The sequence below is a fragment of the Pleurodeles waltl genome, chromosome 8, assembly GCF_031143425.1.
Source record: "Pleurodeles waltl isolate 20211129_DDA chromosome 8, aPleWal1.hap1.20221129, whole genome shotgun sequence".
NCBI lineage: Eukaryota > Metazoa > Chordata > Amphibia > Caudata > Salamandridae > Pleurodeles > Pleurodeles waltl.
The window spans coordinates 552,455,426-552,527,514 of NC_090447.1; the positions used below are offsets into that span (position 1 = coordinate 552,455,426).

Genomic DNA, 72,089 nt, shown 5'->3' on the forward strand with positions numbered 1-72,089 from the left:
AGTACTGATATGCTCTTTCAATCTCCCCCCCCCAGAAAAACTTCTGAGAATGGGATGATTCTCACCTGTACCTGCTCCATCGGTAGAATTGAAGCCACCTCAATTGCCTTGGAACCCACGGCCTCTGCCCCTTTGGCCTCTAGAGGGGTAGAATCCTGATCTGGAGTAGGAGGACTGACCCTGCTGATTATATCCTCTGGAGGTCTGGTGGGAACCACGGCCTGGTGCTCGACCTCTATAGCATCTGGCCCTGGCAAAAAGGCCCCTGCTGAACATCTTTTTCATGGGAAATTGGGCTTTGTCCAGCACGAAAAGGTAGCCACATACTTCCCCAGATCTTTGACAAATTTGTCCCCAAAGAGTAATCCATTCGCCAGAGACTCTGCCTCAGTCGCTAACTGCTAGGTTCGGGTCAATTTTCATTAGGAAGGAGCGTCTGCGCTCCGTGGGCATAGCAGAATTAGCTTTGCCCAATAAACACACGGCTCGCTGAGCCGATTCCAACTTTATTTGCGGGTCAATGGGGGAGTCAGTTTCCTTAGCTTGGACAGCTAACTCAAAGATCTTCGTTAAGGGACCAGAAATGTCCAAAAGTTTGTCTTGACAGCTTTTCCAGGCTCAATCTAAACCTTTTTAGGGTCCTTGGAGAACCTCTTAATGAGGGTGGCCATATTGGGGTCAAGTTCTGGCGTCTCTGCCATCTTGTTTTGCAACGAAGGCCATGGACATTCCAACCGTAGGCTGTTGCGAACGTCCCGATCAAACCCCTTTCTGATACGATCCTGTACATAATGTGCTACCTCTGCACATGGTATCCATTCAGTAGATCGCGGGTGAAGTATATTCTCTGGATCAAAGGATAACGTACGGAGAGTTTGATCACTCGCAAGTGTTATGCGCTTTGCGTTTGCACTTACCAGAAGGTTTGGGCTCACTATGGTCATTATCAGAATCAGAAGATATTGAGTTTGGTGAGTGATAGCCACCTGTGAGCATAGAGGGTTCCATTCCGGTCTCTGGGTTGGAAAGAGAACCATATTTGTGGTCTTTTAAGACTGACGCAGCCGTATGTGCTAAGATCTCTGCGGATGAGGCTGGTCCTTTCGAGGCTCGTCTGGGAAAACCCATATTCGTATTGTGGTCTGGTTGGGAACCAGTATCAGGTAGTGAACGTCCCTGCAGTTCACGTTGCCCAAAGTTAGTCAGAGATTTAGTAAAGGGCTTCAAAGCCTTTATAAGAGCCTGGTTCACGGAATCCTGGACATGGAAATCCAAGGCCTCCACTAGTCTCTCCTCCATATGATGTTCTTCAGCACTCCCAGGGAGACCCTGTTCGTACTCATCCTCCTCAGCATAGTACGCCATAATTTCTTTGAGGATGGATGAAGGAGTTCAATGGGGTACCAAGTGTTCAGCATGGAGGAAAAACTCCAAAGAGTTAATCCAAGTATTTAAAATACTTTAAAAATGTTTACTGCAGGTTAGAATGTGGAGGGAGCTCCTGCTATTTCCCCAGGCAGAGCCAAATCACGATTATTCGCCCCATCGGGCGTTCTGGGGGTAAATTTAGACTTTATCCAGTCTTAAGCTGGCAAAAACACCAGAGAACGGGCTGCGCTTCCTCTGATCGATCCCACGCTGAGGACCGGAGGGAGCGCACGCGCGACGTCAGAAATAGAGAGAGGACTAGTCCTCTCAAGAAGCATGCGTGGTCTCGGAGGCAGAGACTCCGAAGCTTTATTTCGTCCGAAAGGACGTTTCCAGGGATAGCGCGCTTGACAGAACAAGCGCTGCCCACAAAGAACCCCTAAGGAGTGCTACGCAGCGATCACAAGTGCGAGAACTTCAGTGAAAATTAGACCAGTAATCACGTGCGCAGCACTGACGGGGTAAAAAGCACCACAATGCTAATAGGCCCCGCTCCACGCTGCAGAGAAATTAAATCTACACCATTCAAAACACATCTAAAAGCGATAAAAATGGAGGAAATCACTTATCTGAGGGCTGCGAGCAGCAAAGAAAGAGGAAGGATTAGGTTTGCAGTGACAGATATATGAGGCTCAGGCCTGTGATTGGATAGTTTGTGGACTACAGGTTTCATGGGAAATGTAGTTTTTTCGTTTTAAGTGTTTTAACTGGCTGCAGTTTTTTGCAGTAAAGAGAGAGATAAGCATAGTCTGAAGCCTCCGGTCCTGACATAGAATTCTTCACAACGTCCGAACTGCAGACTAGGCTGACAGCCCAGCAGCCCAAAACCAGTCAGCACTGCCCATAGCAGCCTTGGTTTACTAGCTTCTGGTCAGGCCATCTGTGGACAGTTATCCGATGGAAACATACACAATGGGGCAGGCAACAGCGGTAGTGGTACTAACAGAAAAAGGCAGCATATAAAAAACAGACTTGCAAAAACTTTCAAGGGCAAATTAGGAAGTTAGCGATATGTGGCAATGTATGCAGGAAGCACCCCCCTCCTCCCCCCCACTCCCTGTACTGGCCTAATGCCAGCTGCCTCAGCACCACGGGGGGGAGAAACCTAGGCCATTACCTGCACACACCCAAGAAGGCCACTAAAGCACAAAAACGCAGGCCCCACTCATGCTGTTGTCAATGATGCAGTTACTGACTGCTGACTCGCTCTTGCCTCCCTCCTCTAATCAGCTTGCAGAGGCCCCAAAGATCCCTCCAGAGAGCCAGCTCGACAGGATGGAATGCCCTTTCTGGGCCCAGCAGCACAAATGTGGTAACTGTGATCAGAAACCATAAGTCACCAAGGCACCTAATTCCAAGTGCTGCTTAAAGTAATGGTGACTGGTAGCTGCAACAGGTAGGTGACCGTGACAATGGAACGCCAATGTCCTGGGAGCAGAGAAAAAAATGGCGACCATGTGGTGACACTAGCAGCCAATAACCTCAGTATGGCAAGAAGTATGTGCCCCAGGGGAGCAAGTAGAGCATTCCAGGTTGCTATCCAAGCTGCCAGACGGCCGCTAGATGGCAAGAAAACCAATCAATGACAGCACGACCTCACGATGCCCACGAGGGAGTAAACAGGTGCCCCAGGTTTGAAAGCCGCAACCCGCTAGCTGCTACCTGCTGACTGCCTACAAGTGGCAACAACAATGGCAATGGAGTCGATATGGCAGAGGGAAGCTACAGGCCAGGCAAAGTCACCCCCAAGCGGCCCCCAGGCGATGATCACCAAAGACTTCAGTCTCCAGTCCTCTGCATTCCTTTCAGTCACCAGCAGCGGTTACAGCGTCCTCTCATTCCTCGCTCCTTCGTGAGTGTGGAACCTTTTTTTAGTTGTTTTGTAGTCCTAGCATTCAGTTCTCTTGACTGTCAAGAATGGAGACATTCTCTTGCTCTGCCTTGAAGATAAACATTAGTTGCTTGCTGGAGTGTTACTCTCTCGCACATTTTTTGTCTTTATCTCTTTGGCCTTCAGATTATTTTCCTTTGTTTATTTGGACTGCCTCCTCGGCTCCCAGATTTATGCTCCAGAACAACATGTTCAAAGCCTGAAGGACTTACAGTGCATCAATCTCTACATTACACACTGCTTCTAGTACTGAGGACACAACCACCTCCTCCCACAATTGTTCCACTTGACTGCCCATCACTTGGGCAACTTTCCAGCCATGCCCATAATTCTGTAAACAACTCATAGCCTAAGAAGAACAACGGAGCATCGAGCTGACACCAAAACCTCGACAAAGTGTCTATATAATCTGCTTATTTTAAAAAGAAACGGCCTCCTCAAGACCATTTACTCCTCAAAAGCCAAGACCATACACCTAGGATTGGGGCTTATAAAGTACCACCTAAAGTTGCCTACTTTGTCTTTCTACAATGACAATCCTGCAGTGTCAACAAAAGCCTCCTCTGATGGTCAACCGAACAAGGTGTAGACTAAGATAGGGCACTGCCCTGAGAGAAGGTCCATCCTGTACCAAATTGTCCCTGAAGCACTGCAGTAATTCCCTGCCGATATCTCAAACTAACATTCCTCTTACCAACAATACAAGACTTTAAGGGGTATGAAAGGGTGTTTAAAATTCTCAGTTTTCCCTACTCACAAGAAGTTATTTACTGAACACAGAACCATTCGTAAATGAGTGGAAATGATTTGTTATTGTGCATTTAATTTAGTTTCTCTTGCGACATCAGACGATTGAACAACATTTTAAAATTGCAATTAGCTTAGATCGTCATCCTCACAGAGAGGAGCTGCAGAGGTTTCAGACCTAACAGCATTGAAACGTAGGCCACTCATTCGCCACAAAGTGTGACATTAGTTTCAGAAGCCTGCAGGTCTAGACGGGAAGGGGGTAAGTTCTAAAATGAGTCTCTCACGTTTACCTACAATTATGGACGATAGTACAAAGGACAATTGGTATCACAGGAAACAACTGTTTCCTCTTCCTCAATGTAACCTTATCTAGATTAATATGCATTTGTATAGAGAGACATCAAGCGGCAAAAAGAGGTCTGGGAAAAAAAACGACCTAAAAGGATTATGGACGCAGCAGAATATATTACCGAATTTACTATGTAATTTGATCACAGACCAGAAAGTTTATAAACTGTGCCGTAAATCTCAAGTCCTTGCGGCGTACATCTCCAAAAGTAGTAATGTGATCAAGAGCGTTAGACACAAACATTTCTCTTCTGTTAATGATCTCTTCAAAATATGGTGGAAGGACCACGTGTCAGTTGATAACATTGTATTCTTAGCACAACTGCCATTGTAGGTCCCCGCTTTTAAACTCACAAAAATCATAACCGTAAGACTTTCATCCTAGATTGGTTCAAGGAAATTTTCAGTGCCTTAATTTTGCAAACTCTGCTGCCTGCAACAGATTTTGGAAGAAAGAAATGACGGAAGAGAGACTGGCTGATAAACTGAATGTATGTCATAACCCTGGACAGAAATCCTGGAATCGTTTTGAAGCCGACAGCAGCACTAAAACGAAAAACATTTCCAAGTAAAATATACATCTCAACAATTATTGCTGATTTGAACCCAATTCCGCTGTCAAAATAAAGCAGCAAGGATAAAATACGTCATAAAAGTTTGAGTCATCACTGGACTTTGCACAGTACGTTTGCACTGTCAAATTGAGCTTTTAGTTACAAATAACAGTAGGATGGTAAAATTAATTCATATTTTGACCACAAGTGAGAACCATTTTCCAACAGACATAATTTTAATCAACCTCCTTCAGTGTTCACAAATATAGATCATGTTGTATTAATTTCATAATTCCTGCAATTATTAAAACAGCTCTATACCAAAGGGGAAAGGAGAGAAGAGCAACCCCCAGAGTTACTTCTATTTCCACAATAAAATAAAATAAAAAAAATCTAAGAAATTGCATGGGCTACTACAGGTTGTGTCTTAAGTCACATCTTTGCTCGTGCTGAGTCCTACACTGGTGCTGCAACACACCGTATAGTGGTACTATTATAATCTAAAGATGGCTTAATTACAAACTCTTATGGTATGTACAGACAACAATATCGTCCTCATTTTGCAAAACAAATATTAAAGATACCTCATGTGCAAAAACAGAGGAGACCAATGCCAGCGGTCGGTCTCTTAGGACATCATCATACTTCTTTCTCTGTTCATTGTGGCGCTAGACAACTACATGGCTGTGGTAGGCCAACAAACATGGGAAGAGGATCAGAATCAGTTTACAGGCTGTAAGCAGCGGGATAAGCTTTGAGATAATGGGTACCCTTTCACAGGTGCAACAACCACTTCGATGAGTTTGCAGAACACTGCACCAATGAACTGGATAATTTTACAGATACTAAGAGAGGATTCTCCAAGTTTATCGAGAACCAATGGCAGAATAATAAAATCACAATGTAGGTGTTTCATGCTAATACGTGAGGATGAAGCCTTCTGAAGTCAATCATCAAGGAACAATTGCACAAGAACATTGGGTCTGGAAATTTGGCACTGCAATTATTGCCATAACCTTGGTAAAATATTTTGGTGCCAAGGGCCAGCCTAAAAGGAACAACTTTAAATTTGAAATGTTCCCCTTCTCGGAAACCGTAGGTATTTTTTCACTGAAACATGGGTCTAATTAGTTTGGGAACACAATCAAATCTTGCAGTTTAAGGGTTTGAAGGACCCTGAAATTTATTTTTTGTATAGATTTCTTGGAGGAACCTGATTAGTATTGGATGATTCCTCCCACCTTGTTCAGGAACTATCTTGATCATTATCAACCTCTCACTAACAGTGAAACTTCTTATAGTACCCTTTCAGAACAGTATTTTCAAACCATACATGAAAATACTTAAGGGAATGGTGAGGGAAGGAGGGTAGTATGTGTGGTCTTGTAGAGTGAAATGGAATTAATGTTCTGTATTATCGTCACAGCCCATTATCTTACTTTAATTACTGCATATTTATCCAGAAATCTCCATCCTTGAACTCAGAGTTGTTTGGGTACTCTATTGCTTAACTTGGAGACACTTTGAAGTAGTTGCTTGAAGGATGACGATTTGTCTTTCGATCTGTTGCTGCTGAGTGGATTGCGTGAGCTGGTTGCTTTGGTCCGATATATTGTGGGCTAATTTCTACCTCATTATCAAATGGCATAACCAAAACCTTTAACATCACCAGAAAGGCCCATAGACCTCTTTCACACATGGCTGTGAATGACTGCTGCTGTTTAAAAGAAGTTCTCTGGAACGATGGTTTCCATCCTTCACAAGTTGTGAAAATGTCCATTGTGTTTCAGTTAGAAGCTTGAACAACAGACACAGCAGAACTCACAATGCATGTGAATACCTTGCATGAGAACAAGAAGGACTTTCTGATCCAAATAGTAGGCTGCCTTATGCAAAAAGCTAGCTTCCCACTCCATCGATCGTTTTTGCATTCTCCGTCTGGTGATGAACTTGGAAAAACATTATCATTCACTGTTAAAGGAGACTGTCACTAAATGTTTAAAAGAAGGATGCAATTAGAAAGGTCAGTCGGGGGAACTTTTATCTTTTCTTGATCTATCTGTGAAGCGCTGGAGTTCAGTTAACTTCTCACTTACTGTGATATAGTAATGCATCAATTGGAATAAAAGTTTCTGATGACAATCCAACAAGTTGCATAGTTTAAGTAAGGCATTTCTGGTTGAACTCTTATGGTCAACAGGGGTAGTGCCAAGAGCGTTTCAAATTGCTGAGACTAAAAAAAAAATGGTAATTCAACAGTGACCCTGAAGATGCCAAGAAATCACCTCCGGTAAGATGGAGGTGTCCAACCCACTGACATTTTGCTGGTTTATATACCGCCACACATCTGCATTGTAGAATGCTTCCAAAACAATTTCCTGTGCCTTCATCTCTGTATGGAGGACTAAGAAAATCAAAGCCACAAGGACTCTCAGTTCCTCTGCTGCATTATCCTCATTTGCCTATTCTGCTGGGCTGGAGTTGCAGAGTAGATGGATCAAGTTCTGATATGCTGAGCCAGGAAAGGCACAGACACAGTGATTTAATTTAGTTTGGAGTCTAGACAATAAAATGTCTAAAGGGGGTTCCAATGGTCTAAATTTTTGGTGCGTTTGAACAATCGAATGGTTAGGCTATGATCAGTGTTTTGTCAGAATGATGGAAAGTTACCTTTGATTTCAGCTTTTCCAAATGGTTAGCGGTTAAGAGGATGACAAAATGCAACAGTGCTTTGAATCAGTTTATTTCTTGTGGAAAGGTAAGTGCCATTTCTTAATAAATTTAGGTTTTTTTGGTGAAGGGAGAGAGCTTGGTCACTGGGTGCTGGAAGCAATCTACCTCTAGAACGTAGAGTGAAGGAGCTATACAGACCTTCATCCTCCTGTTGGTCTCAGGTAATATCAAGGTTCTCCTGTAAAAAGAGGCAGAATTGTTTTACACTCCCCTCCCACGACACCACATTCAGGCCAAACGTGGATCAGACACTAGTATATGCACCTTGCACCAGGAGTATGGCTTGGAGCCAAACGTTTTAGAAGGAGATCTGTTCCAGCGCTACATGAAGTAACACTTGAAGGCAATATTCTACAAGAACTGCTGAAGAAACAATGGAAAACGCCAGCACCTTAAATCTGTGCTGTGTGGAATGAAGTAATCTGTCATTATCACACTACGGCCCTCATTACGACTTTGGTGGACTTCTCAGAAGAATGCCAAAGCTGCGGGTGCCAGAAGACCACCAGTGCTGGCGGTCTTATGAACACCATATTGCGAGTACTGCAGGATTTCCGCCACATTTTGGGCGGAAATCCTGCAGTAGTCGTGCTGGCAGTTGAAGGCGCTGTGGCAGTTCCACCACCAGCCCCGCCAGTATGACTCCACCAGCTTTATTATGTGCAATAATACGGCCTAGGGTGGCGGGGTTCTTGTGTGTGCCTGTGTGAATATGTGGTGCCTGCGTGTGTGCATGAATGTTTGTATGCATGGTTACATGCGCGTCTGAATGTTGAAGTGCGTGTGCACGGAAGTGTGTGTGTGTGTTGCGGTGAATGTGTGTGTATGCATGGTTGAATGCGTGTATGAGTGCTGAGGTGAAAGAGTATGGCTGCGTGTGAGTGAATGTTGAAGTGAATGCATAAATGGATGGTATGAGTGAATGTGTGTATGTAAGTATAGGTGAATGAGTATGCATGGTGTGTGTGTGTGCATGTGCATGCATGTGGGGAGGGGGCACTGTGTCTGAGGAGGGGGTGGGGATGCTGAGTCGGGGGTGGGGGGCACTGTGTATGGGGAGGATTAAGTGCTTGCTGGGGGGGTGAGTCTACCAATGACAGGGAAGGCATTTTCTATCACTGGTAGCCTTTCCACCATGGTTTTCGTGGCGGTACTACTGCTGTGGAAACCATGATGGAAAGGCGGCTCCTAATACCGCCAGCGGTCTTCTGTTGACCGCCGAATCGGAGATGCTTATCTCCGGCCTGGCAGATCCGACTGCCATCACACTATGAGTGGAGATGTGGTGGGTTGGCATCGGCTAACCTGCCACACTCAATGTAGCGGTCTTCACTGCAAGCCTGTTGGCGGTGGCACCGCCAGGACCATAATGACCCCCCCTATGTGCTCTTACAGATTTGTGATGTCACCACAAAGTGTTATGCCAGCGGATCTGCAGTGGGCACGGTTGTTAACTAACCACAGCTGGGAGGTATTGCTGGGATTTAAAAAATAAATAAATAATGTTTCAGTTCTATTCCTTGGGAAACTCCAAAGATAACGACACTGTAGGATGAAGTATCAATTTGAATATTCTTTTAACATGCAAACTGTCCCGCCAGGATAACATTAGCAACTAAGAATGCATGTTTTTGGTAATCGAGAGTTAGTCTTTTACAATCTTTTATCAGTAGCCAACAAATACTTTGGCTCTTAAGCTTATGTTGGGTCTCACAATAAGAGTGAGCGTGCTAACAATGGATTTTGAAAATACATTATTTCTTGCTATCTTTTATTTCATTGACCTATTTCAAATTTTTCTTCACGTTAGTAGGTCTTTCTTTTTAATACTGAATTTCGAACGGAAAACTGACGCAAGCCCTATAATTTGTTGTAGTGTCCAAGTTTTTTTTTCCTTATCTTATGAACCACAGAATATTTTTTACATGTTGACAGTGGGTTAGTACTCTGTATAGGATTACATTATGCATGTAGTGGGTGAATGACTGAGGAGTCAAACAACACAATTAACATGCTTAAGTAAATGCTAATGTCTCTTGTTTGCTTTATGAATGTACGCCTGTAATAAACAGGCAGGGACAGGGTGGCAAGATTACTCCATCCAGTAGAAATTACAGAACACACTTAAAACACAAGATAATCAATCTGCAAATTCAATGGCACCATGTACCACCATTTGTGATACACCTTACTGCTCAGCAGCACATAGTTAAAGTTAAAACGACCATGTCTATATACATAATTAGCTTGAAGTTTCTTTTGCATTCTGCTAGGTAACAAAATATACAAGGACAGATTATGCTATTGGTTGGTTATAACTTCAGTATATATTATTTTCAAAAGCTCAAACAGACACCAAGCATTCACCGATATTAGAAATGGGATTCAGGAAAAAAAAAACAAAGTTTAGGGGCTCGTTTGTTCCGAGTTTTATCTGTTAAAATAAAGTATAAACCAAAACATTTCAACAATAGAATCTTTGCAAATCACTTGTTTGGTATTCTATTGCCGGCTTTGATAATAGTTCTCCAGATCCAAGGACTTCTTGTCCAACAATTTTAAGGTTTATAAACTTAATCTTAAATGCATTCTCTCCATGTGGGCTGCGGATAAGTCCAAATATCTGTTCAAAAATACCTAAGCACAAAGTGTCTCTGTGAACTGTCCCCGCTACTGCAACCACTACTAACCCATGCGGTGAATTTACACACTTCATACCCCCACAGTCCACATTTGGGTATAGCATGAGTTTCTCCTCACGCACTAAAGCTAATAAGCGAAGGCTCGTCATAGCTGAACCTCGATATTCTTCCATGTTCTGCGTCGATGTGCAATAAGAAAACTTTAACACAACATCCTCCCAGAAGTGTTGTGGGCCCCACTCTCCTTTCACTTGTCCAGACAAAGGATTTTGAGAGTTCAGAAGATGATAAAACCAATCACAGAATTGTAGCCCAAGCACATGGATGTCACCCGGTTGATATTCCTCTTTCTGATTTTCATATGCCTGTCAAAAAGAATGCAGCACATGAATACACCTTGAGATATTACAAACTATAGAAATACATTTATTTGAAAATATTACAATAATCGCAGCAAAGAAAGACAAAATACAATGTTGGGATACAGAACAATGAATAGCAAATCGTCTTGGCTAGTACTAGAGGACAGAACTTTAGGATAACAAGAGGTTGCACTGATAGCTAAAAACCTTCTTAAATTAAACCAGTATCTGTAAGTTCTAGATTAACTTGATCTGGTGCATTCAGCGCCATGGTCATTGCAGTAATTACCCATTTTGATGAATTTCTTAAATAAGGAAAGTCAGGCTGACAAAACATTTTACAGAAAAGTTGGTATGGCGAGATACCTTTCCCACAAAATATTGTGTTTCCAAATAGAAGGTAAATGTTTATTTTAAAAACAGCATGATAAAAAAGGAAAGGGTGTGGATGTGAGGTTGGGTACTGGGAAATAGTAAGGGAATTTGTTAAAATAAAGGGAGGAAACTGGGAGAGGGACACTGTTGGGATTTTGTAAAAAAAAAAAAAAAAAAAAAAAAAATAAGAAGTCAAGTGGTAGGAGAAGGAAAATGTTACTTACTTAGTAAGCATCTGTTTGTGGCATGTAGTGCTGTAGTTTCACATGCTCCGCATACTCCCGCCATCTAGTGTTGGGTCCTGAGTGCTGAAAGTTGTTTTTCTTCACATAAGTCTTTTTGAGTCACAGGATTGAGTGACTCCTCCTCTCGGTGATGCTGCACATGGCCATCAACTCCTTTGTTACCTTGTTTTTCCGCAGGTGGGTGAGAAAGGAGTGTGAAGAATGAAAATATAGACAAAGATGTTGATGCAAAATCTAAATACATATGTACAAAAATATACAAATATAATTTAACTGCAATGGCCACAGGCGTCCGGAGAGGAGGAAGGTTGCATGTCTGAGGTTCAGATCGAAAAAGAAACAACTTCTCGTTCCAGAGAAATGGAGATCGAAGCAGAGGATGCGGCTTTGGTCTTAGTGACCGTTTCTAGTGCAGAGTCGGAGGGTGGGGCATCCGAAGCAGTATTTCGGTACCGACCATGGTCTAGTGGCAGTGGCGGACCAGCGACCTCAACAATGAGGTGCAAAGCCTTTTTAAAGTCTTTGGAAGGGCAGCAGCGGCCACAGTAGTCATGCTCTGGGAAAAGGTGATCTTGTGGCTTTCTGAAACAGATTCACCGAGAGGAGGAGTCACTCGAACCCATGACTTGAAAGTCTTCTTCTAAGAAAAACAACTTGCACCACTCCAGACCCAACACCAGGTGGCAGGAGTATGCAGAGCACATGTATCTACAACCACACATGCCATCGAACATAAGGGTTTTGTAAAGAAGAAAATGTGAGGATGGCAGGAAGAGGAATTGGATGTCTGAAAACAGGAGCTAAGCAAGAGTGGGAGTAATGGATTTGGGGGAAACAAACTAACAGAAATAATAGGGTGAGTGGGATTTATAAAAAATAAAAATAAAAAAAAAATAAAGCAAGAGGGGAAGTAAGTAGTTTGAGTAAATCGGAAGTGGGAGAAAGGGTTGTAACAAAATAAAAAAATAAAAACCTGAGGTAAAGCCGGAGGGGGAGTAACAAGAGGCAGGAAAGAGGGTTGTTAATTTAAAAACAAAACAAAAAAACAAGATTTTATTCATGTTTGATTTTCATCAAAATCACATACAGCCAGGCAGAACTGCAGATTGGTTGCAGAGAATGTGTCTCCTACCCTTTTTGCAATGCAATGGATACCTCTGTTAGTGAATATAGATACATCTCTGTCATGCATAGAGCAAGTCTACAGTCTTGACCCACCATTGCTGTACTCACAATTCCATATCTTCACTCCAGCTCGGCAACACAAATTCAAAAGCTTTTTTCCTGCTTCAAGTACTAAGGATCAAAAGACAGCAACCTAACGGACCATATGTTTCGGTTTAAGCTGCAATATTGACAACTGATTATCCTACTTCTAGTCATTCATCAATATTTTTGACAGTTTAACTGCTCATCATGGTTTAATGTCATGGTTTGGACATTTAGACCAGGAAGTCACTTGGGATAATCAAGTTATACAAGCACTGAACAACAGATGGAGAAAGTTACTTACCTGTAACAGTAGTTCACAAGCAAGAGTGTCCTCCCCCAATTCATACTCTCTAGGGAGAATATAAAAAAACTTTTGCTCAACACTTTATCTAAGAAATCCATCAGCTGTCAAAAGCAGCTGTGCATACACGCATACTGAAAACATAGCAGGCATATTTGTAGAGTGCATTTTCAGCTCTCAGGAGTTTATTGACACTACTGACAGATATATGTGTATAGTTACCCAATACAATGGTACATTTCACAGAAATCCAAAGGGGTAGAGGATAAAGGGACTGCCAAATTTTTAACCTGTGACCATGAGGGCAAGCACATACCCCCGTATGGGAAGCATTCGTTCATTCAGCCACTAGATCTGGCTCTGAATCAGATCTCACAAAGGACTTAAACATGGCCAGACACAATTTATATTTTTCCACATATATTCGGACGGGTGAGCTTCTTATATCCCCTGATGTGTATTTAGATCTTCCAAGTCCTGTAAGTATTAACAGCTTACGATAACCTTGATTGGCACTCTTGACAACCTGGTAAACCACCTGGCCTCTCTCTGTTCCTGAAAACGTCATTTGTACAAAAGTTGTCCACAGGCTTCACTGCTTCTTTTTATATTCACATTAGAAGTCTCTCCTAACTTCAGCAAAATGGGATTTTATTACTGGTCCCATCAAATCATTTTTGGAACTCTACTCAAGACCTGGTTGTAATGGTAAACGTTATCCACCAGTCTTGAAGTATGTTAACTATTAAAACATCACAGGTTCTATGATATAATTTGATTAAATTATTTTCCTCTAAGATCTCCATCAAGAAGAATAAATAAACAAACTGTATTAGGAACAGCTGCACCACTGGACAGTCCCCAACCTCCCAACACTATGGCATCTCTCTGCAATGGTGGTGGCTGAAGTGCAGAAGCCTTTTTTCTTACAAATCGCCTAATGATCCTTGCCCAACACACATTATAAAGGGCCTGGAGTTAGTGATCGCGAACATGCTATGGCAGATCATTATTTTTTCTGACTTTAGTTGTAGTCTGATATGTTAGAGAAGATGAAATGGTCCGCTAATTTAAAAAAAGAAAATATATATAAAAAATAAATAAATAAAATAATTGGACCCATCTGGTTTGAAGAATATTAATCCCATCACATTGCTGCCAGTTGTAGCTAAACAGATAGAAATGATTAGCCAACCATCTTGAATCACTGCATGATTTAGACAATTTTCAGGCAGGATTTTGCTGTGGCCACAAAAGCAAATCCATGCTAGGAGTCACCCCGGACGAGCTTAGGACATGGTGGACAAAGGAGGAACTCCTGGTCTGAAATTGTTGGCCTGCTCTGCTTATTCTGTGTGCTGTATTTTAAAGAGTTGACTATCATCTTTCCTGGCCGTTTCACCTCTGAGAGACTAGCAGACTGTGAGCAAAGGTTTTCTTCCGTCTTAACTGGACACAAGCTATAGGTCTCCCTCCCTTTCTTTCTTTCTGTAAAGATCGTGGTTCCCTGTGATGTACTGCTTCCTCCTACTATTTAATATGTATGGTCACCAATCACGTCTTTTCTCACACTGCAGTATGCTTACAACACTCAGCTGTGATTGAAATTTGATCAAGCTGTATGTACACAAACAAAGTTCAATGACAAAAAAAAAGAAGAAAGAAAAAAAACTTTCATTAATGGGTGAAGAGGACTTGTAGTAGTCAGCTGAACTATCACTATCCTAACCTATAGTTCTTGTTCAATCAAGCCCTGTGATTTGGACCACAGATGCAGCCGGTGTGGTCCTCTTGCTTTCAACCCTGACTTATCTCCTCTGCAGTCCTTTCATGTGTCCTCTCTCAATATATATGGGATTTCAAGTGTGTACGACCGCCAAGTTTCAACTTCTTTAGCACTTGGTATGAGGTTGGGGTGTGGACCGCACAGGTATGATCATAATTCCACTGCCTGTGTGTTGTGTACTGGTTCCCACTTAAACCAACAGTCCAGTTAAAAGATCTCTGCCTCAGGCGTTTTACCAAACTGGTCATGCCTTGTGTGGAGCGACACGATTCCCTATGCATCTGCAAGAATACTGATGTACAGCACACATTTCTTGCTTAAAACCTGAAATGTGCCCAGTATTGGGGTAGTTCATTTTGCATTCTGGCCACACAACTGTGCAAAATGCTTCCACTAAGCACCAATATATTTCTTGAGGTAGTGTAATCGGTAGGCAAGCTGGGACTTCTGTTTTCCTTGATTCACTGCGCCAAGATGCCTTTCTGTGTACGTGTTCTGTCAGAATTGCTTGCATAAGAATGGTCTATGCTCTAGGCCAGTTTATACAATACACTGGCATATCGCGTACAGCCAGGTAAATATGGATCAGCTACCCTGATGAACAGGAGTCGTCGTCGTTAAAAAACATACTTGACCAGTGTAAGGAAATGCCTCCTTGGCATGGTTACCCCCTGACTTTTTGCCTTTGCTGATGCTATGTTTTGAATTGAAAGTGTGCTGAGGCCTGCTAACCAGGCCCCAGCACCAGTGTTCTTTCCCTAACCTGTACTTTTGATTCCACAATTGGCACACCCTGGCATCCAGGTAAGTCCCTTGTAACTGGTACCCCTGGTACCAAGGGCCCTGATGCCAGGGAAGGTCTCCAAGGGCTGCAGCATATCTTATGCCACCCTGGGGACCCCTCACTCAGCACAGACACACTGCTTACCAGCTTGTGTGTGCTGGTGAGAACAAAACGAGTAAGTCGACATGGCACTCCCCTCAGGGTGCCATGCCAACCTCACACTGCCTATGCAGTATAGATAAGTCACCCCTCTAGTAGGCCTTACAGCCCTAAGGCAGGGTGCACTATACCATAGGTGAGGGCACCAGTACATGAGTACTGTGCCCCTACAGTGTCTAAGCCAAACCTTAGACATTGTAAGTGCAGGGTAGCCATAAGAGTATATGGTCTGGGAGTCTGTCAAACACGGACTCCACAGCACCATAATGGCTACACTGAAAACTGGGAAGTTTGGTATCAAACTTCTCAGCACAATAAATGCACACTGATGCCAGTGTACATTTTATTGTGAAATACACCCCAGAGGGCACCTTAGAGGTGCCCCCTGAAACCTTAACCGACTATCTGTGTAGGCTGACTGGTTCCAGCAGCCTGCCACAACCGAGACATGTTGCTGGCCCCATGGGGAGAGTGCCTTTGTCACTCTGAGGCCAGTAACAAAGCCTGCACTGGGTGGAGATGCTAACACCTCCCCCAGGCAGGAGCTGTAACACCTGGCGGTGAGCCTCAAAGGCTTACCCCCTTTGTTCCAGCACCACAGGGCACTCCAGCTAGTGGAGTTGCCCGCCCCCTCCGGTCACGGCCCCACTTTTGGCGGCAAGGCCGGAGGAGATAATGAGAATAACAAGGAGGAGTCACTGGCCAGTCAGGACAGCCCCTAAGGTGTCCTGAGCTGAAGTGACTCTAACTTTTAGAAATCCTCCATCTTGCAGATGGAGGATTCCTCCGATAGGGATAGGAATGTGACCCCCTCCCCTTGGGAGGAGGCACAAAGAGGGTGTACCCACCCTCAGGGCTAGTAGCCATTGGCTACTAACCCCCCAGACCTAAAACACGCCCTTAAATTTAGTATTTAAGGGCTTCCCTGAACCTAAGAATTGAGATTCCTGAAACTACAAGAAGAAGACGACTGCTGAGCTGAAAACCCCCTGCAGAGGAAGAACAGAAGACACCAACTGCTTTGGCCCCAGTCCTACCGGCCTGTCTCCTACCGGCCTGTCTCCTGCCTTCCAAAGCAACCTGCTCCAGCGACGCTTTCCAAAGGACCAGCGACCTCTGAATCCTCAGAGGACTGCCCTGCTTCAAGAAAGACAAGAAACTCCAGAGGACAGCGGCCCTGCTCCAAAAGACTGCAACTTTGTTTCAAAGGAGCAGATTTAAAGACCCCTGCAACTCCCTGCAAGAAGCGTGAGACTTGCAACACTGCACCCGGCGACCCCGACTCGACTGGTGGAGAACCAACACCTCAGGGAGGACCCTCCGGCGACTCCGAGAGTAACCAAAGTTGTCCCCCCTGAGCCCCCACAGCGACGCCTGCAGAGGGAATCCCGAGGCTCCCCCTGACCGCGACTGCCAGAACCTAAAGTCCCGACGGCTGGAAAAGACCCTGCACCCGCAGCCCCCAGCACCTGAAGGAACGGAACTTCTGTGCAGGAGTGACCCCCAGGAGGCCCTCTCCCTTGCCCAGGTGGTGGCTACCCCGAGGAGCACCCCCCTTGCCTGCCTGCACCGCTGAAGAGACCCCTTGGTCTCCCATTGAAACCTACAGAGAACCCGACGCTTGTTTACACACTGCACCCAGCCGCCCCCGCGCTGCTGAGGGTGTACTTTTTGTGCTAACTTGTGTCCCCCCCGGTGCCCTACAAAACCCCCCTGGTCTGCCCTCCGAAGACGCGGGTACTTACCTGCTGGCAGACTGGAACCGGGGCACCCCCTTCTCTCCATTGAAGCCTATGCGTTTTGGGCACCTCTTTGACCTCTGCACCTGACCTGCCCTGAGCTGCTGGTGTGGTAACTTTGGGGTTGCTCTGAACCCCCAACGGTGGGCTACCTTGGACCCAAACCTGAGACTTGTAAGTGATTTACTTACCTGCTAAAACTAATAATAACTTACCTCCCCCAGGAACTGTGAAAATTGCACTGTGTCCACTTTTAAAACAGCTATTTGTGTTTTATGTGAAAAGTATATATGCTACTGTAATTATTCAAAATTCCTAAAGTACTTACCTGCAATACCTTTCAAATGAGATATTACATGTAGAATTTGAACCTGTGGTTCTTAAAATAAACTAAGAAAATATATTTTTCTATAACAAAACATATTGGCTGGATTTGTCTCGGAGTGTGTGTTCCTCATTTATTGCCTGTGTGTATGTACAACAAATGCTTAACACTACTCCATTGATAAGCCTACTGCTCGACCACACTACCACAAAATAGAGCATTAGTATTATCTCTTTTTGCCACTATCTTACCTCTAAGGGGAACCCTTGGACTCTGTGCATACTATTCCTTACTTTGAAACAGTGCATACAGAGCCAACTTCCTACAACCAGGGTTCACATACTGGCCTTATCTACTAGCTTTACACCGCCTTAAAGGGAGACAGACAACTAGATATAACCAGGGCTCTCCTTCACTGGGACGAAGACCAGGGCTTCCTATTAACATCCAGAGAGTGTGGGAGAGCTAGGGCGGAAGTGTGAGATACCTCCAGCAATGCCAGATTTAAATTAATGGCATTCTATTATCTACAAAAAGCTTACCTGACTCCACAATGACTCAGCACGATATACCCCTATGTGCACTGCCGAGTGACCATGTCCATGATATGATGAGTCCCTGCTGGGTTTGTACATAAAACGTGGAGTTGCGGAATTCTGCACTCCTAGTGGACACAAGTTACAGAATCCGTGACTAGAATAATGTGGATCTATCCGGTCCGTGCCAATTCAACATGGTCCTTTGGGCCTTCTGCCTACTTAGAGAAGGCCGCAAAATGAACTATAGATTCTCACTTCTAAGCTTGGTATTGGCCAGACCCCATTTAGCAATTCATTGGGCGAAAGCTCTCCGGCCTTCGTGGGCGGTAGCGGAAGGTATACGTCTTCGAAGAGTCTGTACAGATGAACGTGCGGGGAGAAACCTAGCAAAGCGGGAGGAGATGGTGGATTGCATCGGAGGTAATCAGGAGGACGAGACAGATTTCATTAGAAGGGACACCCTGAATAAGAGTGCATTCTCTCTCCACCAGCAGTACAGACCAGCAGGTGACATATAGCAGTTCTCAGGCAAATATACTTGGGGAGGTATGCAGCAACTGGGTAGGTGTGTGTAATTGTATAATGAACAAGCAGGCGAGTAATCTCATGTTGCCTTTGCCCGAAGACTCTCCTCCTCATGGTTATATGTTGTACTTTTGACGCAGTTGTGACAGGGTTATCACCCTTACCTCTGACCCCTCACATAATATACCCACTGATATGTACCCCCACGCTGTATTGTATGATATGTGAACCATTTGAGCCACTGTATGACACCGCTACCTGTTGTCTTGTGTTGGTGTTTAAAAGGCTAATAAAGATCATTAAAAAAATGGTCTATGCTGAAAGCCATGAATCAGGGGCCTGATTCATAGATTGTATTGCCCAATTAAGTCTCACTTAGTAGATGGAACTGAATATGGTGATTTTCTGCTTGCTACCCAGATTATCTGTAAATAACGGTAAATTTGCACACACAAACAAGGTGTGGGTGGAAGTTGACACCATTGTGACCACGCACAATGCAGACACACTAACTACTTTTGTGAGGATTTGCAAATACTTTTATCATTGTTTCGTACCATAGTAATATATATAATACTACTACTGCACAAGGCAGTCAGGGACAGTAAACCCTTATATTCAAAGGGTTAACAGGAATAGGAAAATGTATTCTCTGCGGAGAACAAAGTGAAAGAAAATGTGCAAATACAATGAGTAGGACTGCACTTGAACGAATCACAGTATTCCAACAAAATTATTGTGGGAGTAGATTTTCACGCACCCCTTATGAAGTCTGAATACTATGCAAATTGGGTGTATGTCTACAATGCACAACTGTAGGAGGCTGGTCTGACTTATAGTGGGTACCTTGTGGTACTTACACCCTGTGCCAGGTCCAGTTATCCCTTATTAGTAGAATAGAGGTGTTTCTAGCAGCTTAGGCTGATAGAAGGTAGCTATAGCAGAGCAGCTTAGGCTGAACTAGGAGACATGCAAAGCTCCTACTATACCACATATCATATAGCACAATATCATAAGAAAACACAATAGTCAGAGTTACTAAAAATAAAGGTACTTTATTTTTATGACAATATGCCAAAAGTATCTCAGAGAATACCCTCACTTAGGAGGTAAGTAATATACACAAGTTATATGTACACAAACCCAAAACAGGTAAGTAACAGTAAGAAAACTAGTGCAAACAATGTAGAATCACAATAGGATGCAATAGTCAAACATAGGTCTAGGGGCAACACAAAGCATATACTCCAGAAGTGGAATGCAAATCACGAATGGACCCCAGACCTATGGGAGCTTGTAGAGGGTCGCTGGGATGGGGGGGGGGGGGGTCAGAAGCCCAGGAAACCCCGGATGAAGGTGCAAAAGGGCTGCCTCCGGGTGGAAGAAGCCAAAGATTCTGCAACAACGAAAAGGGCTAGGAACTTCTCCTTTGGATGGAAGATGTCCCACAGCGTGCGGAATGTTGCAGAAGTGTTTCCACGCAGAACTATCACAAACAAGCTTCGCTAGCTGCAAGGGTCGCAGTAGAGGTTTTTGGGTGCTACTGGGGACCAGGAAGGACCAGGATGTCACCCCTTGGAGGAGGAGACAGAGGGGGCACTCAGCAACTCAGAGAGCCCCTGCAGAAGCAGGCAGTGCCCGCAGAAGTACCGGAGCAGGCACTTAGAAGATTTGTGAAACCGGAGTCACAAAAGGAGGGTCCCACGATGTCGGAGTCCAACTCAGAGGGTTGAGCACTGCAGGACGGAGTGCTGGGGACCCAGGCTAAGCTGTGCACAAAGGAATACTTGGAGAAGTGCACAGAAGCCGGAGCAGCTGCAAATCACAGTACACAGGTTTGCAGTCTGGTGTGGGGAAGGCAAGGACTTACCTCCACCAAACTTGGACTGAAGGCTCACTGGACTGTGGGGGTCACTTGGATCTACCGCCTGTGTTCCAGGGACCACGCTCGTTAGGATGAGAGGGGACCCAGAGGACCGGTGATGCAGTCTTTTGGTGCCTGCGTTAGCAGGGGGAAGATTCCGTCGACCCACAGGAGATTTCTTCTTCGCTTCCAGTGCAGGGTGAAGGCAGACAGCCCTCAGAGCATGCACCACCAGGAAACAGCCGAGAAAGCCGGCAGGATGAGGCGCTACAATGTTACTGGTAGTCATCTTGCTACTTTGTTGCGGTTTTGCAGGCGTCCTGGAGCAGTCAGCGGTCGATCCTTGGCAGAAGTCGAAGAGGGAAGTGCAGAGGAACTCTGGTGAGCTCTTGCATTCGTTATCTGAAGAATACCCCAGAGGAGAGACCCTAAATAGCCAGAAAAGGAGGTTTGGCTACCAAGAAAGGAGGTTTGGCTACCAAGAGAGGTAACAGCCTATCAGAGGGGGTCTCTGACGTCACCTGCTGGCACTGGCCACTCAGAGCAGTCCAGTGTGCCTCCAACACCACTGAATCCAAGACGGCAGAAGTCTGGGACACACTGGAGGAGCTCTGGGCACCTCCCCTGGGAGGTACTGGTCAGGGGAGTGGTCACTCCCCTTTCCTTTCCTTTGTCCAGTTTCGCGCCAAAGCAGGGCTGGGGGATCCCTGAACCAGTGTAGACTGGCTTATGCAGAGATGGGTACCATCTGTGCCCATCAAAGCATTTCCAGAGGCTGGGGGAGGCTACTCCTCCCCAGCCCTTCACACCTATTTCCAAAGGGAGAGGGTGTAACACCCTCTCTCAGAGGAAATCCTTTGTTCTGCCTTCCTGGGCCGGGGCTGCCCAGACCCCAGGAGGGCAGAATCCTGTCTGAGGGGTTGGCAGCAGCTGCAGTAGAAACCCCAGAAAGGCAGTTTGGCAGTACCCGGGTTCTGTGCTAGAGACATGGGGGATCATGGAATTGTCCCCCCAATACCAGAATGGTATTGGGGGGACAATTCCATGATCTTAGACATGTTACATAGCCATGTTCGGAGTTACCATGGTGACGCTACACATAGGTAGTGACCTATGTGCAGTGCACGCGTGTAATGGTGTCCCCACACTCACAAAGTTCGGGAAATTTGCCCTGAACGATGTGGGGGTACCTTGGCTAGTGCCAGAGTGCCACACACTATGTAACTTGGCACCTAACCTTCACCAAGTGAGGGTTAGACATATAGGTGACTTATAAGTTACTTATGTGCAGTGAAAAATGGCTGTGGAATAACGTGGAAATTATTTCACTCAGGCTGCAGTGGCAGTCCTGAGTAAGAATTGTCTGAGCTCCCTATCGGTGGCAACAGAAATGCTGCAGCCCATAGGGATCTCCTGGAACCCCAATACCCTGGGTACCCAAGTACCATATACAAGGGAATTATATGGGTGTACCAGTGTGCCAATGAGAATTAGTAAAATTAGTCACTAGCCTGCAGTGACAATTTTAGAAAGCAGAGAGAGCATAAACACGGAGGTTCTGGTTAGCAGAGCCTCAGTGATACAGTTAGGCACCACACAGGTAACACATACAGCGCATACACTATGAGCACTGGGGTCCTGCCTAGCAGGATCCCAGTGACACAAGTGCAAAAACAAACATGCATACAGTGAAAATGGGGGTAACATGCCAGGCAAGATGGTACTTTCCTACAACAACTTTCTTGCTTTCTCAGAAATTTTGTACATTGGGACTAGTGTCTGATTTTTATTACTTTGGTGCTCTGTGACAACAAGTGAAGCGACAAAGAAGGAACCTCCAGGGAAATATATAACCTAAACTCATCTACAGCGATAATATGTCATCCCCTCAAGTTCTAACACCTCTGGATCGGGCAGGGGAAAGGTTTCTCTTTTCCAGATCACTGTCCTGTAGTGCAGCAATCAAAGGCTGTGCCCAGAAGCTAATGTCAATTTTTCCTAAGTGCTGGGGTCACAACAATGAAGGTCAGATCTTGGTTAGTATAAAACTGAAAGCAACCATAGATATTCAGTCCAACAGAACTTTAGAAGAGGCTGCCTGGAAATCTTCAGTAGCCTTCAGAAGGACTAGTCTGCTCTTATTGAATAAGGAATGCTCAAAATATCCCCTCACTAAGAACAACTGTTTATCTTAGTTAAGGGCACAGTGGAGTTGCTGACTTCCCTAGTCCAGAATGCAGACAGCATCTACTTAACTCTCAGGCGTACTTTGGTGAGTGTCCCCCTTTCACACACAAACACATACTTATTTACACATATCCAGCATACCAGGGACACCAGACATGCAGACTGGCCAAATTGACAACTCCATGTTCAACATCAAGGAAAACATGTAGCCACACTCAAACGGCTTTTGCAGCCCCCACTCCCCCTTCAACTCCCCCCCACCACACACACACACACACACATCAAAACAAATGATTACCACAGAATATTTGGCTTCATACTGCACACATTATTCCAACTTTGGTCACCTTCCTCTGAAGTTGCCTCTAATGTTTATTGAAGGCATTGCTAGAAACATACACCAACGCATTACTAAAAGCCAGTGCTGTGCAAAGAAAGATGCAACTAAATCTGTGCCACTGTACCTAGATGGATGCTGCTTTAAAAAGTTCTAGTTCTGAAATACTGTTGGATGGCATACATCAGACAACTATGGACACCTCCTGCCAGGCATCAGATGCTCAAACAGCTCGAAAGAAACTTGAGGCCTTGCCTTTCATGACTAGACACTTAACATCACAAGTACAATCCCCATTATGGTCCAGCCACCTCAGCCTGGGATAGCCTTCCTATGTTTCACACATTTCTTCATAGAGTGTTCTCATAATTAACTTATCAGCAAAATGTATGGTCAGCAAAAGATGTCTTCCCTGAAACAGGCTATGAAACACAATAGGGTAAAGGAACCTCTTTATTAGATGACCTCCTCCCCTCCAAAGTTTCAGTATAAGCAGCACAAGCCTAGTTTCGGGTGCATCCTTCATCAACTACAATTGATTCCAAGCTGACACCCAGCATACTTAACATTCTTAACATCACATTCTCCCATGCCTCACTAACCATTATACAGCATCTCCCAGTTAATACACACATTATCAAGAGAAAACTCTGTATATGTGCTGCACTTGCCAATTAGGAAGGGAAGTGTTTTTCTTTTCATTTGCTTGCTTCCACACCATCTACCTCCTGCATATCCCTCAGGTGAACCCAGTTCAACTTCACGCTTACAAGTCCATGAGTTACAAATGAAATTAAAACAGTACTACCCCGAACCAAGTCCAGTAATCATTTTTATTTGAGTGACCACACGTAAAGAACAAGAATACATTTAATCCGTTGTCTGGGATTACCTGTGTCACTGGTTTTGCAATGCTCTCTGCCGCTTTCCAGTGTTCCAATGTCCTCTGGATGAGCTGGTATTTTTCAGACGAAGGTGGTACTACAACATTGTGCTTTGCCAAGTACTTAAAAATACAGTCCCGATTAACCTTTTTACGCTTCAGAAGTTCTCCAGCACTCTCACTGTATGTTAGTATCACATTTATTGCTTCTGTAATGAAAACATAAATGAAGGGTAAGAGCACAAGACCAATCGAACATCTAGAGTAAGAATATCAACAGCATGCACCTTTTCACACATTTCTAATACCCTAATTCAGTATATTGCTGGCAAATGGATTCTCTGCCTAGCCGGCATCATTCTATGGTAAGGGCTAAAATGAGCTTCAGCCGCTGGTCAAAGCTCCAGTTGAAGGAGATCCTGATGCTGCCTATCTGTTCCTCACCCAAGCACATTTGTCTCCTGTGAATGAGGCTTTACATGTATGTGCGGGGGGAGGGACGGGGGGCATCAGAGAGAGAGCCTATGGCTTGCAGCGGCTAAGGGACTTTCTCAATAACTGTGCCACATTTCCCCAAATTGTGCACTTTTGATAAGCACCTGAAGGCCCACAGTAGGATCTAGTTTTTGAAAGTCTCCGAGAATCTGTACACCAGTATCGACCAACCTATGCAGGGTCTCCAAAAGCAGATGCTATATATTCCTGGCTTTAAAATAAAAAATTGTTTTTTAAAAAGCAGCAATATATTACTATTATGGTTGTTTAAAAGCATGGATTGTATTTTTCCACATCGATCAAGACGATATAATGAGCAGAAAAATCAAACAAAAAAATAATTACTTGTATTTAAGACAGTTCATTCTGATATCTTAAAAAGCATACACATTGATCAATCATTAGGGACAGGCAGCAACTCTGTAAGCCAATCAATGTAGTATGTGAATTCAAACCAATCATATGCTTAAATATGACTAACGCAATACCAATGGTTCGGTGAGCGATTTAAAAAAACATCAACATTGATATTAAAAACAGTTTATTCCAGTTAAATTGTTTGGAAAAGTGTTCAGTAAGGTGAGTGTCCGTAGTCAGTTGTCTTAAGGACCGTACTATATTACTGACAGCGCACTAGGGTCTATGGCGAAGTAATGTTCACAGGAGAAGCAAAGTCCTTTATCAATATGTCCTTTTTGTGCTCAGGATTCTGTCCAGTTTCCTTAGAGCCCTAGGTCCCCAGTTATCCAGTGTTGACACATTTTGACCCCCTCCCTGCTTAGGGTCTCAATAGGACAAAGAACTGCTGAATCTTGAGTCGCGCTGAATTCAACCCATTACGTCACTGAACCGTGTTGGCAGCAGAAACGTCTTGAAACTCATTGAAAGAATACCACAAGGTGCCCCCTCCAGCGCAATACACAAAGCCAGACAAAAATCAACCACACAGATGTTGCTAATTTTTAACCATGCAGCTCAACTAAAAACTCACTAGTTCATTGTCCTGATGAGACCCTGCACACGGCGGGCCGGCAGAGGTTCCACAGAGGGTAAAGATTCATCCCATTTTTATTTTTATAAAAAAGGTGCAAACGCTAATAATCCCATTCACCCAGGATATTGTTGTTGTAACTTACACAACTTAGGTCAACCTTTATAGATACCCAGTCTGTGACCTGTTTCCCGGAACTTGCTTTCAATAGGTGCGGTGCCAAAGTAAAAAAAAAAAAAAAGTTGAGACTTAGGCAAACAAATAAGATAGGTTACTGAGTTCATATCAATTGTGTTACCACAGCTTTTGATCTTCGTTTTATGAAAATTGCGCTCAGGGAAAACATCACAGAGCAGCTTCCCACCCGACCATATGGTGATAAAATGTAATAACGTTTCTTGATTTACTTCACAACAGCATCCTGTTAGAAATGTGGTCTTTGGTTAGCAGTCAGGTTACCCCCTGTCCAAGCAAGGACCCTCACTCTAGTCAGGGTAAAAGAGAATCACCCCCAGCTAATCCCCGATCACCCCCTTGGTAGGTTGGCACGAGCAGGCAGGCTTAACTTCAGAGTGCTAGGTGTGAAGTGTTTGTACCAACACACACAGTAACTTAATGAAAACACTACAAAATGACAACAGGTGTAGAAAAATAGAAAATATTTATCTAAACAAAACAAGAACAAAATGACAAATCCACAATACACAAGTTAAGCTATCCATTAAAAAGCAAAAAGAGTCTTCTTGTAATTTTAAACACAATGCTAACGCTGTTAGCGTGAAAATGTATCCTGGGTGCGTCAAAAATAACCACGCACAGGTGCGTGTGCGTCCAAAAGGGCTTGTGGTGCGTCAATTTCACTCACAAGCTAGACCTTACGTAGTTTCTCCTTTGGTCAGGTCAGGGTGCAACAATAATGCTCTCTACAGGAAAGCGATGCGTCGATCCGGTCAGCACCATCAGGTCTGGGTAGGCCTTGCGTCGTTTTTACACGCCCAACAGTGTTTGCGTCGGAAATCCAGCTGCACGATGATTCAAAAACCACACAGCATGGGTTGTGATCTCACCAGCCTCCGTCAGCGAAGCTACGCTTTGTTTCTCCAGCCACGGGCGTCGATCTTCCGGTCGCGTTGCAGGCGAGCATCGATTTTTTGCCACAAAGCTGGTGCTGCGTCGATTTTCAGACGCAGATCGGAGTCGCGTTGATCTTTTCCCTGCACGGCAGACAGTGTGTGGATGTCTCACTCTTGGGCTGCCAACTTCTGCTTCCAGGGTTCCAGGAACTGGATGGGCACCACTTGGCAGAGTAGTAGTCTCAGCAGATGTTCCATGTGTTGGCAGAGAGAAGTCTTTGATGTCCCTGAGACTTCAAACAACAGGAGACAAGCTCTAAAACAAGCCCTTGGAGAGTTCTTCACAAGAAGGAAGGTACACAAAGTTCAGTCTTTGTCCTCTAGCACAGGCAGAAACAGCAACTGCGGGAGGGCTCCACAAAGCACAGTCACAGGCAGAGCAGCTCTTCAGCTCTTCTCCAGGCAAAGGTTCCTCTTGGTTTCCAAAAGTGTTCTAAAGTCTGTGGTTTTGGGTGCCCTTCTTATACCCATTTTGCCCTTTGAAGTAGGCTTACTTCAAAGAAAAGTCTCGCTTGTTTGTGAAATCCTGCCTTGCCCAGGCCCCAGACACACCAGGGGGTTGGAGACTTCCTTGTGTGAGGGCAGGCACAACCTTTTCAGGTGTGAGTGACCACTCATTCCCTCCCTCCTAGCACAGATGGTTCATCAGGATATGCAGGCTAAAGCCCAGCTCCCTTTGTGTCACTGTCTAGTGAGAGGTGCAACCTGCCCAACTGTCAAACTGACCCAGACAAGGAATCCACAAACAGGCAGAGTAACAGAAATGGTTTAAGCAAGAAAATGCTCACTTTCTAAAAGTGGCATTTTCAAACACACAATCTTAAAATCAACTTTACTAAAAGATGTATTTTTAAATTGTGAGCACAGAGACCCCAAACTCCACATGTCTATCCGCTCCCAAAGGGAATCTACACTTTAATCAGATTCAAAGGTAGCACCCATGTTAACCTATGAAAGGGACAGGCCTTGAAATAGTGAAAAACGAATTTAGCAGTATTTCACTGTCAGGACATATAAAACATATGACTTTATGTCCTACCTTATCCATACACTGCACCCTGCCCTTTGGGCTACCTAGGACCTACCTTAGGGGTGTCTTACATGTAAGAAAAGGGAAGGTTAAGGCCTGGCAAGTGGGTACACTTGCCAAGTCAAATTTACAGTTTAAAACTGCACACAGACACTGCAGTGGCAGGTCTGAGACATGATTACAGACCTACTTATGTGGGTGGCACAACAAGTGCTGCAGGCCCACTGGTAGCATTTGATTTACAGGCCCTGGACACCTCTAGTGCACTTTACTAGGGGCTTACCAGTACATCAAATATGACAATCATGGATAAACCAATTACATACACATTTTGTATAGGAGCATTTGCATTTTAGCACTGGTTAGCAGTGGTAAAGTGCCCAGAGGAACAAAAACAGCAAAAACAGAATCCAGCACACAACAACAACCTGGGAAACAGAGGCAAAAAGTTAAGGGAGACCACGCCAAGGATGAAAAATCAGACACATCCCAATCGGTTATTCGTATCCAAAGTCTTCACATTATGCTGCAGATTCCTAAACGTCTACTAGCTGGAGTCTTAATTTGATAAAATCGGATATAGAAATTGGCAAAAGACTGAAGGAAATGTATCTTTGAGATTTGAAAGGGCCATTGTATCTAGCTAACCGACCAACTATTTTCAGTTTCCCCAATTATTACATGTTCTTCTCAAATTTAACATTCAATATTCTGCCCTGAACCATGGCTTTGAATTTCTCTGCACTTGTCTTTGCTTGAAAACACCAACTCTAAGGCTCATATTTCTGTAACTAGTAGCTAACAATCATGCACTTTATGGCTGATTATGGTAACAACTCTTGACAAATCAACCCTCCCAAAGCGCGACCTGAATTCTCCTATAGTAGATTAAAACTAGGAATGGAAGCCACTTCCACTCGTTTTGAAATGCAGAGTTCCAAGCACATTAAGCACGGAGGGGTTCACGATTAACATTTAATAGTTTTCACAGCATCTGACATCCTACACAATCCAAACTGTGAGTATACTAAGGCATCAAAGTGACAACACAACATTGCAAAGTGTCCCAATTTTAGCCTCAAATACCTTAATCATGGGGCTGCATGGACATCCCCGATATAACTAGTTGAAACAATTAAGTCTTATGCTAATAGAACGAGGTGCAAAAAAGTGATACCAAATAATAAACAACCAACCTGGGAAAAGCTTCTTTATACTATTTGATTAGCCCAAATTATAGAGCTGTATTTAAACTGGCACTTTAATCCTTTCGCTGCCAGGCCTCTCCTCCCCTGCCTGCCCCGCCCCCCCCCCCCCACACACACTTTTGGCATTTTACTGGGACATACCCCATTTTTACTATTTTTTGTGCTTTTAGCCTACTTCCAGTTAGTGACAGAAATGGCTGGATCCCGGAAAGCTAAACATTTCTGAAAAGTAGACAAAATTCTAAATTCAGCAGGGGGTCATATGTGTAGATCCTACAAACTTTTTCTACAGAAACTAACAGCTGAAATAAAAAAAAAATTGAAATGGAGGTGAAAAACCCCAACAATTTTTCTCAACATTTTACTCTAACTTTTTCCTGCAATGTCAGATGTTCTAAAGCAATATACCGTTATGTCTGCTGGACTCTTCTGGTTGCGAGGATATATAGGGCTTGTGGGTTCATCAAGAAGCCTAGGTACCCAGAGCCAATAAATGAGCTGCACCTTGCAATGGGTTTTCTTTCTATACCAGGTATACAGCAATTCATTTGCTGAAATATAAAGAGTTAAAAATAGGTATCATAGAAACTTTTTTATTTCCAAAATGGGCACAAGATAAGGTTTTGAGAAGCAGTGGTTATTTGCACATCTCTGAATTCTGGGGTCCCCATACTAGCAAAAATGTAGAGAAAGAAAAGGGGCAATAACACTTGTTCTGAGTTCCCCCCAAGTTTCCCGATAAAAATTGTACCTCACTTGCATGGGTAGGCCTAATGCCCGCAACAGGGAATGCAACATATAGACACATCACATTTTTTACAATGAAATCGGACGTGTGTTTTGCAAAGTGCCTAGCTGTGGATTTTAGCCTCTAGCTTAGCTGGCACCTAGGGAAACCTACCAAACCTGTGACTTTATGAAAACGAGACACCTAGGGGAATCCAGGATGGGGTGACTTGTGGTGGGGCTCTCACCAGGAGATAGAAAGTTCTGGAATCTGAGAGAAACCACAGATTTCCTTCCACCCAGTGTTCTCCCAATAAAAATGGTACCTCATTTGTGTGGGTAGGGCTAGTGCCCACGAAAGGAAATGCCTCAAAACACAACGTGGACACAAATTATCAAATACAAAACAACCTGTTTTTGCAAGGGAGTTTGGGGGGGGGGGGGGGGGGGGGCAGGGTTTTTGGTCCTGGACTCAGCAGCCATATAGGGGAAACCTACCAAACCTAAACATTTCTGAAAACTAAACACTTGAGGGAGTCCAGGGAGGTGTGTCTTGCGTGGATCCCCCAGTGTTTTCTCACCCAAAATCCTCAGCAAACCTCAAATTTAGCTCTAAACCTAAAAAAAAAATTATATATACACACACATACACACACACACACACACACACACACCCCCCCACACATTTTCCCCACATTTCTGTCTGGGATCACCGCACTGGGACGAATTTCCTACCACCCAACGTTCCCCTCAGTCTCCCGGTAAAGAGGATACCTCACTTGTGTAGGTGGGCCAAATGCCTGTGACAGGAAAGAGCCAAAAACCTGTTGAAATTGAGGGGGAAACAAGGCGGGTCCAAAAGGGCAGTTTGAAAAAAAAACTTTTAGGCTGACAAGGGAGGCAGAATTTTTATCGAGAAATAGTTGAGACAATCCTGGGTGGTAGGAATTTTGTGGATGCCTGCAGATTCCGGAGGGTTCCAGCACAAACATATGGGGAAAATGCGTGATTTCCAGCAAAGTTGGAGGTTCGCAGGGCATTGTGGGTAAGAAAATGGTGCGGGTGCATGTGAAGCACACCACCCTGGACTCACCCAGATATTAATTTTCAGATGTGTCATGGTCTTGTAGATTTTTCTACATGGCAGCGCACCAAAGTATAAGAAGTGCAGCCCTCACCTTTCCAAGTGGGTTGATTTTGAGTGTCAGACAAGCTCTTATGGCTCAAATGTAAAACCAAAACACAAAAAAAAAAAAAAAAAAAAAAATCAAAATGTCCTTTTTCTTGATGTGGGAGAAGATGTTTTAGTGTGCTGGGGGAGAGCTGAAAGGCTGTAACCCCCTTGAGTTGGGGTGGGGCATAACCATGCCCATTCTGGTTGGTAGTCATCACCCCACTATACATATATACTTTTTTAATTCTGTGGTGTCTAGTTTGTTCCCCTCCCACCCACCCCGGGAGTGAATCAGCGTTAATTGCCCCATCTGCCTACCGGTGGGCAGAACAACTTTGGCCCCATTTATTTGGGGTGAAGGTATGGCCATACCCCCACCCTCTTTTTTTTTTAAACAAATCTTCCCTTATGGGCCTTCTGCCTTCCAAAAATAGGCCAATCTATGGTGAACAGTAATATGGTGAACAGTAATATGCCCCCATGGGGAGTGCTGCCTCTCCTCCCCCCCCCCCCTCCAAACAAAACACACACAACAATCCCTGGTGCCTAAGTGGTTTCTGGCCTTTGGCCTAATAAAAGTAGGCCGGTCTGCCCCCAGGAGGGGCAGAAATTACCTAAAAACAATTTGCCCCCAAACAGCCCCCCCGCGGCGACCATTGCCTAAGGGGTCGCTCCCACATGAAAACAATAAAAAATAAATTAAAAATTAAAAAAAGATCCCTGGTGTCTAGCAGTTTTTTTCCTTGATTCAATGAGGAGGTCAGATTCTTCAGTCTACACTTGACACAGGAAGGGTCAATTACGCCAGATTCTGTGTTATCATTCATAGACAGCGTCCGAAATCTGTGGATGTTATTACTATTGGGAAAGAGCAATCTTAGAAAAATAGCGAAGCAATCTTCAAAATGCAAAGAGAAGTGTGGTAGGTAGGGCGTACAATTCATCGTAATAGCAAGACCATTGCCATGTGGCACACTATTTTTACCAACAAGAATGGCAAAATAAAGTCTGTTTTGAAGGAGCACTTTATGATGTACATAGGTCATCAGGTGGAGGGAGGGGTGTCCCAATAGTGAGTATGCCATGGCCCTCCTGCCTGGGATACCACCTAATGTATAAATGAAAAACATAAGTACTGATGGACATTTATGGTTTCAAGTAACTGATCTAAAGCTCGTACCAATAGAAAATTCAAAGCTCTCAGTATAATATGTTGATTGATGGAATGATCATCAGTGTACTACCCTGGTGCAGGGGTGTGGAATTTATTAAAATATCTACTTGTCCAGGGGACAGGTTGCTTCTCAAATCTACTTGTCCTGTAAAATGATCTACTTGTCCCTTTGGTGCCATGTAGTGTGGCGCCAAATTATGGCAGCAATCTTATTATGTAAGAGCTCTGATAATAACCTCTCTGATTATGCCAGGGCTACTACCATAGTAGGGCTTGAATACTTGCAGTTTCAATCCCTACTGTAACAATTTCCTTATTTTGCCACATTTCTGCAGATCTGCATACTGGGGCTGGAGGAAGCAGTAAGCAATAGTTCCACGGCTGGAATGCCTTTGAGTCTGCAAACCTACTAACCTGCATGTTTTAAAGATTTTCACCAGCTTCTCTCTAATATTTTCCCATAATAAGAAACGTTGGACATTTACTCCTGACAATGGCAGAATTAGAACTTCTTCCAAGGTTGGGAAGAAAGTGGCTGGAGGGAAAATGAACTTGCAAATGCTCAATAGATTTTCACATGAGCAAATCTACACATGCGTATTTACCCATGCTAAAATACAATTCACAAATATTTTATAGGGGTACGACATATACCATGGGTGCACTTTTGTGGCTTTCTTTAAGAATCTGGGGCCACATGTAGGTAGGTTCAGATTTGCGACCCGCAAATTGTGAGTCAGAGCAAGTCGCAATTTGCGAGTCGCAAATCCGAATGTAGGATGGTGTCCCTGACCACTGCCTGCTCTGAAAAAATGTTTACAGTGACATTCACAATGGGGAAGGGGTCCCATAGGGACCCCTTCGCTTTTGCGAAAGTGTTAGCACCCATTTGAAATGGGTGCAAACTGCGATTGGTTTGCGCCCGCGTTCGCAGAGCAATCCTACATTCCACTGCAAGTCGCAATTAGGAAGGGAACACCCCTTCCTAATTGCGAGTCGCAAACCCGTTTTGCGATTCGGTACCCAGGTTACCGAATCGCAAAACTGGGTTTGTGCATCGCAATGTGCTTTTTGCACGTCGCACACAGCGAAAGTCGCTGTTTGCGACATGCAAAAAGCTATCTACATGTGGGTCTTGGTCCCTAATTAGGTCTGGTGTTAACAAAGACATTTTGTTTTTATTAAACTTCTATTTCTCTCTCTTTTGGCTGGCTTTACTGTGAGTGATTGCATTCTGCTCTTCCACAAGGAGCATATTGGCACACAAAGTAGTTTTGTTCAGTGTCAGGAACTACAGTGGCAATCAGTGACGTAACAAAACTGGAGGGTGCCCCTTTGCAAAGAACATGGAGGAGCCCCCTATACAGACTCACTCAGGGCAGAAGCTGTGCTGAAGGGGCCCCCTGGAACGCGGCTGCGGGGCCTTTGTTATGCCACTGGTGGCAACGTGTGCTTTTAGAGTTCAAAAACGTTTTGGGGGGGTTTTGCCAGTGTTTGTTACAATGTTGAGGGCCTGGTAGCTCCCACAACAATAAAGTGTTACAAAAGCCATGTCAAAACAAGACACGCATTGATGAAACTAAAAGACTTATAAAAATATGTCAGATCAGTTGGCTTTGTCAGTGTTTGTTTATTTTCATGCTTCCCATAATCGTCTTGAAAATGGTTACACTGATTTTCCCTTAGAAATATTTTTGGGAAATACTAGCATGCATCAAAACATTTTACTAAATGACACTTCATTTGCATCTAATCAAAGAGCATTCTGGGAGCATTATACTTAGCCTCATAGCCTAAACTTTTCAAACATGTGTATACACGTTTTTTTTTTGTACTGGAACCAACGTCAGTAGTGAAGTGTGACCTTAAAACATTTATTTACAGCACTCACCCTAATAATGAAGGCTTTCAAATAATGAACCATAAATACAAGTTCGAACAGCATTATCTTTTGGAAACACATTACCTCAACTGCAGAGAGTTCCACTCTCTGTAAACAGGCAACCAAAGGGTTTGTGCTGCAGAGGTTTGGGCTTACTTGTCCCAAGGACAAAGTAAACATAAAAACTTGTTGCCCTTGACCCCAAACAAGATGTCCCGGGCGTCGGGCGAGAGAACTTAAAAAGCTAATTCTACCATGCTGAAAGCGGATGTAGTTCCTAACAGTGCCACCCAAGCCGTTAAGGAGCAAAAAGGTAATAGCAGTAGTATATGCAAAACTAAAACATACTGATTTTTTGGGACAAAAGTTCACTACGTATCCTTGTAAAGGTGTGGAGTATTACCTTGTAACTGTTTTCACGACTACTCAGTTTTTCTCCAGTCGACTGAATAATCACAAGCCAACTAGGGGTGCCTGATGTCGTTTTTTTGTATTCTGTTGGCATTAGAACTCTGCTTTGATGTGAAAGCAACAACCAAAGTGGACCTCCCATATCAGGGTTATGATCCCTTATGATTGAGTACGGATTGAACAAGTCTAGTATAGGAGCACAGGTTTTTAAACTTGTAACCCACCCAATGAGTAAGCTGCCTACTCACTTTCCCAAATAAAAACAGTCTAGTGGCCATAACGTGGGTTCCTTTCCTTCTTTAGGTATGGGAGTTATATGGAGAGTGTGTGAGTCAAAGTGTGAGTGATTCACAAAAGGACTAGCAACTGGGAGGAATTAATTTGAACCCCATTTGACATTTTCACAAAATAGTTGCCTTCGTGTAAGCTTGCTCTACCCATCTCAGACCCACCATGCCTTTCAAGCCACCCTTCCTGAAACCTCAATGTGTATTTAATGAGTGGCGGTCACCAGCTTAGTCCTTCCTTTTTCTGGAGTGTGTTTCCACTCCAATGGGTCAAACTAATCTAGTCCATTTTCTGTGTTTTCCATCACCTTTCCTGGTTACATAGCCTAACACAGGGCCAAGTTAGAGTACCAGTTCACATCGAACATTGCACCAGTCAGACCTGTAGGCAGAGTTCAGAAACAACCAAATTCTGGCTGGAAAAAAGGGAGACTGCTTATCAAGGATCAGAGGAGCCCAAGAACGTCTGAACGTAGTTGACTTACTCCTTAAGCCACCATACAATTACTGGCGGCTTCACCACTGCAGGATTTATTCTTTTATTCTTTGTCATCTGGCACCAGTGAATGACGCGACTACCAGAACAGACAAGTTCAATCTGTGTGGTTGCCTGTCTCCTTATAGGCTTGGCTTTAAGGTAGGGTGTCTGCACAGTCACCTTGTTGCTGTGAGATGAAGTGTGATTTTTTGGTCTGTTATCTCATTTAAAAAAAAAAAAAACACCCACAGAACGCATTGGAGTGGCAAGCGCTGGCAAGACACCTCACTTGAATACCACTCAGAAAAGACCATTCTCTGGTGAAGATAACCAAAAGTGGAAATACTGTGTATACACCAAGCTAAATCAAACACGGCTGGCCTCACTGTTTTCATGATTTATTCTGTTAACTTTAGGCAGTTTCATTAGGTATACAAAATTTATATGCCTTTTCCATATCCTGTTTCTTGTTTGGATGGAGGTGCCAAATCAAAGGTTTTTAACACTCTGCTAAAAAGACCTTAGTCCCAGCAGATGCACTCCAACTGTAGGCGCCGCTGCTGGTCATGTATGGTTTTATGACGAACTTTATGCTTGACTTAACAACATGTTTGTTGCAATATACCTAAGGAGTAAAGTTGGATGATTGTACCACACAAAGTTCTGTAACTGTTTGTGATGTGAATAAAGTGATACAATAGTGTGCAGATGACTGGATTGCATCTTTAACAATCTCAGAAAAACATATGATCAACTACTAATCGAAAGTGGCGGGCATACACCATCCGTGATTCACCCCATTCCTGCTGGGGGTCTGTAGATTATCTTTCGCACCCAAAGGACAACGGGGCAGTTGTCCATCATAACCCTGACATGGGAAGAAATGTATCTGAATGGAGGAGACTGTTCTAATTTTATTTCCTCACTATTACAGAGAGCTCAACAATTATAATCACAGTCCGGACCAAACCCTGAAAGACAAGGTCCCAGTTGGATCAGTGACTTCAATGGGCGCCTCTAGGAAACCTTTTTTGTTTTTAATGATGCAAAAAACATTTGGTTAACAGACATTTAATAAAAATAATGTAAACACTGCATATAATACAGTTAGTTTGTTTCTGCCTTGCCAATACATACAATTTCACATACCACATTGAATACTGACTATCCGTTTCCAAACCTAACCCGGCCATTATGCACAAATGTATCAGCCCGTAGCGCATAACGTTTTTTTTAAAGGGGCACTTTATGATATGCATAGGTTATTAGGTGGTGGCAGGGGTGTCCCAGTAGTGAGCATGCCATTGCTTTTCTGATAGGGATACTACCTCCTGTACAAATGAAAAGAAAAGAAAAAAAACTGAAGTTCTGATGGGCATTTATAGTTTCAAGTAACTGATCTAAAGCTCTTACCAACAGTCAACTCAAAGCAAGCCTAAGAAACTTCTTCACATAAGATTATCTTAAATAACCTTCTGCCACGCTCCCACATGGTGGATAGGTCCCTTGCTTTCCAATGCTAAGCAAGCAAGGCAGTGCCAAATAATGAACACAATTCAATACATTTTTATCTTTGGAGTCATCCAAAGGCAAAGTCAAAGTAGTTCCAAATAGGGCCAGTTTCGGAATACATTCTTATTTAATTACAACTCCTATGGCCAATTTAATCAACATAAAAAGCCACTGAAGTATTCGTAGAGCACAGGCAAATCCAGAAATATTTGTTCCCAAGTTCCTATTTAATCTTCCGGCCTAGGACACTTAACTGATATTTGAATTTGAAATGCGATGCATCTAGAATGGAGTGTAGTGTAGCCGGTAAAATGCATATTAATACCCCTTTCTTAGCTTTGTTTCCATGAAAAACATGTACTTCATAGCACATGCTTATTTTACGGACTCTACACAAAACACCCTGGCTTCCTCACTCCAGGTCACAGATATTATTCAAAGTATTACACAATACAACTAACCTACTCATTATCCTACACATCTTAGACATAGGCATTTCTAGAGTTCCATTAACACCTTTTAAGACCGCTATCTTTTCCACCCATACTAACAACCTTCTATGTAGATAATATTTCAAAGAGACATTTCGTAGCATTATAATCATGAAGTATGTCTGCCCCACACATAATTTTACCTATCATCATAATGCCTCACAGACTTAATATTCTGAGCTTTGGTACGCCACATACCTAACCTGGGCCATCTCATCTGGGAATTCAAAAAGGGGAGAAACATGATGAAATACAGGATATGCTCGAGCAACCACGGACTATCCCAGGACCACAAGAAAAGGCCTTACTGTACTTGCAGCGCTTTTATAGTCAACAAGCAGACTGTTTACTGTGGGCATTTAACCCCTCATTGCTAAGCCCCCACCCACTCCTCGTGCTAAGCCTTTTGTTGGCTATTTGGGGTAGTTCACGCTTAGGCCTCCGTAATTTTTTGTGCAGATAAGCGATCCATGCAAAATCGCCGGTCTTTTTATCCAACATTCTGGGAATTCTAAAGGTGCCCAGCATTTCTGGATATTGCTGGCGGGGCCTGAGGGAGAAAAAAAAAAAAAAAAAAAATGCACATTTAGAGTTTTTAGAACAAAAAACAGAAAACGTGCTCCAGATAAATTTGTGTTTTTTTTTCATAAAAACTGCATCCACAAATGGTTTGCTGTACTAAAGTCACCACCTTCTCGGCTTTCAGGAACATGCAGAGCAGAAACCAAAAACCTAATTTTGTATCACAGTTTTGGCATTTTCCTAGAAGGCAGCCTAATCTCCCTATTTTTATGCTCTGAACCTACTTCCAGTTTGTGGTAGAAACCAGTATAAAACCAATGCGTGACCATCATACAAAAGGGTTCCCTGTACATACAATCCCACTTCCAGATACTCGGTTCTATCACAAGAATCCAAAACATGTATTTAATAAAGTCGGACCAATTTCAACAATTATTGACATATCCTTAATGATTATGTTATATAGACTTAATTTTTATTTAAACACATTTGTCTGTTCATAATTATACAGAATTGTAAAATCAATACACACATTCACAGATACTGCAAAATAAGCAGAGAAAAAGAAACCCTCAATTCCTAATCCTACATAAAACAAATTATCACATCTCACCAAACACACCTTTCAGATGTATCCACCGCTCCATAAAACAAACCCCACCTTTCAAGGGAAAACTATTGTTATTGAAAATCTTTAAGTAGAGTCACTATAAGATATGTACATTGGATAACCACTCATAATCTTACATCAATATATCGTGCTTATTTCTTGCATCACAGATTCAACGATTCGTGAAAAAAATCTTTGTTCAAAATTAGATTGCTTACAATACATTTCCATATAGAAGGACCAGCTCATTATAGACAATTCCTTGTAAAGGGTTTTTCATTTCAAATTATCCGCTTTTCATGTACATCTTCTCCAGGGATAGTGCCAACATGTGTTTTGGTGCAATGTGGTCCACATACCACACACCTTCCTCAGGACACACTCCAATTTCCATAAAACTCCAATGCTACACGGAATCGGAATCTCTCATGCTAATCGTCGGTCTACAAAATGAAGAAAATCATTATTTCAACACTAACTCCCTCATCATAATAGCTATAACTCCAGGCCATGACCAAAAAACCCCAGTGTGAAAGAAACACCCATGTGATAAAGAAATCCAGTAAGCACCTATAGATCAAAAATATCCACCACGTGAAGATAAATAAAAAAAATAGGTATAACCGCCTCCTCAGATGCCTACACCAAATAACAAATTTAAAAACAAATAGATCCACTACCTCCACAGATAGCAACAATTCACTACTAAAGAAACACTTAATAGGTCTTATTACATGCAGGATTCCTCCTAGAGCATAGAAACAGATGGAAGAAATTACCTTACTCAGGGAAACTTGTCGTAGTTGCCCTTTAATGCTAGCCACGGGATCAAAAGCAGCCCTTGGTCAAAACACAACAAACATGATACCATAAATATATCTTGGCCTCCAAAACACCCAATCTCACCTGGTACACAAAGTAGGAGGAACTACTACATATAAATAAAGACATGATAAATACCTGGTAAGAACCCTAATCGGTAATTTGAAAGTCTCTCAGACAATTTTTCACTGTTACCAAACCACCACTTCTATAGCTATGGCTCCCAGCCCCAGCAGCCCAGGCCCCAGAGGAGGTGTGAGAGGCATTTCCGGTTCCGACGAAAGGCATTTCCGGTTCCGGTTCTCGGGTCAGCGCGCCGAGTGCCGCACACAGCTCGCCCTCACTGGTGAGCCTCCCAGCCTCCGGATCACGGGCCACGGAACCATCGGGAGCGCCCTCCCCATAGCTTGACTCTCAACCGAGCCTGCCACCGGTGCCCCCAGCACCGTGACAGCGAGCAGAGGAGGTCAGCGTCCCCCATCCCCTCCGCGGACCCCCGCGGAAGCGGCCCGATCGCGGGTGCGGCTTGCGGGGGGGGGGCATAGGGGGTCCTTTGCCTGTAAATCTTTGGGTGGCAAGAAGAAGAAAGGACCCCTCAAGGACTGCACACCAGGCATCAAGCATTAGCATCAGGCTCAGGACATTCGCTATCGGCCTTCTCCTCCAGGTGCTGCCCGCGACCACCCAGCAAGAGGCAAGTGAGCAACAGAGGGCGAAGGGCGAGGGCGTAGGGGAAAGGGGCAAGGGGGGCAAGGAGGGCAACAGGGCGGAGGGAAGCTGGTCCAGGCTCTGGTATTGGTCCCACTGCAAGGGCGCGCTGCACCCCCCACCCTGACGCACCCTGGTAGATCCACCAGGCAGTCCGTGGTCTCACCCCTCCCCCCCCCCTCTTTGCCCTGCTCCTCCACCCGCCCTTGCCCAGGGCAGCAAGCGCCAGGTGCGGGAGAGACCGACAACACAACAAGGACTGGCACGGTCCAGTATCTCCGGACTCGGGCCCTCAAAAACTCCAAAATCCCCTGAGGGCGATCGCACACTCAGATATCAACATCCGTTAGAGCCTCTTTTTGGAGGACGGCACTCCTAACTGCCCCAAAACAACAAAAGGCACAACAAGGCCCAACAAGGCCCTTCTCCCTCACTCCAACAGCCCGCCCAAAATCATCCTGCTCCAAGGCAGCAAAACATACTGATCATGAGATCAGGCAAAGCACGAGGCAGTATTACCAACCGTCCAGCAAAACAAGGAAAGAGAAAAAGGAAGGGAGACCTGGCTCTGGATGAAGCAACCCCAAAAAGGAGAGCAAGCAGCAAACAGGATCTCCCCCACCCCCTCCCAGGCAGGAGGCAAAACCTAACAAAGGGCACACGCGGGGGAGGCGACCAAATTTCAAGCATGGAAGAAACGATCTGGGGGGAGCCTGGCTTTTGGAAACCGGCGACTCCGCCGGTGGGGGTTCCAGAGACCATAGCCTCTCCAAAGCATCACAAGATAACCGACTATTTCCCTACTGCTGGTACCATTGCCACCAGAAAAAGGTTCGACTCCCTGGCTCCAACCCAAACAAGTTTTGGGGAAATAACCCCACTCAGCCAACACCGGCAACAGCAAGGAAGCAGCAAAAAGAAACTCAGAATTAATTCTCCTCCTCCCCTCCCCCCATCGCCAACAGTAGTGATCAGGAAAAAATCACCCCACGAAAGTAGACGCATCAAGTATAGTTCAGGACAATGCGATGCCAGCTACCCCTTCACCAGGATCCCTCTACAATCCTAGGCAAGACTTAACTCTATGTAATAAACCCCTAGACGCCACTAAATGCCAATGGACATCTAGTCCAGCAAAACTACCCATCCTGGACTCAGAACTGGTAGCAATCGCAGAACATTTAGAACAAGAATCTCAGGAAGGTGGCCCATTCTGTCAAAGTCCAAAACTTCACTCATTCCCAATGTATAACTGTGAAAAAGAAGAACAGGACCACTGGGGTATAGAACAGGTCATCACAAACGGGCCAGTAAAAACAGAAACAGTGACAGCGGCACAGAAAGTCCCCCATAAAACAACAATAAACAACGTTCTATCAAGTGGTAACCAAGCGCCCGACTAAGTCACAAGCCCCCGTGGCAGTCAGGTCAGAAGAAATGTGGGCTGCAATCCTAAATTCAATGCAAGCAACGGTCATGGCGCTGCAATTTCATTCAAACAAAATGGACATCCAAGTTGACTTGCTAAACACCCTGGCAGTATTTGTCTCCGGGATTGACAGTAAGTTGGAAAAATTAAACGCACTTATAACAAGGGCGCAAGTCACTCACTCTAATGACTATACAATTTGTTCCTGTAAAGAGGTAGTAGAAAAGATATGTCAACTGCCGCAAATCTTAGAGGGAATACTTCAAGAAATCCGCTCCACCCGGAAGGATGAACATACATGGCCTAAACCACTCGCCACCATGCTAAAATCTACTCCGAGGGAGCAGAAACAAAAAGAGCAGCAGCCCCTTTCCTCCCTTGCGCCCGTCTCATCGTTTTTAAGTGAGGAGAGAATATTGGCTGACAGCCGCCAACTAGCAAGTGTCCACTGGGAACCCATGGTGAATCATCCTCCGCTACAGCCCAACAATAAGCCTGGGAACCCTGAGTTTCCCATAACTCGGACCCTCTCAAAAAGAGAACGAAAGCGGGCAAGGAAGGGAAGGAAGTCCACCCAACCCCATCAATTCAACTCATCAAAGGACCCATCTAAAGATCAGGCGACGTCAAATGGAGGGTATAATAGAAACATTACTACCCACACAAGTTCAAGCTCTAACACAATAATAGATGTGACAACACTCCCAGCCACAGCAGACGTCACCCACTTAACAAGGTCCCCCCTGAGACCTCCCGAAGCGATTGGCACTATAACGAACCGAAGACCAAGCCCCACAAGGGTCCAGCAGAGCACAAAACCTAAACCCATTACACCTGCGCTGCCTCCCCAACTAACACTGGTCAATTTGGGCAGCAAATCTGCCATTAGTCAGAGGGAAGATGGCTATATGGAGCAAGACCCGCGCATAGAGCAAAATCAGTCACGTATAACAGACATGAATACCCTCCAGTTACTCTGGATTCCAGAATTCACCTCCAGGTCCCCCATAGATGTTCTTAATCGCTCTTCGATCTTAAGAATCATAAAAGCCTTACCGGATCTTCAGTTTGTAGCCTCGGAGGACCTGGCAGCTATAAAATTTATCCAAGCAAGAGGCAACCAACACACGGATCCAACACTCACCATCTTCTCGGCACCAGATATCCCAAAGCGGATCTTGAATAGAAAGGACGTATTGAAAGCCTGGGGCATTGAGGTAACCACCTACAAAGGAGACCGCTATCCAACTCCGTTACTAGCCTCACAACACCTGGGAACTCCCAAAGGCACATGGTCAGTTCTGAAAGGAGTACATCAGGCCAGCAGACCCATTGAAGAAAGATGTAGTGAGGAGAATCCACCTAACCACCCGCTGACAGTCCAAGTATGGAGAGAAGATGGGAGGGAAAGAGTGGTCTTGGGTCAACAAAAGTATCCAGATAGGGAACGGGTAGCGACGGTTTTACCCCCCAAGACCGATGGGCAATAATTGAATTGGTAAGGATCAACCCGCACACAGCATTTTATCCATTTGCTCCTGGAACGTCGGTGGCCTACGGTCAAAACTGGAGGATCCTGCAGTAATACATTTTTTCAGCTCCTTCGACATCTTACTCATACAGGAATCCTGGGCAATGGAATCAATACCGATAATCGGATTCATGGAATACCTTAGCCCAGCAACGAAAACAAATAGGTGTGGAAGGCCAGAGGGAGGCCTCGCCATTTACGTTAGCACCAGCCTTTTGGTAAAAATCTCTGAGCATAAGGAGGAAGACCAACCTTTCCAATTGCTCCAGCTAGACGATTGGGGGAAAAACACACAGGAGCCATTGATTCTGGTCAACACATACATCAATCCTAAAAATAAAAAAATTGAAGCAAACAAACTTCTAACTCAACTATTAAGGATAAAAGGAACAATAAAATCAGCATTCTGGTTAATGTCGGGCGACTTTAATCTCGGCTTATTCCACAATCCCAGTGAGGATCACATCCAAACAGTTGCAAGAATGCCCGCCCAAACCCTCCCAAAAAACTTAGGAAAGATAAAATAGGGGAGAGTTTCATACGCACCTGTGAATTAGTAGGCCTCTTCGCGCTAAACGGACGGAAGTGCCCGGATATTCCACCGGCATGGACAAGATTCTCTGGGAAGTCGGTCTCCTATCTAGACTACACTTTGGTGTCCCCTGCTTTATATAAGTTAGTAAACACCTTTACCATCATGGACCGCACGGAAAGCGACCACAAACCACAGGTATTTGGGATTTGTGCATCACCGCAAAAACCGGAGAAAGTGGCAGCCCTAAACGGGACACTAGGCTCCGAAAATCTAAAGCGACTCAAATGGTCCTCTGACACCATTGAAAGACAAGCAGAAGAGGCCCTACGGAACCTAGAATCAACTATCACAGGTGGGGCAAAGTTGACAACAGTCTGGGAGAACTTTGCCCACAACCTCATAAAAAAAGATTCCTTAAGTAACAGGAGAAAGAGAGCACAATTGAATCACCGCCAAAGTTCACTTTTACCGCTGCCAGTGCGCAAAAGGAAAGCAGCAGTAGGTAAATTATCAAGGTCACTGCGTAAATGCCCAGATAATGGATCAATATTGACCGCCCTTAGAGAGAAAAGGAAATTGTATAAAGGGGTTCTATGGACCTTTAAAAAACGCCAACAGGAGGCCCTGTGGGCCAAACTACATTTTGCGACCAAAACATCTGACTCCAAAAGATTTTGGAAAATCATCAATACAATAGACAATGGTGCAAAAGCAGGCAATAACGCAAACATAACAGAGGAAGTATGGGTATCCCATTTAAGGTCACATCTAAAAGAATCAACCATCGAAGAAGACCCCCAAGGATTGGTGGTAGATGCTAGAGGTAATTACACGCCACAAAAAGAGGCTATAAAAAACAAGACGCAGGCCCTTACTTACGCCTTTTGCAAGCTAGCAATCTCAATCTGTGGTCATGCTCTGAACCCATTAACAGCTGTAATGAGAGCGAAACTACTTCCATTTATTACCTATGGGACCGAAATAATGAGGGGGATGGAAGTAGGTCTTCTGGATAAACTTCTGATAAAAACCTATAAGCGCGTTTTTCGGTTGCCCGGACGTGCATCGCCAGCCCAGGTCAGATTGGAATTTATGCTGGTCAAACAGTCGTTAGCCCGACCGGCAGCATACATTAAATGCTGCTACAAACTGAGTTGCGCTTCAAAAGGGTCTTTAGCCAATCTAGTCTGGCAGGAAATTATCCTAGAAAGAGGGAACCCCAACTACATAAGGTATCTAGAAAAAAGTAAGAATCTTATGAACTTAGATGATGTATGGAACCGGTCTCTACCCATCCCCATTTTCAATAAAGCAGTGAATAAAGCAAGTAAATTACAGAGCTTGATAGAAGATAAGATCTCATTGCCAAAAGGGAGCATAGTTGGTTGGTTCTTAACTCCTACAAAACATTTAAAGAATCACCACTTATGGCTGGCCCCTACTCAAGGAAAATCAAGCAATCCTTTCTCAGACTTAGGCTGGGTGAAGTCCCTACTTTAGACCTCACGCCAAAATGGAAGAAGGAGCGGCAAGTAGGCTCCCTGGAGTGTCGTCTCTGTCATCTAGCAGATGAAAACCTGATGCATGTGGTCTGCATTTGCCCAGCCCTGGCGGCTGAAAGGAGACTCTTACTAAAAAAATAATTTAAACGGTTTAAAAATTAGATCTTGCAGACAAGCATTAATTGCAGCCTTTAACCCTCGAAATACAATATTGAACATTAGGCTGGTTCCATTTTTGGAAATTTTCACTCTAAAAACCACAGCCTCTTGAAATAACCAACTCAGAGGGAGGGCTGAAACGATAGCGAAATCCCTATAACCCGCATTGAACATCTTAAAGAAGGGAAGGCTCCTAGGTAGTCCATTGGGTTGTTTAGCTTATGTCATAATAAAGTCTGGTACCAAAAACCAGACTTAAGTAGGGGTAAATAAAATCGATAGAAGGTCTCTTCCCACTTTGCACTATTTTTACCAATACCTCATTGGGTTACTGTTTATATTTCTTTGTGGAAGGAAAACTTCATATATCATTTCATTTTAATCACAAGATTTTATTTTGCGCTGTATTTTTTCTTACCTTCAATAAGATTATTCTGTTGCCCTATTATCAATACCTTATAGCACTAGTATGTCTTTTCTAAAAAAAATTATGTGGAAGGAAATTTTACTTACCATTTCACCCTAAGCCAAAGAACTGTAATTGTCTTTTTGAACTAAAATTGTTCTGTTATTGTTTACGTGGAAGGAAAAGCTTTATGGTTTTAATTAATTAATAAACTTGTTATTATCTCTCTCAGTCCCAAATATATCTTCATCTCCCACAGTGGTGACCCTGGTAAAACACCCATAATTAGGAACCACAGCTAATACTATACATCCAACGCGGGTAGCCTGAAGCAAAAAAAGTTCTCCCTTATCACTGTGTTTGTTCCTCATCTGTCTCCAATGTCTATTTCCATGTAGGATGCTAACCATCGTCCATGTGAGAGCTACATAACTCTGTCCTGTTTGAACTGCCTGCTAGCGCACCTCCTGTCCAATTGGTAACATGGGCTACGTTAGGTTATCTATTCATCCCTCCTCCTACACCTGAAAGCTTTGGCCAGACAACATAGAAATGCAGCGGCCATATTCCTGTTGCTGGCACTAGTCCTAGTCACAAAAGTGGGCAGTATTTTTATCAGTACAGATGGGGCAATGATGGGTGGTAGAAATCTTGTGGATTCTAGAAGTTTCCTTCACTGACATGTAGTGAAAATGCAGGACTTCAGGCAAAGTTTGAGGTCTGCAGGGTATTGTGGGCAAGAAAATAGTGTGGGGTGCAAGTGAAGCAAACAAACCTCGACTCCCTCAGATGTCTAGTTTTCATAAGTGTCTGGTAGGTTTTTCCAGGTGGTAGCCTACCCAAGCCTAACAAGTGCAGCCACTCACCACCTGCAAGTGGGACGACATTAGGAGTTAGTCAAGCTCTCCTGGCTCATATGTAAAATCAACAACCAGAAGAGTCAAATGTCCTCGTGTTTGCCATTGGGATGAGAAGCTTTAGGCTGCAAGGGGAGCAGAAAGAGTACTGCCTCTTTCAGTTGGGGTGAGGGCATAACCATCTCCATGGTGGTGGGCAGCCCCCACCCCTTTTATTTATTTATTTGTTAAATATTCCCAGATGTCTAGTGGGCCTTCTGCTCCCAGGGGGCAAATCGGGGGTAATTACCCCACCTGTCCCCAGGAAAGGCAGAAAGACTGTGCCCATTTTATGGGGGTGGGGACATTCCCATATCCATTTTGGGCTGCTCCCTCACCTAAACAGAAAAAAACAAAAAATAATAATAATAATAATAATAAATAAATAAATAAAACCCTTGTGCCTAGTGGGCGGGGGGAGGGAGGGATTGGGGGCTATTGCCTCATCTGCCTCATGGGGGGGTGGGGGGGGTGGAGAAAGACGACAGCCACATTTGTTTTGAGTGGGGGGGGGGCATTGCTATGCCTTATGTGAGAAGACCCCACTATATTATATATATATATATATATTATATGTATATATATATAATCCCTGGTGTCTAGTGAGCTTTCTTCCCAGCCTGGGGGGGCAGATCGAGAGTAATCACACCGATCTGCCTCCCAAAGGCAGCAGAAAGACTGTGTCCATTGATTATAAGGGTTGGGGCCCCAGCCCTAAATAGTCAACAACAACAAAAAAAAGTCCCTGGGGCCTAGCATACATTCTGCTCCCCACCCCAACCCCCTGAACATATCAGGGGCCTTTGCCCCCATTTGGCCCACAGGAGGGGCCAAAAGATTGACACTGCCCAAAAAATTTAAAGTGGGAACAACGCCCTTGCCCAAGCGGCCCCTGGCCCGTCCCTGGTCTCTAGTAGTGGATTCCAGCTTGGGAAAACACCCACCCCTGCGGCGATCCCCAAGCACTAGGGAGAGGTACCCTTGGAAAGGGGAGACTCTCCCCTTTCCAACGATATCCCTCCCATCCGGACTGGTGCTCTGAGGGGGCTGGGATATCCCCTATGAGCACTAATGCAGAGAAAGTGAAAGGTAAGCTGATCAGCTCATTTCACTTTCAGGTTTAGTGATAGGTCATCAGCATGCAGTGCCCACCGATCGTCATTTCACTGAAACAAAAGAAATAGCCTCTGGAGATAGGGAAGCTTTGCCCCATCTCCAGAGGCTGTTTCTTTGAGAAGGGAATCCCTCTGGTGCCCGCACGAGAGGTATTTCCAGTGTCATGTGCGTGAATGGCCGGGAGCTGTTCGACTCACATGAGCACCTTTGCGCCGGATGGCTCCTGTCCGTCCGACAAACCGAAGTGTTTAAATGAAACAAATGCAGTTTTAAGCACTGTCTCATTTGTCACCATCAGGGGATTCAAGAACATTGAAACATGTTAGAGACACAAAGGGCAGGGAACACTTGCAACCACTGTCATTCAAATTGTTATAGTATATGGATTTGTGAACTATCTAGCTAAAGCTACGAATTTGTGAAATACTGAAACATTGTAATGGCATCACACTGAATAATGACAACGTGAACAAATTAAATAATATTTATCTTTGTGAAGATAATGTGTACTTCTTTTATATGAGGTAAACCAGGAAACCAGGGGGGGGGGTTACTGTACTCAGTATAGAAGAAGATGTGAACTGTGAGATAGCTAGTATTACAACAAGTCCAGTAAATTATATTGTGGTTTTTTTTTTTTTTTTTAATAAAGCATAGAGCTGCACAAATGGCCTCTGGGGCAGACTGCTGTCTATAGATCATCAGTAGTCATGCTGGCTACCTATTGGTTGTTATGAAGTGGGAGCTCCTACCAAGGGCTCTAATGCCAGTCTCCTACCCAGTTAGTATTTTTTAACTTAATTGTCTCTGTGCTCTCCAATACCAGGGTCTACAACATCAGTGAATTAGAATATTCGTATTTTCTTTTTGAGAGGGGGCCTGCTGTGAGAATTCTTTAAAGATAGAGGACTTCAGTCTATAATATGACAAACGGGGACGTTCAGGAGTTGGCCCATGTTCATGTCTCAGAGTCTCATATGGGCAGAAAGCCTTTGTCCCTGTGCATGTTTTGTTTTTACATTCTGAAAGATCATGGACGACAACCTGTGCCAAGTGTTTCCCACTGGCTTCTAAATATTTCATTCAATGCCAAAAATCTAAGCTGAATTACAAAGAATAAAACCATCTGAGTGTGTCAAATTTCCAAGGAAGAAATATAAGAAGACTAAAGAAGCAAGTCACCCAAAAGCAGACCAGTCCCTTTCAGAGGGAAAGATGCAAACCGAAAACAAAGTTTCACTGAAAAAAAACCTACATGATCACTTAAAACCAATTTTCATGAATTAATAAAATGTAGGCTATTATTTACTCTACGTTTAATAGTATAAGTCTACAAAAATCTCTAACAAACAGCAGAGATCACATGGACCAATCAGCCACAGGTGTGACATTTTTAGGGCGCGGAACCAAGATTTTAATAAAATAAATAGAGTCCCATTTGTGGTAATGTTTTAAATCAAAAAACTATTAAACCAGTGATGCAAGGTGAAAATCACACAGAGTTTGAGGGCCTAGCTGAAGCATCACTCATGCTATATTCCAACCCTTCTCTAATCAGAGCACCCAACTCATCTGAGGTGCATCGGTAAGCTATTCATAGGCACCACTGATTCCACTTCCCCGACGGGGTGTGTGAGAGAAGGGGGGAGGGAGAGAAGGGGGACCTAAGCAGTCCACAGCTTCAGGCACTCAAACCTTCCACCCACCATTTTTAGGCCTGTGGATTCTACTCCAAAAGGAGGGCAATAGCTTGCCAACCCGTTAGCTCCTAAATATATAGTAGACCGATATTTTCACCATCTAGTTAAGCAGTGGCAAAAGTAGAGGTTCAGTGGCTACCCCCTGGTTAGAGAGCAGTTGTAGAAGGGGCTTGTCTCACCCAATCACACTTGCACTCTGACTCGTCTCTAAAGGGCCATCATTAGTATAAGAAATTCTTAATGTTTCAGAAGCAAAAAGAATCATACTAATTGAATAAATAATTAATAGACAGCAAACTTGTTGCTCCAAGCCTTTATTTTGGTGTGAGAGTTATTTAGAGAAAGAACACAGCAAGGAACTGGATAGGCTGTTTAAGGTGGCCAGTTTTATGTATGCTCCATAGTAAAGAATTCAAAGAATACACTGAATGCAAAGAGGATTTTAAGACTCAATGCAATTGCCATACATGTGGCATTTGTACATCACTCTGCTAAACATTCTAAATTAAACCTGGTTCACTAAAGAGGAAGAACTTAATTTCTCATGCTTCAGTTCACCCAGATTTGCAGAGAAAATTGGGTTCCACAGAGGTTCAACTCTAGCATGAGAGACAAACAGTTAACTTCTGTAACACTCTTTCTGGCAGATACCTAAGCACAGATTCATCCCCTTGAAAATCAAATACCACACCAATGCACCTATCAAATGGAGGGTCGGAAGAGGGGACTTTACACCAGGTAGACCTTTAAGGAAAATGAATTTGCAACAGCTCAGATTTTCGTATGAGCAGATACATATGTGTACATGTGTATAATTGGCCATGAAAAATTTGAATTCATAAAAGTTTGCAAAGAGTGGAGTTTGCAGGCCTACCTATGTAAACTTTTAAGTATTTGTAAAAGTTGTAAATCTGGTCAAATGCAAGGGCCTAGACCTACGGGTGCAATTTTGTGATTTTAAGAATTGGGTCCCTCATTTATTTCTGTGTTGTTCATAAAGTTTTGCAACCGATTCTCCATTATCAATGTTTTCCATAATTTTGGCATGTATCAAAATATTTTACTGAACGATGCCTCAAAGAATTGGCATTTAAAGTCACAACAGTTTAGCAAAAGTTTCTTTCAAGCAGCATTTTTTTAATTTTTATTTTAAACGGCAAACAATCAATTTTTTTTGTTTTTGAACTTCTGTGTGACAAATCTCTCATAATATATGAGAGAGAAAGAGAGAGAAAGAGAGAGAAAGAAAGAGAGAGAGAGAGAGACAGAGAGAGAGACAGAGAGAGAGACAGAGAGAGAGACAGAGAGAGAGACAGAGAGAGAGACAGAGAGAGAGACAGAGAGAGAGACAGAGAGAGAGACAGAGAGAGAGACAGAGAGAGAGACAGAGAGAGAGACAGACACACACCCAGATACTAAATCCTAAAACTGCCTCTATGTAATCCCAGGGATATCTCCTTTATCATTTTGGGTACAAAGAGTAGGGTTAAAAACAAACTGTTTTACTGTCAAGAACAAAAGAGGGGTGTATTGAAGTAGCCAAGGCTCACCACACCCCAACATCCTCTACTGCCAACACGATTCAGCACTTAGTCAGGATACCTTTCTATAGTAACAGGGCACAGAACAAAAACCCCTGTAGTCTGTCATGCATGCCTTAGTCATGCAACCTGGCAAGAATAAGTCTCACTTATTACTTGTTTGTTTTGAATGCTCCTAAAGAGAAATTAAAAAAAATTAAAAAAGTGTTGCAACCAGGTGTTACAGACAGACATATTACAAGCTTAAAAACTTTACTAAGTCAGTCACCCTGAACACAAAAAGGAAATTACAGATGTGGTTCACTTCTAGAAATAAAATTTTACTTAGTGAAAAAAAAGATGTAAACATACATTACTCGTGTTCACAACCTACCCTGCAGTCGTCAGGGTACTACAACATCAATCACTATGCTGGTGGGACCACAACTGTAGTCACACACTGGAGAGAAATAATCCACCTCTGTAAATGGACAAGCATTAATCCATTTTTCACCTCACATTGTCAATGCACCCAATGCCTAACTCTATTAAATGGCTAATAAAGAGGGAGGGGGCCGTCCATGGTCTGAGTTCTCCAAGTGGAGGGAGTCTATGTCTTTTCAACTCGATATTCTACCACTCAATAGTGGTAACAAATGAATTCATCAACAAAGGGGCGCTAGCAATCATAACCATCCACAAAGCTAAATCGAATCAATAGAATGCTGTGCTTGGTCCATGAATACCACTATGTATTGTATTGTAATAGTATTTATATAGCGCTTACTACCCCTGAAAAGGCGTTGAAGCGCTTTTCGGCGAGTAGTGCGCTACTCTGGAACCCAACAAGAATTAGTGATGGATTAGTATCGGGAAATATGAGTACAGTTTTAGTATTATTATGAGTTAATTTGAGCAGCGGATATGAGAGTTTGTTAATTAGATGTAATGGAGGGGTGAAGAAATCCAGAAATGTTAATTGGGAGTATATCCCTCATTTACATAACCCAAAGGCTTGGGATGAGTAAAGGGGGATGGAGGAGAAAAGAGTCTGTGGAAGGGTTAGGGAGATCATAGTAGTAGGGTGAGATAAATGAGGGAGAATTTAGTAGGGTTGTGTGGGAGGTCATGGTAGTTGAGTGAGGTTTGGTGAGTTAGATGTGGAAGCGGAGGGAAGAGCTTAGGGAGAGTTATTTAGGAGACGAAAGTAGTAGAAAGGATTTGGGATGAGTCAGAGTGGGAATGGAGAATAGTTTGATAGAGACATGACATATGATGATGGGTAGATAAGGGTGATAAGATGAGAGCAGGGATTCATAGATATCTAGTATAACAACCTACCCAGGAGCCATGCAATGACCCACGAACATGCCAAGCAGAGAAACAACATATACACAAATATATATATGTACATACAATGCATAATTAGAGTCATGGGTAAATATACTTAGTCAAACAAGTTTTAAGATTGTGGGTGCATTTTGTTATGACATAGTAGCGATACATATCTTCTAAAGAACTATACATAACTAGAAATAGACAAATAATCAGAAAAAATATTTATCAACATAGGCATATGCAGTCCATAGTTGTTTGAATATGGTGGTTTTGAAGGAAAGAGCCAACTCTTGAGTAGTTTTCTGAAGACAAAGTTATCTGTGGCTGTTATAGTTGGGGGTAATTAATTCCATAGTTTGGCTGCTTGAACAGAGAAGGATGTACCACTTATAGTCTTTTTCTTGTATGGTGGTGTTCTAAGGCGGGGTGCCAATCTTGAGCGGAGGTTTCTTTGTTGGATGTATTTGGTTATTTTGTTTCTGATAAAAAGCGGTCCTTTTCCATGTATAGCTTTGTGGGTGATACAAAGCAGCTTGAAAGTGCATCTTCTGGCAACAGGTAACCAGTGTAGTGCTCTCAAGGCAGGGGAGATGTGGGCTTGCGGCTTTCCATGTAATAGTAGCCTGGCTGCGGAGTTCTGGATACGTTGTAGTTTTTTCATAATAGATAGAGATGATCCATGGTAGAGGCCATTGGCATAATCCAGTTTGGATAGTACAAGCGAGATAGTAGCTTGCACCTTGTGTGGAAATCCGAGGTGGGGGAAGATGCGTCGTAAAGTCTTCAAGGTGATGAAGCTTGTTTGTGCTAATTTGTCCACTTGGGCATTCATACTTAACTTGGAATCCATGGTGATTCCAAGGTTTTTAACTTCCTTGGGTAATTGGGGAGGTGGTCCGAGATCGTCAGGCCAGACGCACAGAGTGTCATAACTTTTCCAGTCACCACATATGAGTATTTCTGTTTTGGAGGTATTTAGTTTGAGATGGCTTCAGGTCATCCACTGATCAAAGGCTCTGAGGCAACTGAAGATTTGTGAGTTTTCAAAGTTTTTGGGGCATTCTAATTTAAGTAGTATTTGTATGTCATCTGCATAGTTGTAGCATGTGAGATGGAAATCATTGATCAGTTCTGGTAAAGATATCATGTAGATGTTGAAAAGCAAAAGGTGAGATGATTGATCCTTGGGGGACCCCTGCTTTTGAGAGGTAGGGTTCGGACGAGAAGGGGGGGCGAGTGGATGATGTTAGATCTTTTTTTAAGATAGGAAGTAATCCAGTCGAGAGCAATCCCTTGTATGCCGGCTTCATGGAGTCTTTGAATTAGGGTGTCATGGTCAACCGTATCAAAGGCACCCGAGAGTTCCAAAAGAAGTAGTGCAGCAACTCCATTGCGGTCGACTGTGCTTTTAACATCATCCTCAGATTGGTATAAGTGCCGATTCAGTGCTTCTTCCTGGGCGGAATCCAGTTTAGTACAGCTACTTCTCTTAACGTTGTAACCCCTACTAACAACCATGAAAAATAGGCTTGGTAAATAAGAGTGTGTACAGAACTGTGGCTGAGATTGCCAACCCAAACTACCCAGTCCAACACTGTGACTACATTCCAAAACTTGACAGGTTTGTTGTAAATACTTTATTAGGTTCAAAAGAGCCATAAAAGACAGTCAATTGAAAACTTCATAATCAAAGACATGAATATAAATAACAATGTCAGTATAAATATAAAAACATATTACAGAAATTAACAACGTGTGTTTATCAGCTCTTCATAGAAGACTGACAAAAAAATGCATTTCTGTAGTGCTAGGGCCAAAGTACCTATATGATAATGAATGATGCAGGCAGGGAAACATTCTCTTCAAGTACCCCGACCAACTCACACTCATGGTTGTCAAGATGTCCACCACTCTCATGCCTATAACAAAACCCCCTCCACAAGGAGGAGTTCAGATGAATGTCATGTAAGGCAAAATGACCAAAACTGATATGGGCAGGGATTAGATTTGTTGGTGATGTGAGTAAGGAGACCTATTATTTCTTGACTAACCATACAAGTCACTCACAAGGAGGTCCCATGGCTCCCCACTCATCTCCATATTGGAAACCCACATTAGCACCTTTAGATAATGGTAAGCACTTTGCGAATATAATACTTGCAAACATTGTGGGCAGGCAAACCTTTTATCAGTAGCTGCTAATCGATTGTTATCCAGGACTCAGCCTGTGGCCACCTTTTCAAATTAGTAACCTTATGAGGAACATAAAGGCTCATCTCCGTGAAGCATAGCTATTGTAGTACATGTGGGAAACAAAATCGGTAATGGTCGGTTAAGTATGTACAGGTGGATCAAGATTATGTGGGTAAACAAACATTGGCAAAGCCAATAAGTTTAGCCTTTGCCAATGTTTAGTTCAACATGTTACACAGTTTTGTTTTTCAAAGCAAGTCAGCTTGCCAGGAGATGGGAAGTGCACGGAGAATAGCGAGGTGGGGGCAGGGTGTGCTTGCTGAAGCGAGAGCGGGAGCCTACTGTATGGTTTCAAATAAGATTAATATAAAATTCCAATATTTTTAAAATAAGTACGGTAATAAATGCGTTTGCTTGGCTTGTTTTAACCTGTACTTTTTGTAGCCACCCAACATGGCTTTTGGTTGCTCTTTTTTCCCCCCCAAAGGAGGTTCACCTTGTTGTAGGGACAGGGCTCATCCTCTGATGTGGTTCTGGTGTAGCAACAGGATTGAGGTACTGATGTTTTGATATTTTACCACGTGATCATGGAAAGTAGTTTACTTGAAAAAAGGGGCAAATGTATTTGTATTTTATTAGGTAGACGGATTTTCAGATCTGGGACAAAAAGTAACAATCTCAGAACGATTTTTGCTATTTGAAATATGGCTGTTTTGTTAATTTTAACGCAGGAGAGGTTTTGAGAGAGGAAATGCCTTTTTTATTTCTGTTACTGTGTGCTTTGTCATGCACTCCATTGGTGGCATGCGTTTTAACAAGTTATTATTATGCCAGTTTTTTCTCTAATCTCGCTGTGCCTGTGGCTAGCCTACAGTTGAGCCACAGCATTAACACGGCCTGTGTTATCCTCCAAGTTAGGAGGATCTTTGGCCTGTGGCTTAGTTTGACAGCACTAAGAAGTAATGCAGAATTTCTAGTTCAGCTATGGGTAGGGCAGCTGTAAGTATGGGATTGTGCAGCCACAACGATTTTCAGACAATTAGAGATTTGCTGCGTAATTCATCATCTGCCGCACAATGTGCAGATTTTAGCAACAACTAAAAATTGTTTCTAGTTTAAACGGTTCAAAAGTTACCGAAGATGCAACAACATCTATTACTGCGCCTCTGCAAAGCTGGACTTGTCACCCTTTTTCTTCCTTAAATGAAGCATTCTTTCAATCTTTTTAACTGTTCATTTAAAGAAGTACTTCGAGAATGCCATGCATGGTTTTAGGCCACGTGGTAGAATGTGTCCACCAAACTTCTCACAATGCCACATCCTGCTCAATTTAGCCCAGTGGTCGAATCACCCTTTCCCTTCTGCCCCACCCACGCCCCCACCCATCTGTGCGTCCCCGGTGATACAAGTACAGAAACTGAAAGGGGAGGGACAACAGAAACGTAATAACAAGCTTCTTTATTGCCACCAGTATGAAAAAGAATATACGGAATGGAGCTGAATATATACACACTAACAAGGTGCTAGACTGCTTCAATTTATAAACCAGCTTTCTAAAAAACCAAGAGCTAAATAAATGGACTAGTACTGTGGCAGCAAACAGGCGACTGGGGATAGTGGGAAGCGGCACTTTTAGATTCCCAATGAAGCCACTAAAAGAGAACTTGTCTTAATACCCGGTTATTGTGTTATTATGGTAATGATACTGCGTCACACTCAAGAACTGAAACTAGAGTGAGGAGGCGGGACAACAGAAAAGTAACAAGCGTATTTAGAGGCACCATTATTAAAAAATAATATACGGAATGGACCAGCATATTAAACACTAAAGCTCAAGTTTATAAACTCGTTTTCAGAAAAACGAAGCGCGAAAGAGAACGTTCTTGCTCTGTTCTCCCCTTTTACTCCAGGCTGTACGGCTTTTTCTTAGTGTTGCAACCTTCACCGCGACAGTTGGGGCAAACATTACATTTTCCAGATAAATGTTTCTTAATACAACGGAGACACTGTACTGTCTGGACGTTTAAGTCGAAATGTGTATGGAGAAAGGGCGGTAAACAAAGTAAAGTGGGACGACCAATCGCCGCAAGTAAAAGCGCTAGTGACTAAGTAGAAAAGATCCATCAAATCGCATCTTCTATCTCACAGAAGCGACCCAAGATTCAAAAATTAGAAAAATGATCACCTCTAAAGAGCGCAGTCACACATGCTCTACAGTTACTGAAATTTTGTGACAAAATGCGCAAACAAATTTGTCTCTAGATGCTCAAAACTGAACTAAGTGAACGGGGTGTTCAGAACCGAATAAGCCACAGCTCTCCACACCCGCACCATACCTTCACGGGTGACCGGCTGGATGAGGTGGTTCGTTACTGTGTCGCTAAGTGCACGCAGTTCGGCTGGGTTCAGAGTCTCCAGCAGCTCCCGGCAGCCCGCCCGTTGAGTCTCACTGAGCCTGGCCATGGCTGTCAGACACCGTCCCCGCAGGGAAAGCAAGTAGAGCAAGTTCCGGAAAGATCTATCCTGCAGAAAACCAGAGCGACCAATGGAATGGCGCGTATGACGAGCGGGGCACGTTCCCTAGCCAATGGAAGGTTGCGTCACTACTGATTCCGACTGAAATCGCAACAACATACTAGAAAGAGGACGGCACAGGAGTAGACCTGGGTAAAGTGGAAGGGTGGCGAGGTAGAACGTATTACAGGTGGCATATAAACAAACCGTTTGAAACAAAACAAATGTTAAGCTATGCCATGCAGCTTGTGGCTTCTTATGGCCCAGCAGAGTACTAGATTGTTGTAACCCGGACTAATTAGTTCTCGTGCCTACGTCAGGTTTACCTTGTCCATGCGCAAGTTGCTCATCCGAGCCCGGTATGGGAACTGCTGTCTTTGTTTTATAACAGAGTAAACTGGAGTACAAACCCCACCCAGAATGAAAAGTCAAAACTTGAACTCATTCATTTTCGTGGGAAACTAGAGAGCGCTGCCAATAATTAAAACCGTAGTGTCAGTTACCTCATACAAGTTCTTCTAGCCTGGCAATGCAGATAAGTCTTTCCTTAATTGGTAAAAACCTCCGACTACGAACATCTCCTTTAAAACTTTGCCCATGCCCACACTACTAATGCCCCTAAATTTATGAGGAAAGATGGTTCCCGCATTGCTCCTATAAGTGGTATTTGGTACTTTATTCTTAATCTTCACATATAAGAATATAATTAAAAAAAAAACAAGTGCATACTCTGCGACTCCCTAGCCTCCTACTTCTACCTCAAGACTGCAGACATCCACAACAGCTTCAGCACCCAGACCCCCCCCTCTGGCAACCATCAAAACCACAGATTCACCTCTGACCAACCTCCTGCTCTCCTGGACCCCCGTCAATGACAACAACATCATCAAAATCATGAACACCATCCACTCTGTCTCTCCATCTGACCCCTGCCCTCACCACATCCTCAAAGCAAGCTCCATCATCGCACCCCAACTACGGAAGATCATCAACAGCTCCTTCGAGTTCGCCACCTTCCCGGAGAGCTGGATACATGCAGAGATCAACGCCCTCCTCAAAAAACCCAAGACGGACCCAAAAGACCTCAAGAACTTCAGGCCTATCTCCCTGCTCTCCTTCCCGGCAAAAGTTATTGAGAAGGCTGTCAACAGACAACTAACCAGCTTCCTCGAGGAGAACCGCACCCTGGACCCTTCCCAATCTGGATTCTGTAGCAACCACAGCACCGAAACTGCCCTCATCGACGCCACCGATGACATCAGAACCATATTGGACAGCAGTGTAACCGAGGCCCTCATCCTTCTGGACCTCTCTGCTGCGTTCAACACCGTCTGCCACCACACCCTATGCTCACCCCTCAGCAATGCTGGAATCTGTGACAGCCCTGGACTGGGTCACCTCCTTTCTCACTGGCAGAACCCAGAGAGTCCGCCTCCCCCATTCCACTCGGAGGCCACAAAAATCATCTGTGGCGTATCCCAGGGTTCGTCCCTCAGCCTGAACCTCTTCAACATCTACATGGCCCGCTCGCTAATGTCGCCCGATCCCACAACCTCAACATCATCTCATACGCCGACAACACCCAGCTGATCCTCTCCCTCACCAAGGACTCCGCCAAGACCTACCTCCACCAAGGAATGAAGGCTATAGCCGAATGGATGAAGAGCAGCTGCCTCAAACTCAATTCTGACAAGAGGGAATTCCTCATCTTCGGCTCCACTCTCTCCGCATGGGATGACTCCTGGTGCCTGCCACTCTCGGAACCACTCCGACTCCCGCCGACCACGCACGCAACCTAGGATTCATCTTGGACCCCTCACTATCCATGACCCAGCAAGTCAACGCCATCTCCTCCTGCTTCAACACCCTCTGCATGCTCCGAAAGATCTACAAATGGATACCCACCGAAACCAGAAGAACAGTCATCCAAGCCCTCGTAAGCAGCAAGCTAGACTACAGTAATGCCCTCTACACAGGAACCACAGGCAAACTCCAGAAGAGGCTGCAGCGCATCCAGAACACCTCAGCACGCCTCATCCTGGACATCCCCCGCCACTGCCACAGCACAGACCACCGGAAAAACCTGCACTGGCTCCCAGTCAACAAGAGAATCTCCTTCAAACTCCTCACCCACGCTCACAAAGCACTGTACAACACCAGACCAGAATACCTCAACAGACGACTCTCCTTCTACACCCCGACCCGGCATCTCCGCTCCCCCAGCCTCACAACCGTCTCACGCATCCGCAGAACTACAACTGGCGGTAGATCATTTTCACACCTTGCCGCCAAAACGTGGAACACTCTTCCCACCCATCTGCGCCAGACCAAAGACCTCCTTACCTTCAGGAAACTTCTCAAGACCTGGCTGTTCGAGCAGTAGCAGCAAGCACCCCCCCCCCCCCTTCGCCCCTCTCCCCTTCTCAGCACCTTGAGACCCTCACGGGTGAGTAGTGCGCTTTACAAATCCTGACCGATTGATTGATACTCGGCATATAAATCTCCGTGACTCCGCCTACCCAACTCCAGATATCTTTGGCTTTTCACTGAGACCTTCCAATGTTTACAGTAGGACCCTTGCATAGAATACTGCCTGCCAAACATTTGGTGTACATCAAAGCTGGACAAAAAAAGTTCTAATTCAGCTCATTGTCATAGTTCGAGCGCACAGTACCTAAGACAAATACGTCTACAAAAACCAACACTGCAATCACATTCACCAAGGTATAACACCCCACCCATCATAAACCTGGATGATAAGAAAATGCTCAATAAGGTCATAAACTTGGCAAACACTATAAACAATTGCAAGGTATACAAATTCTTTGTCAGGACAGGAGGCAAGTATTATCTATTCACTTTCTTCACTATATTAACAGTCGTATCCAAGGTCATTCCTTTAATAACTTCAAAACTACCTTTCCCATGAACCATTGGAAAGAAAACAGAAGTGTCCATGGTCCACCAATCACAAAGTCCTGTAACCTAAATCTGGCTATGACATTCCTTCCTCCCGTTTCTTCACTGCTTGCAAGTAATGTGAAGCCTATCTTTTGTGTTGTTACGTTGTAGAGCACTTCATTGTTCACATGCTTTAAGTGCTTGCTTAAGTGTGATTTAATTTGGTAAGTGGAAGATGTGTGATCACAGTTCCTCTCCAAGGCGCTGTAGGCCCTACGGGAGGCCGGAGCATATCGGACTGCGGTGCCTGTTTCAGGCCCTAGGTGGCAATGTTAGCTGACTGCACAGCATTCATAGTGCTGCCAGATGATCAATTTCTCCACTGTCGAAACCCACTGGGAAAATTCCCCCGCCGGCCAGTTTCATTAAGAATCTCATCCCATCACTTGTTACACCTTGTTCTGGTAAGGAGTTGTCCCATTGGGAACAGGGACCCAATGGTTCCAGTAGAAATATACAACCGTTAGAAGACCAGTGAATTGGCTGCCCAGAAATTTATAAGGGTGTTATTTATGTTCAGTTTTGGTCTCACTGCAAATGGTGCTTCCGCCCAGCAATATCATGCAGTCCTTCAAGGACCACAAATAATTTCTCTGTCTTGATGGGAAGGAAGACGAATGCTCCCCAGTGTACCACAGCTCCCCAGAGAGAGCTTAGAATCCTCTGTTTCTATATCACCTGCCACAGCCCTAAAACCAATAAACGATCATGGCAGCAAAATTATGGGAACTACAAGGGGACAGTGATCTTCCACACCCCAAAGTTCCCAAGAATTCAGTCGAATCCTGTCCTACAAAGGCAATAAGAAGCGTAACTCCTGGCACCTTGACAGCTTCGAAAAAATGAGAGAAGTCTTCATTAAGGGTGTGTGCACTCTGAAACATATACCCTCTCGTGATGCTTTAAACCCTGAAAAATATGGTGATGTGGACATCCCACAACTTGACCCTTTTTCGGTGTCCCCCTAAGGCTGATGAAGAACTGCGGTGCGGAAGACCACTGCAATATTCTCTCTCTTCAGGAACGACGGATGAGGGAGATTCTCCATCCAGCATGTTCGTTCTGATCAAATTTACCACCCTCGGACTTCGTAGTAGTTCCCAATTCGGAAAGTGGCTGACTACATCGTTAACTAAATCAGACACTCCCTAGACAAAGTGGTTAGGGCAAAATTTAGGGTGGAATTTCCTAGACCCTTCTTATAGAGCAGAGTTGCAGCGACCCCAGATTTAGAGGCCAAACTTTATATTTTTTTGTGACGTATATGAAATACCCTAAAAAGGACAAAGACCATTCACAGAGTGCCTGTCAAGACAAGCTCCTTAATGCACACACTAAGATCTTGGATTTTCCCAAACAGACCAAGAAATCAGGGGAACCCATGACAGCAGATGTTTTATCAGGATGGGCCCAGCAGTGTAGATGTTGGAGAATGTGAACTAAATATTTTCTGTAGGATGGTGCAGGTCTCTTTTAATCAAAATATATCCTAAACTTATTGACTTATTCACATCGGAAGCCAATGCCCAGGGAAATCTGTTTGGAGATGCCTTTGTCAGAGAACTCAGTAACTTTGTAGCCACATACTCGGTGTTTGACAAGGCCCAGGCCCCAGTAAAAATATATTTTCTGGGAAGGCTTTCCTCAGAATTGGAATATGCAAGGGCCACTCCTACAGCTGAACATGGAAACAAAGCCCCTCACAAGATGCACTGCTAGGGCAGGGAAGACAAAATAATAGCTAGCATGATTACCAGGAACCTTCTTTCGTTCCAGAGTTAGAGGCAGGGACAGTAGAGAGTATCCCAGAGGAGGAGTAAGTGCATCAGGAAGGTTTTCCTTTTAAGGATTATCGATTTTTCTCATTTAAAAATCTGGGGTAATTTCACAGAATGCATAAGCAAGTGGGGAAAGATATCCTCAGACCCCTGGGTTTTGAAGACAGTTCTGGGCTTCCACATAGAGTAACGGTACCCCTCACCAATCATCTTTTCCCAGACCATTGCATTTCTTCTTCACAGAGATGTAACTCATAGACAAGGAAGTCTAAGAGTTGGAACTCAAAGTATCCCAGAAGTTTTCTAAGCAACATGTTCCTCATACAAAAATGACAACTGGTTCATGCCTGTGATAAACTTGAAAGAATAAAATGAGTGGCTCATCTATGGTCATTCCAGGATGGAGAGGATTCACCTCCTGAGAAATGTCCTCATCCAGGAAGAATGGGTGGTCAGAATAGACCTAAAGACACACAACTAGTGATCCCAATATTTCATCCCAGCAGAAGGTTCCTCTGGAGTATACACATTTACAAATGCCTGGCACTACCGTTCAGCCTATCCTCAGCCTCTTGGTGTTTTACGACACTTCAACCATTGGAAGAACATCTGCAGAGGAGTGAGACTGATAATTTATCTAGACGGCATCCTTCTGATGGATTAGTGTTGACACTGCTCACAATCCACTTTGATCGCAACTACTGTTTTACTGGGCTTTGTAATAAATTAAAGCAAATCAGGTTTCATTCCAAATCAACACATCATTCCTGAAGCGTGTCATAGATTCAACATTGTCCAACATTGTATTCCTGAAAAGACAATGACAAATATAAAGAAATAACTCAGGATGGTCAAAAGGAGAGACATTATCTCCCTCAGATTACTGGGCTGTATAGTGTAGCTGCTTTCATCATCAATTTAAGCAATCTTTCCGGGCCCACTACACTACAGGGCCCTCCAAGGACACAAAACAGCACACTTCAGGAAGGGGATTATTTACTCTCAACAGGCACCATTGTCGCACAAAGCCAAAACAAAGGTTCATTGGTGTTTGGATAATGTGGACACATGGAACAGGCAAGCATTCTTTGTTTCAGCCCTGGATCTGATCATAGAGTTTGATGCCAGCCGATGGGGCGGAGAAGCCAGGTGCGGAGACAACTTGAGGTGTGGAAGAAGGTCGGAAGAACTTCAGCTTCATATAAACTGTTTGGCTCTTCTAGCACATTCCTTTGCTATCAGATCAATGACCAAGGACAAAGGGGGTCATTCTGACCCTGGCGGCCGGTGGCCGCCAGGGCCACCGACCACGGGAGCACCGCCAACAGGCTGGCGGTGCTCCCGAGGGCATTCTGACCGCGGCGGTTCAGCCGCGGTCAGAAAGGGTAAACCGGCGGTCTCCCGCCGGTTTACCACTGCCCGTTGGAATCCTCCAAGGCGGCGCAGCTTGCTGCGCCGCCGAGGGGATTCTGACACCCCCTACCGCCATCCTGTTCCTGGCGGTTCACCCGCCAGGAACAGGATGGCGGTAGGGGGTGTCGCGGGGCCCCTGGGGGCCCCTGCAGTGCCCATGCCAATGGCATGGGCACTGCAGGGGCCCCTGTAAGAGGGCCCCGCTTGTATTTCACTGTCTGCTTAGCAGACAGTGAAATATGCGATGGGTGCAGTAGCACCCGTCGCACCTTCCTACTCCGCCGGCTCGATTACGAGCCGGCTTCATCGTGGGAAGGACGGTTTCCCCTGGGCTGGCGGGCGGCCTTTTGGAGGCCGCCCGCCAGCCCAGGGGAAACCTCAAAATACCCACCGCGGTCTTCCGACCGCGGTACGGTATTTTGGCGGCTCCCGCCGGGCGCGCGGTGCCCGCGCCCGGCGGGAGTCAGAATGACCCCCAAAGTATCTTACTGTGAACAATCAACGACCCCCATACTTCATTTGGAGACCAGAGCCTGGGCAGAAAGTACCATCAAATGCTATAGAACAGCTTGGGGAAGTAGTTTTGAGGGTGTGTGAGAAAAAACAGGATCATAAGGGGACAGAAATTATCCATATCTTAAACTTCCTCTTGAAAACAGCCAACTCAGGCCTGGCTTACAGAGCTATCATTATTTTAAAATCCCCTATTTCTGCAGGATAATTTTCGATTTATGATACCACAATGACTGGAAGAGTACATGTAGGTGTGCAAACTGATGTTGCTCGAATGTGGATGTACCTTAAAAACAGAAGACAAGAGGCATTTGGTAAAACAGGAATGGTTCGTTTAATTAAACATTATGACCGGGAGAGCAGTTACACAACCGTGGTCTAAGGACGGTTTCTCAATGTACAGTCGGTTGGAGTGGAATTTTATAAATTTCCTTCGGTACAATGAAACACTTATAACATTCTTCTCAAGGTGAAGAATGTGAACATTAGTCATGGAGTCATAAATAAGGTCCTGAAAACAAATACAGGCGGGACTTTACTTTGCATGGACACAGTGTGGTCCAGCGAGTAAGTGTCCAGATGTCTGGCCTGAGGGGCGCATGGTTGCTGCGTTTTCTTGCCTGTGCTGTGCTCTGATTGGTCAAATGTTCCTAAGTACAGGTGGTATCTAACTTTATGGTGTTTTGGGGAATGCACACACCCCTATGGACATGTGTGTTGGGGCCAACCTCCTGGGGCCATTGTGGTGTAACTGAGCCCATCTATGGGATTTAATCTAAGGTTCCTGTTGCACATTTGTCTGCTGGCTACACCCCACCCCACCTGTGACCTATAAATCTGTAACATCCAGCCTATGTCTCAGAGCCTGCCTGACCATGTATCTTTGTGATTTGTTGTTCTAATCCACTAGAACCTCAGTATTCAACCATATGGGATGTGAATGATGTTTTAAACATGTTTCTTTCTTGGCAGAATAATTCATTATCTTTAGGAAGGAGCCGTCAGAGAGATTTACTAGGCTGCTGTGTATGATAACTTGCATGAGGGTATTGGACATCAGTGCTCTGTACATCTCTAGGATGATGTTCACCCTAGATGGAGTATCTTTCACCATAGCCAGTAGAATCAAGGCCAATACCAGGGTGCTATCTTACCGATCCTTTCTGGATAAACCTAAGTTTGCATGATCAGATGCCTTAAAGCTTACAGAAATACGACAGCAGAAGTAAGACCCCCTGAGGAGAAGCAGCTGTTAAAGATCTGAAGAAACCTGTCAAAACAGTGACTTCCCCATCTGTGGACAGAAGAGTAGGATGAATCATGCAGGAGGCCAAAATTGACATGTACCTTTTGGGCACCTATGTGAAAAGGGAAGCTATGGCATCACGAGCAAGTATAGGGGGAATACTGGAAGACACAAATGTTGCAGACTGGTATTCAGAATCAACTTTTATGAATTCCATTTTAAAGCCATTTCAGACGTAGCATCGTTGTGATGAGTAGGCTTTAAAAATGCGAAATCCTCGCCTATTGGTCGGACACAGAATATAAAATTTCCTATCTAACAAGACGGAAAATTTCATTCCTATTAAGGACACAGAAGAGAGGATTATTCTACATAAGACGACTTCAGAGGCAAACATTCACCTCACCCGGTGACCAGACTGATTAAGAGTAAGTAAACCAGCTTTGGGTTATGGTACATACTTTGTTTTGTAATGATGCTTTCATTCATTTTTATGATGTCAGTACTTTGTTTTGAGTGAATGCAGAAGGTGTAACATGCTTAACTTCTAAGAGATATGTACATTCTCATTTGTGAATAACCAAGTATTTAATATTATATACAAACAGGCTAACAGCCTTTATGTTGTTTTGTAAGAACAAACCAGAAAATAGATTAGTAAGAGAAACTCTGGTTGAGCTCCTTGCAGGAAGATAGAGGAGAGGAAGGGACATCACAGACAGATATATGTTTTGGGACTATGTGATTGGTGGACCATGGACACTTTGCTTCTGTTTTGTTTCGCAAGGGTTCATGGGAACTTTTTTTTTTAGTTATTGAAGGAATGAAGTTTGCTATGACTGTTGTTAATAAAGTGAAGAAAGTGAATGCATAATTGTAGCACAAACGCCATCAAGAATGAAGTTTGGTGAAAAGATTTATTCAGAAATACAAGATATAGATGTCACCTCAGAAGCATCCGAGCGTTTTCTTTTCCGCGGTGTCCTCCCGTAAACCGCTGTTCTCTACACATTCCATCCCGCACGTTCCAACCAAACATTTCCTCCTTCTGCAGATCATTCTACATTTGCCTAACTCTTACCCTTAGATACTACAATAATCCTCGCCTCTGTGTCCTTAATAGAATTGAAACGCTCCTTCTCAATAGCTAGGACATTTTATATTATAAACAAAAACATATTCCATACCACAAACTATTGTTAAGGCAAGAACAAACTGAATTGCATCCCAACACATAATATGACACAGGCTAAGGATAGTATTCAAAATACAAACATGTCAATTCACCTTGCTCATCACCAAGCTAGGGTAAGGACGGAGGAAAGAACAGAACGGGTGAAAATACTTGAAATGGAAAAGAAAGAACTATAAAAACCTGATCAAGACAGAAGAGGACCTGCAATTGAAGGGGACCAAGTCCAGTTCCAGTTGGAGTGTCTGGGTGAGGCAGGAGCCACTACTCACCCTTCTAGGGGTGCAGGTCCAGGTCGACGGTGAAGTCCAGGAGTCGGCTGTGCAGCACAGGAGTGGAGGAACAATTCCAGAAGTGATGCAGTCGATGTCACATGTCGGAAGAAGAGTTGCAGTCCGTCAGTGGTGTGGAAAAACCACCAACAAACCTTGGCAAAGGCAAGAGGTCGCAGTTGAAAAATTTCATAGCTGCTGGGGACCTATATGGTCCAAGGGGACTCAACCAAAGGCAGGGAGTCCTATGTGGCCCTCAACAGTGAGGAGAGCCAGAAGTTAAGGAAGCAGCCCCCACAGGCAACTCACAGGCAGCAGACACAGGAGTTGCAGTGAGACCCACTCAGCACACCTGGAAAGGAGTCCCACGTCGTTGGAGCAGCAGAAAGGATACTACATGCTTCAGGGAAGAGTGCAGGAGGACGGGGCTACACGGAGCCTGAAGATCCCTTGGAAGAAGAGCCAACAAGCCTTGGTAGCTGAAAGAGTCGCGGTGCACAGGGGTACTGTCCTGCAAGGAGAGGCAAAGACTCACCACCTCCAAAGTTGGACAGTTGGTAGAGGGGACCACTCAAGACCACCACTTGTGTTGCTGGATCCAAGCAGAGTTGCAGGAGAGAGGATCCACGCAGCTGGTTGTCATTGCAGTCGGTGCCTCCAGATGCAGGGGAGTGACTCCTTCACTCCAAGGGAGATTCCTTCTTGCGTCTGGGTGCATACTGAAGACTTGCCTCCCTCAGAGGATGCACAGGCGGGGAAATATTGCAGTTGCTGGAAGGAGCCAGAGAAACAATGTAAAGAGTGGAGTCATAGCTGGAGCTGCAGATTGTAGGTTCCTGTGAAGTCCAGTTGTGGTTCCAGTAGCCAGATGTCGAAGTAAACGTTGGAGAGGGGTCCTGCTGGAATCTTGCATATCGAATGTAAGGACCCACCCAAGAGGGAGACCCTATATAGCTCTAAAAGAGGGAATTGTTCACCTGGCAGGATCACCACCTATCAGGAGGGAGCTGTGACATCACCTGCCTGACCTGGCCACTCAGATGCTCCCAGATGCCACTGCCCACCTTGGATTCAAGATTGAAAAAATCAAGTGGCCACCTGGAGGAGCTCTGGGCACAACCCCTAGGGTGGTGATGGATAGGGGAGTGGTAACTCCCCTTTCCAGTGTCCACTTTTGTGCCAGACCAGGGATTGGCGATCCCTGGACTGGTGCAAACCCATTTATGCAAGGAGGGCAACAAATGTGCCCTTCAAAGTATACCAGTGGCTTAGGGAGGCTACCCCTCCCAAGCCACGTAACACCTATTTCCAAAGGGAGAGGGTATTGCCTCCCTCTCCCAAAGGAAATCCTTTGTTCTGTCTTCCTGGGCTTGAGCTGTTCAAGCAGCAGGAGGGCAGAAACCTGTCTGTAGGATGGCAGCAGTGCAGCTGCCCCGGAACACCCTGCAAACTGGTAGGAGCAAAGTTGGGGGTCCTCTAAAGAGCCCCCATAGTGCATGCCATCATACAACCGATACTGACAACAGTACTGGGGTATGATTCTGACATGTTTGATACCAAACATGCCCAGGTCTGGAGTTACCATTATGTAGCTGGACATAGGTAGTGACCTATGTCCAGTACATTGGTAAAATGGCTTCCTCGCACTCACGAAGTCCAGGAAAATGGACATGGAGTTTGTGGCGGCACCTCTGCTCGTGCAGGGGTGCCCTCACACACACAGGCACTTGCACCTTGCATAGCGTCACCCTTTTGCGTCGACTTCAGTTTCTTGCGTGTCTCTTTCTGAGCCCTCAGGGGCAGAGCACGAAACAATTGTCGGGACCAGTATGCAGACTTCTAATTTGGGACTTTTTTGCATGGTAAAAAGAGACCACTCCCCAGAGTGGGGAGGTGGGAGGGCAGTGAGGAATCTGCAATTAGATAGAATATTCACCAAAAAGAGCGTTACCAAAAGTAAGTAGTTTGTTCTTCTGAGGGATAGTTCTAACTGCAGATTCCTCACTTTTGGAATAAATAACAAAGCAGTATCTCCCAAAGGTAGAGGGTCTATGGAGTGGGCTCGTACCAAAAAGTCCTGGAGGACCAAATGGACAAAACGCCCTTCCTGTCAGACTTGGTTGTCGAGGGACTAGTACTTTATGAATGTATGCACTAATGCTAATGTCGTAGTCTGACAGATGTCAAGAAAAGGCGCTCAGCGCGCCAACACAGTAGTAGAAGGTTTGGCTCTGCTGAAGTAAGCCCTCAGTCCATTTGGAGGCTGCTTCTTGGGCAATGCATAGCAGCTGTTAACAGATCTTAATGTACAGAACCTTGACAAGGTTATTTTCTGTGCTGCCTTCCTTTCTATGAAGCTGGAAAAAAAAAAAAAAAAAACTGATCACCCACACAATAGCCTTTGGTGTGATCACTGCAAAAGTTCATGGCTCTTTTGAGGTTCAATCAATGGAGTTTCTCTTCCAACAAATAACCTTTAATGGTGCACACTGGAGGACATTGTTGGCCTAAAGATAAAAGAACCAACAAAACATCTAACAGTTTGATCTGTGTTGCGGACTCCACACCAGGCCCAGTGTCCTGTTTATATTGGCTTTGTACATGGACGCCTGGCTGCGAGGATGACATCCACAATTTTAGGTGTTAGACTGAACACAGTCATCTGCCACTGCTCAATCTCCACTCATGGAGGTGAGGATTGCACAGGTTCAGGTGCAGAACCCTGCCCTGCTGCTGCGACAGAATATCCTCCTAAAGCAGTATCCTGATTCGAGGACAGATGCTTATGCCCAGACAGAAGTTCCAGGTACCAGACTCTACTGGTCTGATCCAGAGCCTCCAAGATGACTTGGGCACAGGCATTCATGATCTTGTTCAGAACATAGGCTAGGAGAGGCAGAGGTGGAAAGGCATGCAGGAGTCTCGCGCTCCACTCTAGCCTGAAAGTATATCGTAGAGAGAACATTTTTGGGAACTGCAACATGCAGAAGTCTGGACACTTAACATTATTGACTGTGGTAAAAGATCTAGCCAGTGCTCTTCACTGATGGAAGATGTCCTGCACCACCTCAGGGTGCAACCACCATTCATGATCTGCTGGGCATTGCCAACTGAGTTAATTTGCCCTGATGTTTAAAGATTCTGTCACATGATTCACAATAAGGGAAGTGCATTGATGCTCCAGCCAACTCCAGAGGCACAGCACCTCTTGACAAAGAACCCAGGAACCCACTCTTTCCTGCTTTTTTGCAGTTCCACTTGGTGGTGGTGTTGTCTGTGAGATCTTGCACTGGGCTTCTCTTGAGGGACAGCAGGAATACCTTCAACACCAAGCAGATGGCGCTCCGAAAGGAGAGAGGTCTGCCACTGGTCAGGCTGCAATTGAACAGCCACCACTGCAGATCTTGTGCAGTCTCCTCTTTTAATAGCGCTTTGCTAATCTCCCTTCTTTCGATTATTATGAGTATCACACCACTCTAAGATGGCAGCACGTTTTTGCCGGGTTCCCAAAGATGGCGCTTTCCACCTTGGTGACCGGCAGTCCGTTTTTACTTTCACCCAAAAAACAAAGATGAGGTAGGACTACCTCTTCCGCACCAGGTATTTAAACGAGACTCCGGCGCTCTCGCGCCCGTCCCGTTTTTAATTCTGCTGCCTATTCGTGGCGTCCCAATTTTTTGAGCATTTCACAGGTGAGAATTGTAGCACTATTGCTACATTTATACTATTTACGAATATACCGAGCCTCCACTTACCCTATACAGTTCCCAACCAGGGTTTTATCTCATTTTTCTAATACTCTTTCTTTTTAAAAGGTGGACTCTCTGACTTATGAATTTTCTGAAAAATACTTGACCTTTTATTTGTAAAAATTAACTCGCACGCAACATTTGAGCTAGCTAATACTCTACATCAAAGCTGTTATCAGTATATCTGCTCTCTCATGCTCTCTTCTAAAGATTAGTTTGCCTTATATTTGACCTTTGTTCTTTTTACAGAATATGATCTATTCAAAATCTAAACCATAATGATTGTTTTATTTACTTGACTTTGCATGGTATGTCTGTTTATATTTCATATTCTTGTATTACTCGCTCTTATATTTGCTCTTACCTTTAAGCAATGTCTTTGGGGCATCTTCCGGTCTTTTAAACTACCAAGAATTTATTTCTTTCAAATTTCTTTTCAAATCTGAGTGACCACAAAACTAATCCAGTGACCATCTTGGCTTCCGATTTGAATTTCACTTTTTCTCTTTAACATCACAGATTTTGCAGCACGCTTAGTTTTCTGCCGATCTTTTCTTTTCTTTGACTTTTGTGGAGGTTTTGAAGCCTTTAATCCCACCATAATTCCTTCCAATCTTTACTATGTCTGGCTACAAGGATCTTCCAATGCCTGGAATAGAATATTAGAAGAAATCATTCCTCACGTAATCAGTCTTTGCTCACTACTCGGTGGTGCTGGTTGGTATCTTATCTTTCCTTTCCTCACATGATTAACTCTGTTCAAGAATCTGATTTTTTCCTTCTTTTTCAGCCCTGAGAAAGCCCCGGCTAAATAGCCAGAGGGGGCGAAACACGTGTTGGCTGATCTTTCTTGTTACCAATTTGGATTTCGCTTTTGTCTTGGCTGACCTTTCTTGTTACCAATTTGGATTTCGCTTTTTCCTTGAAAAATAAATGACTCTTCGACTTTTGGAATCAAAATGAAATAAATACTAACTTGAGTTGCTTAACCACGAGTTTTCGTATATCTATTGGATTCAACTTCAAGATTCTTTGAGTGGGACTTTACCTTTGCTTGCATTGTATCTTCTGAAACATGGACAACATCCAACAAGTTTCCTTGGTGCTGTGCCCACTGAGACTTCAGATCCTATTGCAGAACTTGTATATGCAACCTGGCTAAGTGGGCAAGCAGGATACATGAGACCAACAGGCCAAGAAGCCTCAGAGCCACTCTCACTGAGATCCAGGCCCAAGGCTTAAACATTGGGATAATAGGCAGAAGGTCCTGAACTCGCTGTACAGGAGGAAAGGTCCGGAACTGCACTGTGTCCAGAAGAGCTGTAATAAAAAGAAGCATCCGTGAAGGAGTCAGAGGTGACTTTGACTCATTGGTAGAGAACCTCAAAAACATAAAAAGTAAGGCCTGCACTTCTTGTAGCAAGATGTCAAGGCACTTCTCTGAACTCCAGGTGTGGTGGGGCAGACAGAAACTGTAGGGCATAACTCTGATGGGTAATTTGGAGGACCCATCTGTCGTATGTGATAGACAGTCATCCTTGGAGAAAATGTCTGATCCTGCCTCCCATATGGCGATTGTGTGCCGGTGAGGGCAAACTAAAGTGGATTAGAGGCTAATGCCGCAAGGGCCAGGGGACTGAGAAGAGTGTATCCCAGGTAACCTGCGCGATGTCTGCTTCATTGTAGTCCACAGCCACTAAAGGAATGAGGTAGCTGTTGCAGGGGAAAAGGGACCTGACAATGTCTATTTGCCAGCCCTCTGAAGTAACCTCACAAGGGGCAAGACTGGAAGGAAAACTGCAGAGCCCAAGCAACGCATCTAGGCTCTGTTTCTTTAAAGCATTTGAGGGCAGAATCTGATTTTCGCCAAATAGGTGGGACCCATCAAAAGGTTTATACACAAAGGATGCCTGCAGAGCTCCAGAAAAGCCAGTGGATCTCATTCACACGTCAGCGAAGTACCACATAAGTGCCCACCACATGTTCCAAGCAATCTGTAATATTAAGGCCAACTCTGATAGCAAACTTGGTATCATCCTGGCCATCCTTAATACTTTGAGTCAAAGAGGACCAAAGCATCCATTTGGTGTTCCTTCTTCCACTAACATAGTTTTTTCAGATCTGTGCACAGCTTGGGGTCATAAGTAGGCTTGTTTTGTATTCCCTGAGAATAGTGAAAATGGCCCATTCATTGTTCTCACCCTTGGTGTCGGCAATTCAAACAACCTTGTTCCATGCTTGCATGAAACATTCAGTGTCACTGTTGGATCAGGGCTACGAGGGTAAAGTTTTGAAGTGCTTGATCATCAATGTAGTGAGGTATACTGGAAATGCCTTTCCTTGGAATAGTGTACTATTGACAGACCACAGCTCTGTGATCACTCTAAGGGTGGCCACAATTTTGCAACCTTTAGTGTGAGTTCTGCTGCAAAAGTTGACTTGAACTTCAACTTTGGGATATTTAGTTTATCTATTACTACTTGTAAATGACAGCTACCCAACA

The 72,089-nt window shown here is 44.2% G+C and overlaps 1 protein-coding gene across 1 annotated transcript; it reads right to left on the reverse strand.

The window, feature by feature from the left end:
* Window positions 1-10,118: 10,118 nt before the first annotated feature.
* On the reverse strand, window positions 10,119-56,477 carry C8H3orf38 (chromosome 8 C3orf38 homolog). The gene is made up of 3 exons (XM_069204613.1): window positions 56,285-56,477; window positions 23,979-24,178; window positions 10,119-10,711 (listed from the first exon to the last, which is right to left on the reverse strand). The coding sequence occupies exons 1-3, from the start codon at window positions 56,409-56,411 to the stop codon at window positions 10,169-10,171; spliced, it is 870 nt and encodes a 289-aa protein (XP_069060714.1). The 5' UTR covers window positions 56,412-56,477; the 3' UTR covers window positions 10,119-10,168.
* Window positions 56,478-72,089: the final 15,612 nt, after the last annotated feature.

Excerpts from the sequence above, each read along its gene's own strand:
- C8H3orf38 (XM_069204613.1), bottom strand. The coding sequence starts at position 56,411 with ATGGCCAGGCTCAGTGAGACTCAACGGGCGGGCTGCCGGGAGCTGCTG. Across the intron at positions 24,179-56,284 it reads CCAGCCGGTCACCCGTGAAG|AAGCAATAAATGTGATACTA; the intron begins GTATGGTGCGGG and ends TTTTCATTACAG. Across the intron at positions 10,712-23,978 it reads TTGCAAAACCAGTGACACAG|GCATATGAAAATCAGAAAGA; the intron begins GTAATCCCAGAC and ends TCTTTTTGACAG.